Source organism: Populus alba, chromosome 11 (genome assembly GCF_005239225.2).
Source record: "Populus alba chromosome 11, ASM523922v2, whole genome shotgun sequence".
In the NCBI taxonomy this organism is placed as follows: Eukaryota; Viridiplantae; Streptophyta; class Magnoliopsida; order Malpighiales; family Salicaceae; genus Populus; species Populus alba.
The window spans coordinates 16,698,725-16,770,568 of NC_133294.1; the positions used below are offsets into that span (position 1 = coordinate 16,698,725).

General features: G+C 34.7%; 5 protein-coding genes and 1 long non-coding RNA gene across 8 annotated transcripts; all 6 read left to right on the top strand.

Annotated features, from left to right (window-relative positions):
• Positions 1 to 11,527: 11,527 nt before the first annotated feature.
• Positions 11,528 to 13,131, top strand: LOC118031652 (anthocyanidin reductase ((2S)-flavan-3-ol-forming)). The gene is given in 5 exon segments (XM_073412280.1): positions 11,528 to 11,605; positions 12,169 to 12,354; positions 12,453 to 12,809; positions 12,811 to 12,884; positions 12,990 to 13,131. Coding segments are annotated over 5 exon segments (837 nt in total).
• A 21,010-nt stretch (positions 13,132 to 34,141) lies between these two features.
• On the top strand, positions 34,142 to 37,259 carry LOC118031653 (alpha-farnesene synthase). The gene is made up of 7 exons (XM_035036140.2): positions 34,142 to 34,395; positions 34,587 to 34,854; positions 34,986 to 35,355; positions 35,791 to 36,009; positions 36,099 to 36,240; positions 36,381 to 36,632; positions 36,836 to 37,259. The coding sequence occupies exons 1-7, from the start codon at positions 34,240 to 34,242 to the stop codon at positions 37,151 to 37,153; spliced, it is 1,725 nt and encodes a 574-aa protein (XP_034892031.1). The 5' UTR covers positions 34,142 to 34,239; the 3' UTR covers positions 37,154 to 37,259.
• A 2,986-nt stretch (positions 37,260 to 40,245) lies between these two features.
• On the top strand, positions 40,246 to 43,764 carry LOC118031656 (uncharacterized). Of its 3 annotated transcripts, none has more exons than XM_035036142.2 (6): positions 40,246 to 40,691; positions 40,940 to 41,921; positions 42,001 to 42,194; positions 42,550 to 42,586; positions 42,875 to 42,942; positions 43,087 to 43,764. In XM_035036142.2, exons 1-6 carry the CDS (start codon positions 40,591 to 40,593, stop codon positions 43,565 to 43,567), a joined length of 1,863 nt encoding a protein of 620 aa, XP_034892033.1. In that variant the 5' UTR covers positions 40,246 to 40,590; the 3' UTR covers positions 43,568 to 43,764. The 3 variants fall into 3 exon arrangements, with proteins under 3 accessions (XP_034892033.1, XP_034892032.1, XP_034892034.1); XM_035036141.2 differs by having other exon boundaries at positions 40,247 to 40,691; positions 40,931 to 41,921; XM_035036143.2 differs by having other exon boundaries at positions 40,248 to 40,687; positions 40,931 to 41,921.
• A 2,286-nt stretch (positions 43,765 to 46,050) lies between these two features.
• LOC118031659 (BTB/POZ domain-containing protein At3g22104) lies at positions 46,051 to 48,174 on the top strand. The gene is made up of 2 exons (XM_035036147.2): positions 46,051 to 47,292; positions 47,414 to 48,174. The coding sequence occupies exons 1-2, from the start codon at positions 46,312 to 46,314 to the stop codon at positions 47,861 to 47,863; spliced, it is 1,431 nt and encodes a 476-aa protein (XP_034892038.1). The 5' UTR covers positions 46,051 to 46,311; the 3' UTR covers positions 47,864 to 48,174.
• Positions 48,175 to 58,357: 10,183 nt separating this feature from the next.
• LOC118031657 (uncharacterized) lies at positions 58,358 to 63,742 on the top strand. Its single transcript, XM_035036145.2, has 3 exons — positions 58,358 to 58,705; positions 59,156 to 59,324; positions 59,894 to 63,742. The coding sequence occupies exons 1-3, from the start codon at positions 58,592 to 58,594 to the stop codon at positions 63,616 to 63,618; spliced, it is 4,008 nt and encodes a 1,335-aa protein (XP_034892036.1). The 5' UTR covers positions 58,358 to 58,591; the 3' UTR covers positions 63,619 to 63,742.
• Positions 63,743 to 68,603: 4,861 nt separating this feature from the next.
• Positions 68,604 to 70,502, top strand: LOC140956129 (uncharacterized). The gene is made up of 3 exons (XR_012171194.1): positions 68,604 to 68,854; positions 69,596 to 69,667; positions 70,290 to 70,502. It is a non-coding gene; the product is annotated as an uncharacterized lncRNA (long non-coding RNA).
• Positions 70,503 to 71,844: the final 1,342 nt, after the last annotated feature.

Below are 71,844 nucleotides of genomic sequence, written 5' to 3' on the forward strand. Positions count from 1 at the left end.
ATGCTCAGATCAGCTATGAGGCAATGAAAGATGATTAAATGATGAATCAGTGAACTGAAGACAATGATGTTCAAAGACAGATAATCAAGGAACGAGCACATTCAGATGATACTGGGGGCAATGTCGTTCCAAAATAGCCCATGCTCTAGGGAACCCTGTCAGCAATGGAGAAACAAGGATGTACTTGAAGGACACTTTCATACCATCATCTTTTGAAGCATGGCTAGCAATCGTTGAGGATACATGAATGAATGCAATTGAATGGTGAAAAGATACACATCACCAAGACTGACTGTGGAACAATGCTGAACTTAAAGGACAATCTCATATTGTCATTCTTTGAAACATGGTTATAGACAGATGTTATCACACAACTGCACTGAATAAATGTCGGAAAGGCACCCATCTCGAAGACTGATTGTGGGACAACTTGTTCTGAAGCCAGATGAGTGCTTCACTACATGAGTATGAGTGATAAAAGCAGCATCATTGATGAGGATGAGACATTTCTTTTCACAATCTGATTAGAAGAGTTGAAAAGAATCTATTGAGAAGAACACTAAGCATACAACCATGAGCCTTTGTACTGCAAGCTATGAGATGCATGTCTGGACGACTGGATGATTTCCAAGAAGGCTGATGATAACATGTACTTGAAGAGTACTGTTTCAACTGGAGGCAAGATCATGACTGATTAACAATCTTGATGGGTATTGGCATGATGCACACAATCAATCAGAGGATAATTCTCAGAAGAAGCCAGGAGAGAAAATCCTTCATGATGAATCAAGCAGTACCACACTTGGAGGACAGGGTCAAGCTTGATGAACGATGCAAGCAGTAATTGTCGAAGACAGCCCGGGATGGGCACTGCATTTACAGCTGAGTGGATAGCTAGCACATGAATGAGCCAATGCATCGGAAGAACAAAGAAAGCTTTGGAATGCAAACAAAGGCACCCTATAAAGATGGAGCATCAAAGAGGGGGGGACCTATATTTCGAATCAGGTAAGGATGCATGCATATCATCTAACCTCAAACATTTGCACGTATTTTTGAATTGTTGCAGGAAAATCCTTAATGAGGTCCAGCAAGATGGTGGAAAGAGAAAGAAGCATTGTGCTGATGATAACAAAGAATCGGTTTTGATCATGGAATAAAAGGACGATGGGCTAAACCTTACCATTAGGAAAATCCCAAAGAAATGGAAAGATCAACCTAGCAATCGGGAAGCCTCAAGTTTTCAACCCTCGCAGTCAGGAAACACCGAGTTTTCAAATCCTATGATCGGGACTTATCAGGAAGCACCAAGTTTTCCAGCCCTTCTTCTATCATCCCCTCAGGACTTCGCCAGGTAAGTCCTATTTTTCACACTTGTCATATCACATTTTTTCCATCTGGGTAGGTCGCCCATCATAATAAGACCGTTCATCATATTTTTTCCATCCGGGTAGGTCACCCATGACAATGAGACCGCAGTTTTCCACATTTTTTCCATCTGGGTAGGTCACCCATTACAATGAGACCGCATTTCATATTCTTTCTATTTGGGTAGGTCGCCCATCACAACTAGACCACTTCATCATATTTTTTCCATCTGGGTAGGTCACCCATTATAATGAGACCACACTTCATATTTTTCCATTTTTTTGGGTAGGTCGCCCATTACAATGAGACCACACTTCACATTCTTTCTATCTGGGTAGGTCACCCATTACAATGAGACCGCACTTCACAGCATTTTTCTAGGGTTCGTCACCCGTACAATGAGACCAGCATTTTTTTTAGGGTTCGTCACCCGTACAATGAGACCAGCATCTTTCTAGGGTTCGTCACCCGTACAATGAGACCACCATTTTTCTAGGGTTCGTCACCCGTACAATGAGACCAGCACTTGTCTAGGGTTCGTCACCCGTACAATGAGACCAGCAGCACTAGGGTTCGTCACCCGTACAATGAGACCAACTTTTTTCTAGGGTTCGTCACCCGTACAATGAGACCAGCTTTTTTTCTAGGGTTAGTCACCCGTACAATGAGACCATTTTTTACACATTCTTTTGTTTTGGTTAAATGAGGTCGCCAGATGGGATCTCATGTAGCTTTGGCTAAAGGGAATCGCCAGATGGGATTTCAGGTTAACCGAGTTACACAGTTTAGTTCCAGCAGAATGAGGTCGCCAGATGGGATCTCATGTAGCTTTGGTTAAAGGGAATCGCCAGATGGGATTTCAGGTTAACCGAGTTACACAGTTTAGTTCCAGTTGAATGAGGTCGCCAGATGGGATCTCATGTAGCTTTGGTTAAAGGGAATCGCCAGATGGGATTTCAGGTTAACCGAGTTACGCAATATTTTAGTTCCAGTTGAATGAGGTCGCCAGATGGGATCTCATGTAGCTTTGGTTAAAGGGAATCGCCAGATGGGATTTCAGGTTAACCGAGTTACGCAATATTTTCGTTCCAGTTGAATGAGGTCGCCAGATGGGATCTCAGGTAAACCCAATGTGTGGGCAGGTCGCCCGTGAAAATAGACTATTGGGAGAGTGTGGGTCGGTCGCCCGTGAAAATAGACTAGGGTGAGTATGTGTGGGTCGGTCGCCCGTGAAAATAGACTAGGGTGAGTATGTGTGGGCAGGTCGTCCGTGAAAATAAATCAGTGTGAGTGTGTGGGCAGGTCGCCCAAGATAATGAAATCATTTTCCTTTTGTTTTCTTTACAAAGCTTACTATGCAAAATTTTGAGGATTTTCGCTTCGTAAGCATTGTAAAGAGGGGGCAACTGTTGCTACCCAATTTTTGACCCATGTTTTTTTATATATTTTTAAAAAATCCAAAAATAGAGAAAAAACAAAGAAAATCCAAAAAATATGTTTTTTAATATATTTTCGTCATTTTAGCATTTTTAACGTCGTCTAAAAAGAATTTAATTTTTCAAACGCGTTCGACTTTTCACGCGTCGTTTTTAAAATCATTGATTTTCCTCATCGAGTCGACGTTGATGTTGCTCATTTTCAAAAAATACAAAAAAACAAGAAAAATCAAATTTTACAAAAAAAAAAAAAGTTAAGGGACCAATTTTGAAAACTTGGCAATATTTTTTGCCTATAAATACTGGTTTCCAACACTTACAAGGGGAGGGGCAATTGTGTAAAGAGGAGAGAAACACAAAAAAACCCTAAAAACATAAACTTAACTCTCTACCCACACAAACCAGCCGCCGGCTCCTGACCAAAAAATAGCCTCCGTTCCCCGGGGTCCTTGGTTGGTGTTTTCAGAAGAGAGCCAAGGACCCCCTGATTGATTGCTCCCAACCCGGTTGGGACTTTGCTCTCCCGAAACAGTCGCTGCTGCTTCTCAACCAAAACCCCCCCCTCTGGTTTGATTTTACTTTTTTTCCTACAGCCGCCGGCCACAAACACAAGCCAAAACAGCTGCTCCCTACCCGGTTTTGATTTTCTTTCTTCGGAACCAGCCCCTTTCCCCTTCTCTTCTTCTCATTTTTTCCCGCCGCTCCTTCATCCCCCTCTTCCTCCGATCTGCCTCACAACAGCCACGATCCAGCACCCCTCAACTCTCACTCACGGCGTTTCCTCCTTCACCGAACAGACCCGACGACCTCAGTTCCAACTGAGCATCTGCTGCACGCCCAGATCAGTCCGCTGCTCCTTCGCCTCACAGTAGCTCTCGCCGGCCAGCCTTCCACAGCAGCACTCGATCTCCTCAGCACCGCCACCGATCTCCCCACAACTGAAGAACCCAGCGACGCCAACAGCGCCGCCCGATCTACGGACGACAGCAGCAGCGACCACAGCCGCGACCACCTTTGCAACCACCAGATCGACAGCCAGCCGAGAAGAAGAAAGAAGACAGCGGTTCACAGATCTAAAAAAGAAAAAATCCAAGAATGGATCTGGACTAAAACAGACTTGCTGGTTGCGTTTTTTTATTGTTTTTTTCAGGTCAACACCGGCGAGGAAAGGGCGAAGGGAAGGAGTCGATCTAGGCTACCCCTTTGTTGCTTTTTTTTAGGCGGCGCGTGAACCCACGCGCCGCCAGTGGCGGTGGCGCGTGGGGAGACGCGCCGCCAGTGTTCCCGAGCCGAGGAAATCTGCTGAACACTGTTCCGCAACTCCAGAAATCCGTTTGCCACTGTTCTGAATAGTTTTGGATTATTTTGTAATTTTCAGATTGTTTAATGTAATATTTGTGTAATTTTTAGTTTTTTTTTAGTTTGTACTTTATGTAAATGTGGATGGAAATAAAAGAAAAGAAAAGAAAAGAAAAGAAAAGGAGAAAGTGATAATAAAAAAAAAAAAAAAAAGAAATGTTTGTGTGTGCTTGTATGTTTGTTTTTTTTTATTTTTTTATGTTATTGAATTAAAAATCAAAAAAGGACAAAAAGAATTATTTGTTAATTTAAATATGGTTAAATATCTCAAGGACAAATAAAATCAAGTTGTATTTTCCATGAAAATATGAGGACAAGTTTCTACATATATTCGGGGATTTAATAACTGATTTATTCAAGCCTAAGAATTTAATTAATATTTTAAATTTTCAAATCACATATCAGAACACGAAGCAGCTTACCTCAGGTAGGGTGTGTTAGGGGTGCTAATACCTTCCCTAACCACAACCAGTCCCTTACCCATGATCTCTGACAAGACCAGTACATCAGGTTTCCTAGTAGCCCTCAATAAATTACTAGGTGGCGACTCCCACGAACGAATTCAAAGCAAACGCAACAACGAGAAAAATCGCCAGCCGATGTCGCGCGCCTGATTTTGTAATTTTTTTGGGGTGCGACAGATGTTATCACATAGTTACATGTGAATGAATGCATGAAGGATGCACCTACCAAGATTGATGGTGAGACCATCTATTCTGAAGCTCAAATGCGCACTTCACCGCATGAATATGGGTGATGAACATCATTGATAATGCCAAGTCATTTCTTTGCATAAGCTAATTTGACAAGCTGAGAGGAATCCATAGAGAAGAACATTGAGCTTACAATGATGAGCTTTTTACTGCAAAGCATGAGATCCATGTCTGGATGACTTGGCAGTTCCATGAAGGCTGGTGACCATATATACTTGAATGGTGTTTCAACCGAAGGCAAGTTCATGATTGATTAACAATCTTGATGGGTGATGGCATGATGCACACAATCAATCAGAGGATAATTCTTAGAAGAATTCAGGAGAGAAAATCCTTCACGATGAATCAAGCAACACCACACTTGGGGGCATAGTCAAGCTTGATGAACAACGAGAGCAGTAATTGTCGTGGACAGCCTAGGATGGGCACTGAATTTACGGCTAAGTGATGGTTTGCACATGAATGAACCAATGCATGGAAAGAACAAAGATTGCTTCAGAATGCAAACAAAGGCACCCTATGACGATGGAGCATCAAAGAGGGGGAACCTATATTTCAAATCAGGTAAGGATGCATACATATCATCTAACCTCAAAAAAACATTTGCACAGATTTTTGATTTGTTACAGGAAAATCCTCAATGAAGTCCAGCAAGATTGTGGATAGAAAGAATCATTGGGTCGATAATAACAAAGAATCAGTTTCGATCTTTGAACGAGAAAAAAATGAGATGAATCCTGTTGGTAGGAAAATCTTAAAGAAATGAGGAAATCAACCCTGTCATCAAGAGGAGTCCTCAAGTCAACCCTGCAATCAGGAAGCGCCATTTGTCAGCCTTATCCTGTCAGGACTTCGCCTGCCAAGTCTTTTTGCCAGGTAAGTCATCAACTTCCATCTGGGTAGGTCACCCATCATAATGAGACCATCATTTTGCATCTGGGTAGGTCACCCATCATAATAAGACCATCATTTTGCATCTGGGTAGGTCACCCATAACAATGAGACCACTTTCATCTTTTTTCTGGGTAGGTCACCAATAACAATGAGACAATTTCTTTTGAAAAAAAATCTTTGCATTTTCTTGGGTAGGTATTATAGTGAGACCATTTCTCATCAAATTTCATCTGGGTAGGTCACCCATAACAATGAGACCAGCACTTCCATTTGGGCAGGTCGCCCATTATAATGAACCACATTACATCATTTCATTCGGGTAGGTCACCCATAACAATGAGACTAATTCACATTTTAATCAATTTTGCATCTGGGTAGGTCACCCATCATAATGAGACCATCATCATTCTCTGGGTAGGTCACCCATCACAATGAGACCATCAATTTCCACTTGGGTAGGTCACTCATCACAATGAGACCATCATTTTCCACTTGGGTAGGTCGCCCATTGTTGTAACCCATTTTTGGGTCCCCAGGAAAAATAAAATAAATAGCCAAAAGAGGTTAGAAAAATAACAGGAGGTAGAAGCGCTCGGAAAACAGTCAGAAAATTGGTCAAGGAATTTAAAAATACAAGGATTGAATTTTTGACAGTATATTCTTGAAGGATGAAAGCCCTATTGAGAAGGAAAATTTGAATTTTGAGGAGAAAAGCCCAAATTTGGATGTTTATGGACTTAATTGGATTTTAATTTGAATTTATAGAAGATTTGATTGCAAGAAAAATTGATTTTTAAGTCAATTTGGGCTTTAATTTGAAGAAATTTAAGTTGTGGGGCTAAAATATATTTTTTAGGAATTTATTGGGTCAAATCAGGGGCTTAATTGCATAAATATTGAAGTTTAATGGCCAATTAGGGACTTAATTAAGAAAATCCGAAACCAGGGACCAAATTGGAAGAGGCACGTAAATGGAGGGGCTGCAATTATTCGGTTCAGGGGCCTAATTGAAGAAATTGGAAGTTTATTGATCAATTAGGGGCTCAATTGCATAACTCAGAGAACAAGGACCAAAGTGAAAAAGGCGGCCAACAAGAGGGGCGGGGACCGAATTTGGAGGACTGATTTGAAGTTTAGCCATTTAAATGAAACGGCGCGTTTTACCCAAAACGACGCCGTTTCATATATATAAAAAAAAAAAAATGAAGAGAGACCAGAACGGTGTCGTTTTGAACGACACTGTTCATCTTCCTCCTTCCCCCCGTTTTAGCAGAACAGAAGACAAAAAATTTTGAAAAAAAACCTCCCGCGTCTCTATCTTCGCCCCCACCACCACCACCGAAAGAACCGACCAGCCATGCGTGATTGAAGGCGCACTAACCATGGTCTCCCACCCGTTCTGCCCCTATAAATATAGAAGAAAACCGAAGAGAAAAAAAGAGAGAAAAACCCGAAGGAACCGAAGAGAGAGAGAGAAGAGAAGTAAGGCCCGAAAGAGAGAGAAGAACAGAAACAAACCGAGAAGAAGGAAACCGAAACCAAAAAACCAAAACCAAACCGAGAACAAACAGCCACTGAAAAAAAAAAAACGAAGGAGAAGGGGAGGAGGAAGAAATTTTTCGCCACTGTTAGAAACAGCAGCAACGCCGCCCGGAGCCGCCGTCCCCGAGCCACGCCACCGCAGCCCCGCCAGCAAACCACCGTCTCCAGCCCCGCCAGGTACGCTCTATCCCATTCACTTTTTTTTCTTCTTCTGCTGTAGGTTTCGTCTCCTGCATGCAGAATTGTTCTGCATGCAGGGGACGGGGGGGAAATTAATTCCCCCCGTTCTGTTTTCTCTTCTGGGCCAGACGGGTTCTGGCCCAGAAGCATGTATATGGGCCAGAAGGATTCTGGCCCAACCCGGCGGTCTGGGCCGAGTCCGGCCCAGGCCAAGTTATTTTTTTCCTTGGGCCGAGGTCGGCCCATTCTCTTTCTTGGGCCGAGATCGGCCCCATTCGCTTTCTTGGGCCGAGATCGACCCATTCGCTTTTCCTTGGGCCGAGGTCGGCCCATTCTCTTTCTTGGGCCGATACCGGCCCAATGACTTGTGAGGCTGAGTCCGGCCCAGTTAGTTGGGCCGGCCCAACCCCTTAATAATTAATATATAATTATATTATATTATTATATTATATATATGTGTGTATATGTTATATATATAAAATATTTATAAAAAAATCTGAAAAATCTAAAAAAAATGTTGTTATTTTCCTTTCATATATATATTTTTATTTTTTTAGGGGGTTTGTATTTTTGTTTTTATACTATGGAGGTATAAAATCAGTATTTGAAATATCTGATTTTAGTCGAGACACCTGAAATTTTCAAAGATAAATTTTTTTTTTTTGCTTTCAAAAAATTCTAAAAATTCCTTAAAAATATTGTTGATTTTTTTCGTACATCTTTTTAAAAATGACTTAATATTAGTTTGTATTTTTATGCTGTGGAGATACAAATTCAGTATTAAAAATACCCGATTTCATCAAAAAAAAAATATTGTTTTAAAAAAAAAATATTTTCTTGCGTGTTGCATACGGCCAATACTCTAACATGTTTTGAACGTTCTTTTTATAAAAAAAAAATATATTGGAAGCTTCGAAGGTGTGTTTTCGCATAGATTTCTTAAACACAAATTATTTTCTTGCATTTCTGGATTTTACAACATGTTTGTAAAATTCCAAAGGGTATTGGCCAATATTCCAAAAACTATAAAAATCTTATTTTTGGAGAGGGAATTTATTTATTATTTACCGCTAATGTTTGGATAAAGAAATCCTTAAAAGGATGAATATCCAAAATATTATTGAGAGTAATAAATCCGCACGCATTCTTGAAAGAAGCCTTGATTATAATTGAGGACATTTCAAAAATTTTTTTTTTTATTATTATTCCACGATTTATGAGTCGCAAACTTTTGAAATACTAAGGGAAACATGAGCTTTCAAAGCACATGGAATCTCCTTAGATTTCTATCCAAAATCAATTGACGAGCCTAGAAAATACCAACACCATAGCAATTATAAAGCAAACCAAACACCAAGCAGCTTACCTTAGGTAGGGCGTACTAGGGGCGCTAATACCTTCCCTTTACGCAACCAGTCCCTTGCCTTAGAATCTCTGAAAGACCAGTTAGGGTTCCTAGTGACCAAAATACTAGGTGGCGACTCCAAAGAACCAAATCAACAAAACAGAACAAAACGAAAGTCGCTAGTCGAATGTCGCAAACAAAATTCTTTTTGTTATTTTTTTGGGGTGCGACACCCATCATAATGAGACCATCATCTTCCATCTGGGTAGGTCACCCATCATAATGAGACCATCATCAATTTTGCATCTGGGTAGGTCACCCGTCATAATGAGACCATCATCTTTTTTCTCTGGGTAGGTCACACATCATAATGAGACCATTATTTTCCACTTGGGTAGGTCACCCGTCATAATGAGACCATCATCTTCCATTTGGGTAGGTCACCCATCATAATGAGACCATCAATTTTGCATTTGGGTAGGTCACCCATAACAATGAGACCAATTCATATTTGATTCTCATCAAATTTCCAGGTAGGTCACCCGTCATAGTGAGACCATCAATTTTCAGCCGGGTAGGTCACCCGTCATAATGAGACCATCATCTTTCATCCGGGTAGGTCACCCGCATAGTGAGACCATCAATTTTCAGCCGGGTAGGTCACCCATCATAATGAGACCATCATTTTCCATTTGGGTAGGTCACCCATCATAATGAGACCATCACTTTTTCTGGGTAGGTCACCCATTACAATGAGACCACACACACATCTTTGTAGCGGTTCTGGTTAAAGGAGATCGCCAAATGGGATCTCAGGTTAACCTAACCACACACAGATTTTAGCTTTGGTTAAAGGGAATCGCCAGATGGGATTTCAGGTTGATCAAGATACACACCGATTTTGGTTTCGATTAAAGGAGATCGCTAGATGGGATCTCAAGTTAACCCATTTAAAAGGGCAGGTCGCCCATGAAAATAGACCAGCGCGAGTACGTGTGGGCAGGTCGCCCCCAAAAATAGACCAGTGTGAGTATGTGTGGGCAGGTCGCCCCTGAAAATAGACCAGTGTGAGTATTTGTGGGCAGGTCGCCCGTGAAAATAGACTACAATGAGTATGTTTGGGCAGGTCACCACTGAAAATAGACCAGCGTGAGTATGTGTGGGCAGGTCACCCATGAAAATAGACCAGTGTGAGTGTGTGGACAGGTCGCCCTTGAAAATAGACCAATTTTCTTCAAATGGGCAGGTCACCCAAGATAATGAGACCATTTTCTTTTATAAAGTGAAGTCATTGGCTGAGTGGATCACTCGATAAGCCAGGAAAACCTTTTGTTTTCTTTACAAGCTTACTATGCAAAACATTGAGGAATTTTTGCTTCGTAAGCATTGTAAAGAGGGGGCATCTGTTGCTACCCAATTTTTGACCCATATTTTTGATAAATTTTCAGAAAAATCAAAAATAGCAAAAAAAACAAAGAAAAACCCAAAAAAAGTATTTTTGATGTATTTGCATCGTTTTTAGCATTTTCAACGTCGTCTCAAAAGAATTTAAATTTTTAAAGGAATTTTAGAACGCGTTCAACTTTTAACGCGTAAATTTTATGATAATTGATTTTTTTTGTTGAGTTGACGGTGATATTGCTCGCTTTCGAAAACACAAAAAAAAAAGAGAAAATCAAAATTTACAAAAAAAGAAGAAAAGAAAAGTTGGGGACTATTTTGAAAACCTAACAACAATGGTCCTATAAATACTAAGCTACAGTGATAAGAAAAGGGGGAGAAAAATTATTCACAGAGGAGAAAAAAATTGACACGGGGAAGACCTAAACCTATCTTCTCCTCTGGCAGCCGCCTCCTTCCTTGGCCTTGGGAAAGCCAACCGGAGAGAAATCACCAACGCTGAGAGAGGCGACAGCCAGCTTCTATTCTCCCTCTCACTCTCAGCCAAATAGACCAGCTCCCCTGCACACTGCCCCTCTCCATTTTGATTTTCCTCTTCTAAGAGCCACCGAACACAAACTTTCAGCCGGCCACAGCGGATCCCCCTTCCCTGCTGTCATCTCCCATAGCCGACTATCAACACAGCCGTTCCCCACAAGCCTACTTCCCCATTTTTCTCCTTCTCACAGACCAGCCACCGGCCACACAACACAGGTCCCCCCCTTCATTCGGCCTCCAGCAGCAGCGGTCAAAACAATAGCCACAGCAGCGTAAATCACCAGTTGTCCCCTCTCCATCACCAGCACTCCTCTGCTTGCCACACGGCCGGTGAAAGAAGGAGGGGTCGACGATCCACCCGATCCAGCGGGAATCCAACCGAGTGAGTAGCCGGTGAGCAGCTCCACACTCAACAGCAGATCGACCATCGGGGAAGAAGAAAGAAGACCAGGAAGGAGGAGCTGTCCTTCCTCCAGCGGCGCCCACACAAGCAGCCTCATCTCCGACCGAGAATCAACGGCCGGACCAGCAACCAGAAAGAAGCATATCCGAAATGGAGAAAAATAGAAAGAGGCACAGATCTGAAAACAAAGGAAACAAAATAAAACCGACTGCTTGTGGTTTTTTTTCGTTGCAGGTCACGGTGAAAGCCACCACAGGCTGGGAAGAGAAGAAAGGGGAAACCGTTCTAGAGTCCCCTGCTTGCCGGACTGTCCAGCGGCGGCGCGTGAACCCACGCGCTGCCAGTTGCGATGGCGCGTGGGAGGACGCGTCGCCACGATTACAACAGATCCCAGAAGGCTTTCCAACAGTTTCTGGATTTTTTTTGGGTTTATTTTGTAATGTTTAAATTGTTTTTGATATTTTTGTTATTTTTTTGTACATGTAAAAAGGGGATGTATAAGAAAAATAATAAAAAAAGATGTGTGTGTGTGTTTATAATTTTTTTTTATGTATATTTTTGAATTATAAAAATACAAAAAAAAAAGACAAAAAGAATTAATTGTTAATTTAAATATGGTTAAATATCTCAAGGATAGATAAAATCAAGTTGTATTTTCCATGAAAATGTAAGAACAAGTTTCTACATATATTCTGGGATTTAATAACTGATTTATCAAAGTCTTAAGAATTTGATTAATATTTTAAATTTTCAAATCACATCAAACCGCAAAGCAGCTTATCTCAGGTAGGGTGCGCTAGGGGTGCTAATATCTTCCCTAGCCACAACCAGTCCCGTACCCTCGAATCTTTGACCACGACCAGTAAATCCGGGTTTCCTAGTAACCCTCAATAAATACTAGGTGGCGACTCTCAAAGAACCAATCAAGCAAAGACAACGAAAAATCGCCAAAGTCGAATCGCCGCGCGGATTTTTTGACGTGCGACAAAGCCGGCAATTCAAGGAGTGCATAATGTGTTGAAAGCCTGTGCAAAAGCTAAAACAGTTAAAAGGGTTATTTTGACATCCTCCGCTGCAGCTGTATCAATCAATAAGCTTAATGGCACAGGTTTGGTCATGGATGAGAAGAACTGGACTGATGTTGAGTTCTTAACTTCTGAGAAACCACCCACTTGGGTAATTAACGATTTACTTAGCAGTCTAAAGCAAGATTATCCTTGATTATCGAATACAGGAGGCCAACATAATTGAACTGAATTATATGAAATATGCAGGGGTACCCTGCGTCCAAGACACTAGCTGAGAAGGCAGCCTGGAAATTTGCTGAAGAAAATAACATCGATCTCATTACTGTCATCCCTAGTCTCATGATTACAGGTGCTAAACCAGCCAGAAATCCCGAGCCTCAAAAATGTGCATTTTGTATGTGTTTTCCTTTTTGTTCAAATTAAAACATAACTGGCTTTTTTATGGTGTTCCAACAAATTGCAGGGAATAAATTCCTGATTAATGGTTTGAAAGGTATGCAAATGCTGTCAGGTTCGATCTCTATTACACACGTAGAGGATGTTTGTCTCGCCCATATATTTTTAGCTGAGAAAGTATCTGCTTCTGGTAGATATATATGCTGTGGGTGGTAACACCAGTGTTGCTGAGCTTGCCAAGTTCTTGAACAAACGATACCCCCAGTATCAAGTCCCAACCGAGTAAGCTACTCGCTTCAGGATTTTACTCCCAAAATTTCTCATTTTGTAAAAACTGAACTGCATCTTAATCTCTTATTTTTTTTTTGTTAAACAAAAAAAATACAGTTGTGGGGATTTCCCTTCCAAGGCCAAGCTGGTCATCACTTCAGAGAAGCTTAGTAGTGAGGGGTTCAGTTTCAAGTATGGAATCGAAGAGATCTATGACCAAACTGTGGAATACTTCAAGGCCAATGGATTGCTGAATTGAAGAGGTCTAGATTTCTAGTTAAATGTCTCTTCCCATTAGAAGGATCGGCATTTGACTGCGGAGATATTCTAGGTTGGCTGTATTTGGCATCAAAGAATAATCTATGTTAAGTGTAGTACTGCTATCATGTTGAAGCAGTTTTGTGTTTTTATTCCAGGCAGCACTTTAACATACAGAACTAATTGAAAATACCTGCTTTGATTTTCGAAAGCAACACTCAAGAACTCGCAGAAGCAGCAACCTTAATAAGCTTCTAATTTAATTACCTCCTTGGTTCTCTCTTCCACGCAGAAGCAGCAAGAACAACAATTTTTATATGACAACAGCAACAATAACAGCCTCCAATCGCAGCGACAACATGAACTTCCACAACTACTACTACTGCTGCTGCTGTAATAAACTAATCCATGGCTTCTAAAAACTTTGTGCAACCAGCCATTCCTCGCTTTGATGATTATTACGATCACTAGAGCATGCTAATAGAGAATTTCTTAGGATCTAAGAAGTATTGGCAAGTTATCTCTGGTGGAATAGCAAAACCAATAATTGGAACAATAATAATAAAAAATGCATAAAAACTGATATCAAAGGGAAGTGATTGAAGGATTTGAAGGAAAAGATCAACCATTTTGAATCAATTGTCCGATCAATCATGAAAATCATTATTTGTAAGGACAGCTCCAAGGATATCTGGGGCTCCATTAAAAGGAAGTACCATGGAAGAACTAGGAAAAAGCAGTAACATTTTCAAGCATTTCATATGGAATTCAAATTTATTAAGATGAATTTGAAAGGGTCATTAAATTATTTTTTATGAATTATAGTAATCGTTAACAAGATGTAGATCCACGGTGATAAGATAAAATTCAATTTTGTTTTATGTTAAATAGAGGAATCTAAGGATATTAATTTATGGATTACAGAGTTCTTGTTGGTTCAAGAGTAGAAAATGAATCGACAAGACGAGGAGAAAGCTTTATGAGCTTCATCTAATAATCAGTTTTCCACATCACAAAAAGATGGTCGAGAAAGAGGAAGGAGCAGAAGCAACGATGTTGGGAGGTTCTCTTATTTGAAATCCATAGATAATTGGCCTTTTGATTATTAAAGAAGAAGAAGAATTGTAGTGATTGGATTATATACTTGTTCTTAGAGGAAATAAATTATTAGAATGATTTTTTATCACATCATTTTACATCTATTTATTTTGATATAAATAACGGTAAGAAAGCTCTATGAAAAATTATTGGTTCAATTTGATGTCATTCAATTTGAAGTTAGAATATAGGTGTAGGTTAAGAAAGCCAAAGATAATCTTGGTCCTCTTGAAAATATCATTGTAAGTCAATACCCAATTTTAGATGATAAAAAAATATCTATAATTATAGCCACAATGAGAATAGTAATACTGATAATTTAGTCCGCGTTAGGGGCATTCATAATTTAAATATGGATGACACTTTTTTTGTTTTAGGTAAGGATGATAAAAAAGATAGTTATTTCATATATTTGTTATTGAAAATCTAGTTTTTTGGATTAACAATAATCAAATTTTTTAGTGAATTAGAAAAAAAAAATTCTAGTAACTAGAATTCTAGTCATTTAAATAAGGGGTTTAGGAGTGACAATTCTCCTTATGATCATTCTTTATATGATATTAAATATAGTTGGAATAATTATATCAATAATTGTATTGATAATTATCTTTGTTCTCAAATTGAGATTTATAGTTTTATTTTAAGTTATAGTGAAAATTACAACAAAAATTACATCTCTACATGCATTTTGGGTGAAAGTAGAAATATTAGTGAAAACAAGAATTCCAGTCTAAGAATTAGCATGGACAACAACGATTTTACTGTAAAAGAAAATTATAATGATCTTGGCATAACTAAAAAATACAAGCATTTATGGGTTTAATGTGAAATGTATTATGGATTAAATTATAAAAAAAAATAAATAAAAAATAAATATTTGTAAACAATGCGAATATCATTTGAAAATGAGTAGATTATATAAAATTAGATTTTCGATTGATCTAGGCACTTGGAATCCATCTTATGGATGAGAACATGTTCTTTATAGATTCCATTGACTTTCATTCAAGGAACCTTATAAAGATCTTATAAAAAAAGACATGATTAACTGTGGCCACTTAAACCAATATAGGTCAACTAAACAACATTTTTGTAGCAATAGGAGTTATGATTTTTAGTTTATGGGGGTATAGGATCAATGGCAAACAAGAAAAATACTCGTTTAAATGAGTGTGTTACCATTTGAATAGGAGGAGCACACATGTAAGAAGAAAGTTTGAGTTTGATGCAAATGGCTAAGATCTCTTCCGCTTTATATAATTATCAATTTCAGGTGACAACTAGTTTTGGCATGTTTAAGGATCTCATTATTGCTGATTTCTAATGCTTACATTGCATTAATTTGAAAGTAGAAGAGTAATGGAACAAAAATTAAATAAAATAGTACCTAAAGGTTCACAAGCGGCTAAAGTTTTATTCCATAAACGCTTATTTAATCTAATCATAACACATAATCTGTTAAAGGATATTCTGAGTAAGTTATTTTAGCTCCACATTTTTTTCCCTTTGAATCCTAAATTAAGCAGAACCTTAAGTTAATAGTTAAACCGAAGTATTCCATAAGCAAAATTGGCCTATTTTTAATGAAAAAAATTGAAGTCTTTTGAATTAAATCAAAGCACTTTTCTTAGTAGGAGGTAAAAATTTTAAAAAAGATTTTTTTTTCTTTCTATTACATAACTTAACTGAATTTTCTTCACAATAACTATGAACCAAAGAAGACAAATATTATATATACCAAAAACAGAAAAAAAATGAAAACAAAACTTTTTTTGGTCCGCAAATGTTTTTTTATACATATGTAAATTTACAAAATTCAAGGACTCATAAATAAAAAAGGGGGAGAGTAGATTCGCAGGTTTAAAAATTTCTATTCTAATTATAATATTAGAATAGAGCATATGATTGATAGAAATATTAAATCATATAGAAATGACAAATCAAGCAGATTCATTAAAAAATCACAGACAAAAAATGAAAAAAATTAAGCATTCATTAACTCCCCCTTCTATATCTTACGTCCATAATGTTTTTGCTCTGGTGGATCTCCTTTAATTAATAAAGCTATGGGATGTTGGATTATTAATTGGTGGAATACTAGTAAATTCATAAAAAATTTAAAATGATATTAAAAAAAAAATCTAGAAAAACTAATAGAGTTCAAGAAATTCTTGTTGGACGAAATAATAAAGAAATACTTCTAAACACATTTATAAGAGTTTTGTATCAAAATCCATAAAAAAACGATCCAATTCATCAAGATGCTCAACATGAATTGTATTTATACGATTTTTTTGTTCTCAATAAATATAATTTGTTTCGTTGGTTATTCTTTTTTAGTTACTGAAAAACTTGTTATCCATACTTCTTGGGGGTCAAGAATTCATTTATGAGGTTATAATAACAATCATTTATCTTTTTTTCAAGCCAAATTAGTACGTAGACAAATGAATTGAGAAACCAACATTGCTGAAAGAGAGACCTGAATTGAATCCTAAGTGCCTCCAGGGTGCAACACGTTGGAGCAGTGAAAGTCAATATATATATATATATATATATATATGTGGAGAAAACAACATTTACGAAAGACACCAGAAATGGAGTCTTTAAGGACCACGGAAGTTCTTATAGCCATAAGAAACCTTCAGTAGTCAAAGCCACCACCGTCGATTCCATGACCAAAGCTTAGATGATGTTAACTTGGTGACCATGGCAACAGACAGAGAAGATTCGCTCGAGTAAAGGTATGGACATCATTGAACTTAAGATGGCTAGAGGAGAAAATTTGGTTGGAATAATTAATCTTGCTCGGGTGTTGCATTAATATTATAATCCATTCATTTTAGTGATAAGATGAATCAAGGCAAGGACACGTTAAACAGTGCATTGAGTTAACTTTCATGCACACCTTGTTTGCGCTGGGTGACGTGTGTTTGATATTGATATATGGTGTTTTTTAAAAAAATATTTTTATTTAAAAATATATAAAAATAATTTTTTTTTTAATTTTTTTGTTGACACTAGTATACCAAAATTATAGAAAAACCTAATAAAAAAGCCCGTCAAACTGGCCAACAAAAGAGTCTAGAAAGTTGGAATATAGACCATACAACGAGTATTGCTTGAGATTAGACACCTCATGGTAATGATATATAGCTTGTTTAAATTACAACCAAGTATGCTTTAATGTTTAGGTTAGTTATTGAATTTGTTTTTATTTCATGTGTTAATCAGTAATTTATAAAAAATATGATTATAGGCTATTTTTGATAAGATGCTGGGATTAATATGTTCATGATAAAAATAATGATAAAGATGGTTGAAAACAGATATTAGAATCAATAAAACAATGTTGTTAAGGAAATGCATTTATGAAGTTTTGTGGATAATTTGGTTTAACCACTGGATTGTTTTTTTTTCCTTTGTTTTTTTAAGGTCTTGATGGTTTTAGCAAGTCATAATGAGCATATTTGAACTAAAATTGCATGGTTTAGGTCATTGTTATGGGGTTTTAGTAATTTTCTAGGTTTGAGGATGATTCTTAGTTTTTTGGGCTTCTTGGTAGGTGTTTATAGAAGAAGAAAAAGAAGGATGGCTAAGCAGAAAAGGTTAGTGTCTTTTGGATGGTGATGGTTATAGTGATTTTTGGTTTTCTGGATCGGAATGACACCGGAAATGGAGGCTCAAGAAGGCTGTGGGTGAAAGTGTTGGCTTTGGTTTTGGGAGAGTGAAGGGAAAATCTTGCCTCTGTTGGTAGATGAAGACAATGGCTATGAAGGCATGGGTGAAGATTGTTTTTCATTATAGCTTATTTGATAGTGTTGTTGTGGTTGTTTTTCAAATAACGTTTTATATCAAAATGCATGTCAATGATATTTTTTTTATTTTTGAAAAATTATTTTTGACATCAATATATCAAAATGATTTGAAAATATTAAAAACATATTAATTTAAAGTTTATAAAAAAAATTTAATTTTTTCAAAAATATTTTTAAAATATAAAAATAAATAGGCCTGAAAGGGATGGTTATTGTTTTGTGTGGTCTTAGGTAAAAGGTTTGGTGTGGTTCAAGGTGGAAGTGTTGGGTTTCGGCCTTCTTGGTGTGGGTGGTTGCCTCGGGTTATTGGTGATTGGAGAGCAGGACTGCCATGAAGGAAGGTGAGAATAATTTCGGGACTTGATCCAAGGGATTGAAGATTTGGGTAGGTTTTTTGGGATTTGAGAGCTAGAATTGTTGGATTTTGGGAGCTCAAAATATGAGATTGAAATCTTCAATTGTGAGATTTGAAATCTGGAATTAATTGCCAGATATTGCTTGATTTAAATGGATTGTGGGCTAAAATGAATTAATTGGAAATAACTGGACTAAATTGAATCAAATTGGGACCGAATTGCATCAAATTAATTGAATTGGACTAAACCGGAATAAATTGGATTGGATTAAAACAAATAGGACCGAAATGAAGTTATGTAAATGGATTAATTGGTCCTTGAAAAGTTTCTTCCTTGTCTTTTTTAAACTACATTGAATCCCAATTTCATATTACCTTTTCAATTAGGCCCTTTATTAAGTTAGAGAACTTGGCTATTTATTTCAAAATCATCCTTAAACTTCAAACTTCTTTTATTTATACCCAAATCAAATCAAATTAAGCTCCTTTCTAAATCTCATCTTCAATTATGGCTAAAAAATTCTCAAACCTTATTTTTGCTTATGATGCTCAATTATCGGTCCAAATTTAAACCCCAACTATTTTTTTATTTTGTATTTTTAATGATTTTCAAGATGTTTTGACACATAAAAATTAAAAAAATGAAGAAAATGATAAAATGTTTAAAATAGCTAAAATTATTGAAAAGACATTTTTTTTCGAAATATAAAAAAAAATAGGCATAAAAAATCTGGTTACAGCAAATACTGCAACAGATAGAGAAGAATTGGTCGAGAAAGGGTATGGGCATTATTGAACAGAAGATGGCCGGTGAGTCATGGCCGTGAGTCAAAGCAAATACATGCACGTTAAACGGTGCGCTGAGTGAACTTTTATGCCCACTGCTTTTGCTCTGGGGTGACTTAGCTCTGTTTGGTTGTGGTTGGAGATGGTCACTAGTTGTTTAGTTATGAAAAACATTTGTTGATTCTATCTCAAACTAAGGTAAAAACTTAGGCTCGAGAAAAATATAAATTCATAACTTTTCTTAAAACAACTTATTTTACCTTTTAAATTATATTTATAAAAACTACTACAATACCAAATATTCCAAGCAGCAGAATCAAAAAGTTCATCTCAAATACAACTCACCGTGATGAAGGCTTGATTTTGATTACCTCTTTTATGTAAACAAGTTTCTTAAGAATGGAATCCATTATTTTTTAAATAGTTAATAAGTGCTTAATTTTTATCATTATTAAATCTATGCTTGCGAGCCTATGCAGAAATCTCCAATCTAGATCTTGGCCTATGACAACCAAAAATTTGGGACCTTGGCTCGTGTTGCACTAGCACGATTAATAAGCTTGACAAATGGACATTTGTTTCCATTTCCATGTTATGAATTTAATATTTTTAAAAAATAATATAAATTATATCTTGAAATTGCATTCAACATATTAAACTAGTAGATTAAGATGATTTTTTAATATGATATTAAAATTTTAATAACCAAGCGGTCACGAGTTTGAATCTCGCCATATCTATTTATGTGATAAAAATTAAGCATAAGGTAGTGTGGAGTTATGTAAGTTTCAAGCTTAAAGAATTTTCACATGAGGGAGTATTTTAGAAAATAAGATAAATCATATCCTTAAGTTATTGGGTTGAGATGGTTCTTTGACAAATACCATATCAAATTTAGATGCTATTTATTTTTGTATTTTAAATAAAATTATATTTTTTTAATTTTAAATTAATTTTTTTAAAAAAATTCTAGATCATTTTAATATACTAATATTAAAAAATATATTATTTTAATATATTAAAAAATATTTAAAAAAACAATTAATACTTAACTTTAAAAACACTAATTTAGAAATCTTCATCAATGTCACCCTTCCCGCCACCAAAATTGACCTTGTGTAAGGGTTAGGGTGCTAATTTTTTGTTTAATTCAATTTTTATATATAAAAAATCAAACCGGTTTTTTTTAAAAACAATTGAAACCAGTTTTAACCGACCGGTTTCGGTTTAGCTTGGCTCGGTTATTTTAGTTTGTCTTTGTTTTTCTGGTTTGACTTGATTTTTTTTAGGTTTAGCTCGGTTTTTTCTGGTTTTGCTCGGTTTTTTGATTTGATTAGGTTTTTCCGGTTTGGTTTCGGTTTGGTTTTCTCAGTTTCAAGTTTATAAAACCGAAACTGAACTAAACCAAACCTGTAAATTTTTAAAAAATTCTAATCAGTTTTTTTTATAATTAGATTTTTTTAGTTATTATTTTTTTAATTTTTTAAGTTTAATTAGTTTTTCAATTTTTTTATTCTTTGCATTGATTTGACGCTGTGCTTACATTAATTTCACTTTTTTTTTTTAGGTTTTCATGGACCGAATGCCGTACGTTTGGAAAGTTAAATGGCATTTTTTCTAATGTTTTCATTACTCACGTGTTACACGCAAAGATGCACCTTGTACTAGTTTTTAAATTCAACTTGATAACCAACCCGGTATAATAATCAATCACAGGTCAGATGAGTTAAATGCAAAAACTGATGTTATATTAGTCAACAATATTAACAGCCAGAAGCGATTATGTATTATACTTCTTTTTAATGCATTTAACATTGTGTTTGAAAAATATTTTAAAAAAAAATTAATTTTTTTATTTTTAAATTAAGATATTTTAATGTTTTTAGATTATTTTAATATAATAATCTTAAAAATAATTTTTAAAAAATAAAAAATTTATTAATATACTTTTATATATAAAAAATATTTTAAAAAACAACTATAACTATACTTATATATACTGACCTTTCCTACATCAAATCAAACTTTCTTCACCGCGGGTCCTTTTCTGCCAATAATACTCGCCAGAAGATTGAAATTATTACATGTACTTGGTAACAAAGCTAATCATTATTGTCATGCAAAAGAAAATAAATGATAGCAAATAATAGAAGGATTGGGCACCGGGTCCTCACCCTTTGGTAGATTTGGGAAAGTCTTGGTTCCTTTGGCTCTCTCTTGTTCATCACCCTATCTTCTGCCCTTCACTTATCTAAGCATTTACTCAAATAATCTCTCTAAAATGAACAAAATATATATATATATATATATATATATATATATATATATATATATATATTACAGAAGTTCCTGGGCCATTAAGCAAATGGCCACATGGAAAAAAGAAAAAAGTTTCATATAATACAAATAAAATCCAAAGAGAAACAACAAAAAAAAAAAAACAAACGAAAATAGATTAAGACATCAGTTACTCCAAACAAGACAGCCTTCTGGACCTCTAAAGAGATCGAAACCTGTATAAGAGAATCAACTACTGAAGCTCCTCAACAAGATGCCAAACGATGAAGAATGATCTCATAAACATCATTCCAATATGGTTCCTCCATAGTGAAACTCCATAGTGAAAATCAACCTGTTTCTAGCAATCCATATACTCCAAAAGATACCATAACATAGAAGAAGAAATGCATTCATTTGAAATTGACCATTGCAAGATGTTTTCATTTCAATAAACATGTTCAGTTGTCCCAAAAATATATAAAGTCATTCTTAATCAGTCAATGAATCGTCTCCACGAGTATTGACAGTGTAAGAAAAGGTGCCAAATAGATTCAACAATATCTACACATACAGGGCAAAGTGTTTAACACTATAGTTACCATCCTTCACTAGTTAAGGCCCAAGTCACAAGTTAGATTGATCCAAGTTAGCATAAAAATAAAAATTATTATTATTATAGTTTTAAAATTTAATTTAAAGGTCGATTCAAGGCAAGACCTGATTCAAGAATAGGGTTAACCATTGACCCGACTTAATGTAAGAAGAAAAATAGTTATTATCATAGTTTTAAAATTCAACTCGGGAATCAATCCTGGGTAAGACTCGAGTCACGTGTTAGGAGGATCAAACAGGGTTGACCAGGTTCAACATAAAATAAAAATGGTTATTATCATAGTTTAAAAACTTGATTTGGAGGTCAACCCCAAGCAAGGCCCGTGTAACTGATTAAGATGGTCAATCCGGGTTAATGTAAGGATAAAAATTATTATTATCATATTTTAAAAATCCAATTCAGGGATCGACTAGGACAAGGCCTCGTCACGGGTCGGGAGAGTCAACATGGGTTAATCTAAGTCAACTTATGGATAAAAATGATTATTATCATAGTTTTAAAATTCAAATCAAGAGTCGACCCAATGCAAGGTTCAAGTCATTGGTCGCGAGAGTTAACATCGCCGACCTATTTTCTTTTTTAATAATCAAAGCAACCTTATTTTAACAAAAAAAAGGTAATAGGTTCTTGATCCATGTTTTATCTTAAGTTGACTTGAATTTTTAACCGGGTCAGGTCGATTCAATTTCTTTTTATATTTTTTCTTAAACTTAGAGTAGTTCAGGCCCCAGGTTAACCTATCAAGTCAATGTTGGTTTCATAAATAGGATAATTATAATATTATTAATTCCAACACTTAACATAAACTAAAGCAAAAAAAAAATTATCAAATTATTTTTAAAATATGCAAGTTTGATAAACAATAAATATTACGAGTAAAATATCATTTTTTATATTTTATTTTGTCTTGTCTATCATAACCAAACAGAATACATAGATAATCATTTTTATATATCATTATCAAACACAAATTCTATCTTTTTTTTTTTTTTTTTATCTTGTTGCTAGTGTTTTTGTTTCTTCTATCACAGAATAATAATTAAACACTACCTATATTTATTACCTATATTTATTGAAGTTAAAAGAAATTGGATTTATAAAAGAACTAAGAAGATACGTGCGGTTGTAAGCTCTTTAGAAGAAAAAGATCTCCTGTACGTAACTGGGGCTTGCCTTCCGTGACCTGGCAACGTCGGGGTCACGTGTGGAAGTCTAAGCAAGGAAACATACTGGTCCAGGTGACAAGGAGAGTGGGTCACCCTTAGGAATGTGTTCCACGAGAAGAGATTAATTTTTCTTCCGAAAGAATTTAAGATTATTTTTTATTTTATATATTTGATTTTTGGGCAGTACCACAAAATATAAAGAGCATAACATGCACTTGTTGTACATATTTCTTCGCCACTTTCCTTCTCTTATAGTGCTGTGAACATGTTGGTCACCGAAGAGGAGAGGAAAAGGAAAGAAATCTTACATAGTTTGGTAAAAAATGGAACACATGAAAAAGAAATGGAAATTGGGAAAGAAGGTTGCTGAGCTAAATAAATGTCTTGTTATAATGTTATTACACCTATCTAAGCATAATTTATTATTAGAATATAATAAATAATTTACATGCGATATACTATGAATTAAATTAATTTTTTTAATATAAAAATATACTTAAATATTGTTAATATTTTTTTGTTATTAATATTTTTTTAAAAAATCACGTAAAAATTATTTCATTATATGAATCTTAGAGTTCACTCCCTAGACTCTAGAGATTTTTTAAGAGAAAGGAGTGATGAAGGTAAGGTAAGAGGATGAGATGTGGTCTATTTCGAATTATATGAGACGTCATGCTGATCTCAATATGATTTTTATTATGAATTTGAGTGTTTTACTTTGTATCTCCTTTGTTTGCTGCTAAAATTGATTGATATCTGACATGTTGGCGTGCTTTTATTATGATTTGAACCTTTCGAATTAATACATCAAACTTGGATTTGAATGATTTTTTTGTCAATTTCTACGTAAGTTCAAGCATGGTGGGTGGCTCTATTCCCAGAAAAAAAAAAAAGGCCTTAGGTCACGTCATTAGTTATTGCAGGGTCAGGGGTAGAATTTTAGAAATGGAAATGCTAAAATGATTTGTGGTTCATATGCTCAGAGAATGCCTGATTTTTATCATTATTAATAAGCTTGGCCTACCACAGTCGTCTCCTTTTCCATATTGTGGCTGCAATACCTTATCAAAATTCGAAATCTTCATCTATGTCTTCCTCCCTACCATATAAAACCGACCCTGTAATTTAAAATGTATAATTTAACTAATTAGATTTTAAATTTAATTTAAAAATATTATTAATTTGAGTTTCATAAATATTAAAATCACTAAAAATTTATATAATTATTAATTTCAAGACCTATAAAATTAATCAAAATATATATAAATTCATTCAAATATCAATATTGATAATAATAATAAAAACGACCTATCCAAGGACAATAAACCCTACTGACGTTTTTATATTGATTTGATGCTGTCTATGATATTCTTTAATGCTTTCATGATGGTGCCAATGCCATGTCATTGGAAAGGTAAATGGGTCATGGGAGGGACCATGCTTACGTGTTAGGGCATCTTCAAGAAAATGATAAAAAAAACAAAAAACAAAAAAGTTTAGCTTTCATCCTTTGTTAAATGGGTCCCTGAAGGACCACTGTCACATGTTAGGGCATCTCTAAAAAAAAATCAAAAGAAAAGCTAAAAATACATTAAAAAATAGCTTGTTTAAAAATTTAACTACAAAAATAAAATAGCTCCAAGAAAATAGCTATATTAAAGAGTTAAAATAGCATTTCTATATTGAAGAGCTATTCATATATTTTGGTTAAAAGAGTTAGAAGTTTGTTTAATATATTTTTAAGCAAAAGAGAGTCTGTTATTACAATTGTAGTAATTAGCTATAATTAATAAATAGTTGTATTAATACCAAATATATTAAAATATAATTAGTTTTTTGAAATGATTTTTTTTTACATTGGAATACATCTATGAATAAAATGTTATGATTACACTATTCAAAAAGCCACATTACCAATTTGGTTTTTCTAAATAACTTCTCCTTTTTAAGATGCTTTTATGCAAAGATGATCATGGAATCCGTTTAACCATCTAAAAAAACATTATCATTATGATTTTGGATGGTTTAGTATGTGTTAGTATTGTAGTATAATATGTTTTTTAAAAAAAGTATTTTTACTTGAAAATATATCAAAATAATTTTTTAAAAATTTATTTTTTGACATTAACATATTAGAATCATCGAAAATCATTTTAAAAAAATATTAATTTAATTTTTTTTCAATATAAATACATTTTAAAAAAACACTCAAATATAGTTGAAAGCACAATATGAACATGCACATATTAGCTACTTAAAAACATAGAAAGAATCCAGTTTTTTAGAAAATTAAAGTTAGAAAAAGAAAAAAATGAACTTTCCCTTAAAACACAATAATTTTTTCATTAAAAAAACTAGAAAATTAGTTTTTTAGTTTTTCAAATTTACAGTGATTTAAAAAAAAAAAAAACACATTTTAAAGGTTCTCCATATATAGTTTAAAACACTGTTTTTCAAATGAAAAAGAAAAACGTGAACAATGCTTTTTTTTTTTTCCTTTTATATACAAGTAATTTTTAACAATATAAAATATTAAATTTATTTATTTTATATTTTCCTATTTAATCAGTGTCATAAAATTAATTTTTATTACAAATCTAATATAAAGATTTGTTTTTGTTAACAATATAATGTTTTCATATAGTTTCTAGTTTGAATGATATAAAACTAATATTTTACAGTTAGATTATCACAAATACAAAATATTAAAATAACTATTATAAATTATGATTTTTTTTATGAAAAATAGTTGTGATTTTGATGTAATTTTTTTTAATGAAAGATTGGAATAATTTTAGAGCTTTTCCTTGACTTTATCCGTGTCAACAAACAATTTGAAATGCCTTGATTTTTTTAAAGCAAATCCGAGTCAAATAGCAATGATTCAAAGCACTTTTCAATAAATGAACATATTTTCTAATTTTGTATTAAAAAAAAAAAAAAAAAAAAAACTAAAAATGAAAATGAAAAGGTGTTTCCTATAACTAAACACACTTTTAAGTTAGAAAACTTAACAATAGAAGGATGGTTTTTTGTTTCTCTCCAAATTTAATTCCAATCAAATTCTAAAGTTAATTACTTTAAAAAATAAGAAAACTTTTATGTTAATCAATTTACTTTTTAAAAATATCCTTTTTGTCACTTATTTATTCATTATCTTTTATTAAAATTTGTTTTTTTAATATAAAAGATGAGTTTATTAGTGTTTAGAAGAATGATAGCTTTTATTTTTTAGTATGTTTTAAAAGCATATTTTATTTAAAAAAAACACCCAATTAACCTTTTTAGTATTTTTTAATAATAAAAAAATAAGAAAATAATATTTTAATATATCTAAAACAAAAGACTGTCGCTCTTCCCGTTAATTATCAGAAGAATTCCACGACGCATGCTCATGAGCAACAAGAGAATGAGGTCATCATATTTGTCGCACGTGTGCGGCGGCGCGACAATCGTCCACCCTTAAGGAAACAAAAATGGAATATGGATTTATTCCTGGCAAATATGTAGAGACAAGGAATTCTTGTGTTCTATCAGTGAAAAATTTGAATGGGAGTCGCCACCTAGTATTCTGGTTACTAGGAACCCTAACTGGTCTTTAGAGATCAGATACGGAGACTAGTTGCGTAAAGGGAAGGTATTAACACCCCAACTACGCCCTAGCTAAGGTAGGCTGAATTGTTTTAATGTCTGATAAAATCTAAGGTCGTGTTGTGGTTTCTTATCGTTCGAAATACGCATTACATGTAATGCCATACCCCAGGTTCTATTGTCCAAAAAAAAAGAATTAAATATTCAGAATATGCATTACGTGTAATATCATACCCCGGATACTAAGAGACAAACAAAATAAAATTTTTGTTGTTTTTGAAATTTTAGTCAATATTCTCTTGACTTTAATAAACTGGTTATTAAAGCCAAAATACATACTAAAACATTTTTTTTTTTGGTGTATGAAAAATACAATATGATTTTTAGCTTTGAGACACTTGGTCGTATGCACAAAAACATTTTTTTTCTCTTTTTTCAATTTTTTTTTTATTTTTGGAAGTTTTTGACAAAAACCAGGTATTTTAACATCAGATTTTGTATTTTTAACAACATAAAAAATATTGTTTGATATTAATCAAAATGACATAAAAAAATACACAGGAAACTTGTAAAATTAAAAAATAAAAAAAATAATAAAAAAAACTGGGTCGGATCTAACCTAACCATCCTGGGCTAGGCTTGACCCAGCCCATATACTGTGGGCTGATGTTCAAGCCCATAATAAAAAAAGGGGCTGGTTACTATGGGGTGCACAGTAACCAACAAAATATAATTAGCTAGTTATTATGCGTACAGTAACTGTGCACATAGTAAAGTTACTATACGCATCGTAACCGAAATATAATTAGTTAGTTACTGTACACACAGTAACTAGCTAATTAATCTTCATGTGCACAGTATAATCTTCATTTGCTGCAGAACGTAAACGTTCTGCATGCAAATGAAGCTAAAGTGAAAAACGACAGGGAAATGGAGAAAGTTACTTGGAGCGGTAGTGATGCTGGCAACAACTGATGCGGCAGGGGTGGTGGTGGTGCCGTTGGTGGTTCGCGGTGGCTGTCAGTGCTGTTTTCCTCTCTCTCTCTCTCTCTCTCTCTTCTCTGTTTTACTCTCTTGTCTGCTTCTTCTTCTTCTATTTCGCTCTCTCTCTTCTCTTCTTTTTCTCTTCCCTCTCTCTTATGCTTTCCTTTTTTTGTCTCTCCCTTCTCTTTTCTTCCCTCTCTCTCGGTCCTCCTCCTTTTCTCTTCTCTTCCCCTGTTTTTATATGAGAAAAACAGGGGAGGGACGTGGTTGGGGCGGCTACTGTGCTGCCGCCCGTCCAACACGTGGAAAGCTTTGGGCAAGTAGGTGTCCATGGTGGGCGTCTTTTTGAGCAAAAGCAGGAAGGGAGGTTGGTGAAAAGTGGGGAAGAAAATCTTCTTCTTCCCCTGCCTCGCGCGTCCAGGGGAAGAAGAAGATGGTGTCGTTCAAAACGGCACCGTTTTGAGCTTTCTCTTCTTTTTTTTTTTGTATTTTTTTTTTTTATGGGGACCCAAAAATGGGTTACAACAGTTGCCCCCTTCTTTATAATGCTTACGGAGAAAAGATTTTGTATAGTAAGTGTTGTAAAGATAAACAAAATTGGTCTTCCAAAATTAGTCTTCTCAAAATTTGGTTGACCTAAAACGTCAACCGGACCCAAAGTCCTGTGTGTGGTTGGGCTAAACTGAGATTCCTTTCGCCAATCCCTTTAACCAGAAACTCAAATATTATGTGTGTGTGGTTAGGATAGACTGAGATTCCTTTCGTCAATCCCCTCTAACTAGAACCAAAATCCTGTGTGTGTGGTTAGGATAGACCGAGATTCCTTTCGCCAATCCCCTCTAACCAAAACCAAAATCTTATGTGGTTAGGATAGACTGAGATTCCTTTCACCAATCCCCTCTAACCAGAACCAAAATCCTATGTGGTTAGGATAGATTGAGATTCCTTTCGCCAATCCCTTCTAACCAGAACCAAAATCCGATATGGTTAGGATAGACTGAGATTCCTTTCGTCAATCCCCTCTAACCAGAACCAAAATCCTTTGCAATTAGGTTAAACTAAGATCCCTTCGTCAATCCCCTTTAACCATAACCAAAGTCTCTTCATGGCTAGGCTAAACTAAGATCCCTTCGCCGATCCCCTTTAACCATAACCAAAATCTGTGTGGTTAAGCTGAACTAAGATCCCTTCGCTGATCCCCTTTAACTAGAACCAAAATCCTTTGTAGTTAGGTTAAACTGAGATCCTTTCGCCGATCCCCTTTAACCATAACCAAAGTCTCTTCGTGGCTAGGTTAAACTGAGATCCCTTCGCCGATCCCTTTTAACCAGAGCCAAAATCTGTGTGGTTAAGCTGAACTGAGATCCCTTCTCCGATCCCTTTCAACCAGAACGAAAATCCTTTGCAGTTAGGTTAAACTGAGATCCCTTCGCCGATCCCCTTTAACCATAACCAAAGTCTCTTCATGGCTAGGCTAGGCTAAACTAAGATCCCTTCGCCGATCCCCTTTAACTAGAACCAAAATCTGTGTGGTTAAGCTGAACTGAGATCCCTTCACCGATCCCCTTCAACCAGAACCAAAATCCTTTACAGTTAGGTTAAACTAAGATCCCTTCGCCGATCCCCTTTAACCATAACCAAAGTCTCTTCATGGTTAGGTTAAACTGAGATCCCTTTGCCGATCCCCTTTAACCAGAACCAAAATCTGTGTGTTCAACCCTTTGTTTTTGTTGAAAAAAAGATGGTCTATTATCACGGGTGACCTGCCCACACACTCACACTTACCTTGGTCTATTTTCATGAGCGACCTGCCCACACATACTTAAAGTGACCTATTTTCAGGGGCCAGCCCACACACTCACACTGACACTGGTCGTGTTGTAATGGGTGACCTACCCAGGTGAAGGAATGGTCTCATTGTAATAAGTGACCTACCCAAATGGAAAAAGAAAGAGTGGTCATGTTGTAATGGGTGACCTACCCAGGTGGAGGAATGGTCTCATTGTAATGGGTGACCTACCCAGATAAAACATGGAGAATTGGGTCGAATTGTAATGGGTGACCTACCCAACTGGAATGGCGAGGGCTCAAGGGCGCACTTGAAAAGAGGTAGGGTTAGAAAAATACACTACCCAAGAGGTGAGGGATCAAAGGCACACTCGAAAAGAGGTAGGGTTAAAAAAAGTACTACCCAAGAGGTGAGGGCTCAAAGGCGCACTCAAAAGGAGCTAGGGTTAAAAAACGCACTACCAAAAGGATGGGGGCTAAAAGGCGCACTAAAAAAAGAGGTAGGGTTAGAAAACCCACTACCTAAGGGATGAGGGCTTAAAGGTGCGCTTAAAATGAAGACGATGGCTCAAAAGCGCACTCAAAATGAGGTAGGGTTAGAAAACGCACAACCCAAAGGGATGAGGGCTCAAAGGTGCACTTAAAAGGAGTTGAGGGCTTAAAAGCGCACTCAAAAGGAGGTAGGGTTAGAAAACGCACTACGAAAGGGATGAGGGCTCAAAGGCACACTCAAAATGGAGGTGAAGGCTTAAAGGCGCATTCAAAATGAGGTGAGGGCTCAAAGGCGCACTCAACATGAGGTAGGGTTAGAAAACGCACAACCCAAAGGGATGAGGGCTCAAAGGCGCACTCAAAAGGAGTTGAGGGCTTAAAGGCGCACTCAAAAGGAGGTAGGGTTAGAAAACACACTACCAAAGAGATAAGGGCTCAAAGGCACACTAAAAAATGGGTGTGAGTGCTAAAAAGCGCACTCAAAAGGAGGTGAGGGCACAAAGGCGTACCCAAAAGGAGGTGAAGGCTCGGAGGCGTATTCAAAATGAGGTAAGGTTAGAAAATGCACTACTAAAAGGATGAGGGCGCAAAGGCGCACTCAAAATGGAGGTGAGGGCTCAAAAGTGCACTCAAAAGAAGGTAGGGTTAGAAAACACACTACTGAAGGGATGATGATAAAACACTTATATGTCAATGTTGAAAGAAAATGCATTATGATTGATATGCATGTATACTTACCTGAGAAATATAGGCCCCCATTTCTTCATGGTGTCTTTCTTTTCTCTCAAAAGTTGTAGTGTTGGTAGTAAACTTCGATGGCTTTTCCACTTTTGCTTACTCGAGTTACATATTGTGATCTTAACCTCTAGGAAGGGTTTGATGTCATCATACATCTTTGTCCTTCACCTTTTATCTCAAGAGTTGCCAATTTTGCCCAACATTTTCCTTCGAAAAGGAATCATGAAGCCAGCCCTACTATGTGTTTTTTATTGCCCCCCAGCTTGATCATGCCCCTCAAGTGTTCAAATTGGGTTTACTTTGGGGTGATGATATGTGAAAGTAAGTTTAGGTTTTTTGTACAATGAAATGTTTTCATGCAAAATTTTTGGAACTTCCAAGTTATTCCATCCACAAAACTCATTTTGACATTGGTTAAAAATAAACTTGTTCTAAAAAATTCAAGCGATTCCTATGGATAGGTTTCTTGAAGTGATGAAAGCTTTTGTTTTGCTTTTAGGTTTAAGATGAAGTGACATCTGGTTGGTCATAAAAGGTTTGAATTTCAATTTGAGAGTTATTGAGAACCGAATTGATTCAAAGCATTTATTTTATTTGCATGAATAATGATTTGACTCGCACATGAAAGCACTGTCTACCAATCTAGATTGCTTGCCTTTGATCAGAAAGGGCTTTATCAGGTATGTAATGTAGGCTTTGGTTATTGGTTACGAAGAAAAGAATATTTTACAGGCTCAGAAGGTGTTTAAGGGATTTCAAGACTAGGGATCACTTGTGCTTGTTTCCTGATCTTTTGTCTTTTGGATTTGCTTTTTTTCTTTTCAAAATAGTCTTCATACCCCCTAGTGTCGGGTTTAGGCTTTTCTCTTTGTTTTCTTCATTTTTGTTTGGTTGAGCACAATCATATCAGTTGTTTTTATAAGAAGTTCAAATTTTTTAGATCCTTTAGATCTTCTTCTTTCTTTTCTTAACCAATCGCTGCTTTATTTAGATGATAATGAAAGATTAAAAATTACATGATCAATTCCAGTACCCATCTTCACTGCTTTGTCTGGATGGTAAAAACCAAAAAACTCTCTTATTTTGACCCCAGTGTGGGGTATGATCCTAGTCAAGGTTATTTCCAAAAAACATTACTAGGCTCAAAATGGGACTGCAAAGAATATATTTCAGCCTTGTGAAAGGATTATCAAAGATGGCATTTCCTCATCTCAAACTCATGCATTGAGGATCGATAGGTCTTACTTTCATGCGTGTATGCAAAGTGATTTATTCAGTCCAATAAAACTCAGCTTTTGAGTCACCTCACAGTGTTGTTTGTCTTTGTTGTCTTTTTTCTTTCAAGTTTTCTAGGTATATATGTACCTATTTAAGGAATCACTTGAATTTCCAAAATGCATTTGTTTTAGAAAAATATCAACATGATTTTTGTTTTTTTGTGAGCAAAGTTGCACTCAAAATGTTATTTACATGTAATAACAACAAAGAAGAGTGTGATGTGAACACAAGAAAACACATGATCTTATTGCACAAGAAAAACTCGTTAACAGATAAAGTCTTGTTCAAAGGCATTAACAAAAGGCCATAACAAGGCAGATTTCTTTCCTCTATTTTGGCGAATTTGCTCTTAAGCTAGCTTCCTCTCAAAAGTTCTGTGCAGGGGACTTAAACACAATGTGGAACAACACCACGATCAAATTTTGAGTCCTACAAAAGTTCATGCTATCATGTTGTACCATTGATGCTTTCCAATTCCCCAAACATTCCATCCTAGTATGCTTCAAGCATGATTAGGCAACGGGTTCGTATTTACATTGAGGGTGTCTTCCAATTCTATCCACCTGGTCTTGATTAATTGCAAAAGCTTTTTCTTGAAAGCATTGCAGGTATGGATGCTATGCCCAATAATACCAGCATGGTATTCACAATTAAGTTCTGGCTTGTACTAATTAGGATAAGGTGATTGCAGAGGTGTTAGAGGTTTTGGAGGTATCTGCCCGATGCTCAATAGCTTTAGATACATCTCACTTAGGGGTAGTGGTAGTGGAGGTAGTTGTTCTTGAATCCTTTGGGAATTTCCAATTTGGCTTTTGGCTTGAAAGTTTTGGGGTTCAGTTTTTTTGATGTTGGCAATATGGGATGGAGTATGGTACTTTTGGGATGAATTTTTCCTACCCCTATAGCTATCTTCAACATGGTGGACCTCTTTTCTTTCGAAGCCTCTTTTCTCGGTGGGCGCTGAAATTCTACCACTCTTGACACCTTGTTGTATGCGTTCACATACTATCACAGCATCAGTGAATTGTTAGGCTGAACTACCCATCATATGTTTGTAATATGGTGCTTTGAGTGTGTTGGCAAATAAAGAGACCATCTCTTTGTCCATAAGTGGGGGATGTACTTGAGCAGCTGATTCTCGCCATCTTTGAGCATATTCCCTTATGCTTTCTTTATCCTTTTTCTCTATATTGGACAAACTGGTTCTGTCGGGCGCAATGTCCATGTTGTACTTGTATTGCTTGACGAAAGCATCCACAAGATCTTTCCAGTTGTGAATTTTTGTGTTATCCAATCTCATGTACCAACTCAAAGTTGCCCCACTTAAACTGTCTTGGAAAAAGTGCATTAGTAATCTATAACAGTTAATTATGAATTAGATTATATGATTTTTTCTATAAAACTAATTAATCAAAGAGTTATTTTTTAAAAAAAAAAAACACAAGAAGAATTGGTTTTTTTAACATTATAAAAGAAAAATGAATATTTTTATTGAAAATTAATATAATGATTAAAGCATATATAATATTTTGTTTGACATAGAATTGGTTTAATTTTTTTATTTTACTATTAAATTTATTTGAAGAAATAATTGAATGATTGAATAAATCATAATTTAATTATATTATCTTTTTAGAAGTGAATATTTTTTTACAATAATTACAAATCCTTTTTAACATGATTTTAATCAGTTGATAAGTCATAATTTTAAATCAGTTTTAAAAAATCAATCTTCATTATAAACTAAAGTGAAAATAAAGATTAATTATAATTTTGATTAATTTATTGTTTTAAAAATTACTAAATAATCTTTTTACAATTTGTTCTCTCGTCTCTAATCAACTAAATATAATACAAAAAAATTTATTGTCAAATACAAGTCCAACTTCGTCTTCATGTGTTGAATATTAGCAGCCTCAAACGGTTCCTTCGCGGAATAAAAAATGAAAAGATCTACGCAAAATTCAGTTTTGTCACTGCGGGTCCTTTTCTGCCTATATATACTCGTCCGAAGATTGAAGGATCGCAAGCCAACCACTCTCTCTCCCAAAATCCAGCCATTTTTTATATAAACTTTTTCTCGTATCCCTTGATTCCTCCCACACTCCTTCCAACAATCATGGAATACAAGCAACAAGTGCAAGTTGAGCAAAATTCTTTGCAATACCAGAACAACTCCGAAGACACTGATACGAGACAAGAAAGGCGGTCTGCCAATTATAAACCAAATATTTGGAAATATGATTTCCTACAATCTCTTTCTAGCAAATATGACGTGAGATCTTAATCCCTTTTCTCCTTTAAAATATTTGAAAAACGTTACCTCAAAAAAAAAACAAAAGAATTCTTGGTGCCTCTATTTATACTTAATGTGTTGAGCTTAATGTCTTAAATGATTAAAGACTACGACTGTAATTAAATCAAATAATGGTTAAGACTAAGCTTCAGAATGTGATGTTTTTGCAGGAAGAGCAATACCGAAGGGTGACTGAGAAGCTGAGGGAGGAAGTTAAGATCATTTTTGTGGAAGCAGTGGACTTATTGGCTAAGTTGAAGCTTGTTGATAGCGTCATAAAGCTTGGCCTGGGGAGTTACTTTGAGGAAGAAATCAAACAATCTCTAGACATCATAGCAGCTTCGTTCAAGAATCAAAATCCCAACGTGGAAGAGAATCTTTATGTCACTGCCTTACGCTTCAAGCTCCTCAGGCTTCACGGATATGAAGTTTCACAAGGTGAAAATACTGGGAGAGGTTCCTTTCGCTCTCAAAACTGACCATATAATAATATAGACTTATTATTATATTAATTAACATGGAGAAATTATTCAATTATGCTAACTTGAATTTGATTATCTGGAATTCAGGTGTCTTCAATGGCTTTTTCGATGGCACTTTTGACAGAAGCAAATGCACAGATGTTAGGGGCTTGATCGAGCTCTTCGAGGCCTCACATTTAGCCAACGAGGGTGAAGCTACGCTGGAAGACGCTAAAGCCTTTTCAGCTAGAATTTTAAGTAATATAAATTGTAGTGCCATTGAAAGCGACCTTGCAAAACATGTGGTGCATGTCTTAGAACTTCCTTCCCACTGGAGAGTGTTGTGGTTTGATGTCAAATGGCACATCAAAGCGTACGAAAATGACAAGCAAACAAATAGACATTTACTTGCCTTGGCTAAAGTGAACTTCAACATGGTCCAAGCCACGCTCCAAAAAGATCTGAGGGATGTTTCCAGGTAAACTTCTACAAAAGCACCTCACTTTTTTCACTTCTTTTTATATATCAAGGAGCAGAATTATTAATGTCCATACATATATACATGGGACTGGGACCCTCCAAGTAAAAGCTAAAAATGGAATCCATATCATATCCATAACTTTTTTTTTCTATCCATAACTTTTTTTTTCTACCCAAAACCAAGTGTACGATGAACTCCTAAAAAGGGTTTTATATTATCTCTAATATGATGAAGTGATATTTAGCAAAATTAGAAAATGGTTACCTCATAACTAAGACTCAATGGATAACCCTAGAGAAGGTAAAAAGGAGTCCAAGTGCAAGCAAATCTCGCAAGGGCAGACATGCAAGAACAACTGATATACAAAATTAACACAAGGGACTTTGTGATTACAACAACGCAACAAAGTTAAGGTTTTCGTTGTTCTTGTAGGTGGTGGAGGAATTTGGGTGTAATAGAGAATCTAAGCTTCACAAGGGACCGACTGGTTGAGAGCTTCTTGTGCACTGTGGGACTTGTATTTGAGCCTAAGTACAGCAGCTTTAGGAAGAGGCTCACTAAAGTCATAATCATGATTCTAATTATAGATGATGTGTATGATGTTTATGGTTCTCTGCACGAGCTGCAGCAATTCACCAAAGGTGTCAGCAGGTTAGTATTGACATCATAAAAAAATAAGAACTTCTAGGTGATGTTTGTGGTTCTCTGCTAAATCTAATCGTTCGTTCTAAATTGATTAGGTGGGATACCGGTGAAGTTCAAGAACTGCCAGAATGTATGAAGATTTGTTTTCAAGCCCTCTATGATATAACTAATGAAATGGCTCTCGAAATGAGAAGGGAGAAATATGGGAGTAAAGCTCTACCTCACCTAAAGAAAGTGGTAATCATCTACACTAACATAATGTTTTGCATAAAATATTTTCTATAAGTGGAACATTTTACACAGAAACAAACGGAATCTAAGCTTTCATATCATTTCCATGTCCATCGGCACCGTTTGATTCCTTTATGGTTTTTTAGTGGGCAGAGTTTTGCAAAGCAATGTTCATGGAGGCAAGATGGTTCAATGAAGGATACACACCTTCCTTGCAAGAGTATTTGAGCAATGCATGGGTTTCATCATCAGGCACTGTGATTTCAGTTCACTCATTTTTCTCTCTAATGACTGAGCTAGAGACAGAAGAGATATCGAATTTTCTCGAGAAAAATCAAGATTTGGTGTACAACATTTCTCTCATAATTCGGCTTTGCAATGATCTTGGGACTTCTGTGGTAATCATTATTTCCTAATTAATTCCAAAGCCTATACTAGAATTCATTTTTTTTTCCTTTCAAATTTTGGGCGAGTTGCAAATGCAGCCCCTGGTTTAATTATATAGCTATTCAATAATTCCCACCATGGGAAATTTTGAAAAACAAAAATTACACAAGCAGGAGAGGGACTAATCATTAAAATGTACAATGTCTTGCTACAGGCAGAGCAAGAGAGAGGAGATGCTGCTTCATCGGTAGTGTGCTATATGCGAGAAGTGAATGTTTCGGAGGAAGTTGCGAGGAATCATATAAATAACATAATAAAGAAAACATGGAAGAAAATAAATGGACACTGCTTCACAAAATCTACTACACTGCAATTGCTTGTTAATATCAACACCAATATGGCACGGGTGGTCCATAACCTCTACCAACATGGAGATGGGTTTGGTGTTCAAGATCGCCATGAGAATAAAAAGCAGATCCTCACCCTCCTTGTTGAACCTTTCAAGCTAGATTTACCAGAATTTTCTTTTTAAAGTAAACTCATCAACAATATCATTATTGATGAGCCATAGTATCCTTTAAATGAAGTGATTGTAATTTCTTTTCCCTTTTTTTTTTTAAGAGTGCAATTATTGGGTATTAGGGTGCTTAACCCAAGCTAGTTACCAAGAAATTATTACTTGTGCTTGGTAACAAAGCTAATCACTATGGTCAACTGGAAAAAAAAATGATGGCAAATAAAACCCAAGAAATATATAGAAGGATTGGGCACTGGTCTTCACTCTTTGGTAGATTTGAGCAGTCGCTATCTCCGGCACTTCACTTAACTAAGCATTTACTCAAATAATCTCTCTACATTTATATGGTATATGGTTACTGTTTTGAAACAAAGAAAAATATAGGTTATAGGAATAAAAAGAACATGTTTTTTTTTTTTAAATATAAAAATTCATTTCAAAACTGTTTTGAAAAATATTCATTTTATATTTTTATTTCTATTTTTTAACTAAATAAATTTTTATCTTTATTTTTTCATATTTTCTATTCCAAAACGTAATTAATAAATGTTACATTAAGGACCATTGCCTCATCATTTGCTCAAATATATCTCTCAAGTTTTAACATTTAACTCCTCAATTATACTCTATCTTGGTGCGTTGATTTTGACAACAATTTATCGTCTGAGTTTTACATGTAGTTTTTCACAATGTAGTTACTATCCATTCACCATAGTTAATAGATTTTGAAGGAAAAATCCATCTAATAATCTTTTTAATTTTACTGACTACATATGTACGACATGTTGCATAAATTTTATGTTCATATATGATATTAAAAACTAAATCAAACTTGAATTAAAATCCTCGAGCAATTCAATCGTTCAAGTGCCTTATATATATATATATATATTCAATTCAAAATTATAAGATATAGTTGGATGGAGACATATATTATGATAGCGTTTGATTACTATAACTAGAATAAAAAGATAGAGATAAAAAAGATAAAAATATATTTAATTAAAAAGATAGAAACAAGAACATAAAAATAAGTTTTTTAAAAAATAATTTTAGACTGATTTTATGTATCTTTATAAACATTATTTTTTATTTGTTTTTCTTAAAATATTCTTGTAAAAAACTCTCAATTGTAAGATTATCCAATTAAAAAATGTTAGGATAAAAATAATAATTATTATAGTTTTAAATTCTAACTCGAGGGTTAATTTGAGATGAAATTTAGATCGCAAGTCGAGTTAACTGTATCAATATAAAAATAAAAATTATCATTTATAATTTTAAAATTAGATTGGTACTCATAATTGAAGTGTTTTACTTTGCATGTGCTTCGTTAGCTTGTAAAATTGATTGATAAATGACATGTTGGCATGCTTTTGTTTGATTTGAAAACCTATCGAATTAATACATCGAACTTGGAATTGAATGATTTTTTTGTCAATTTCTACGGACGTTGATGGTGGGTGGCTCTATTCCCAGAAAAAAAATGCCTTAGGTCACGTCTTTAGTTATTGCAAGGTCAGGGATAGAAGTTTAGAAATGATTTTGTGGTTTATATGCTTAGAGAATGCCTGATTTTTATCATTATTAAATCTATGATTGCAATATTGCTAATATTTTTTAGTGAAAAAAATATTTAAATTGTGTGAAAGTTTAAAGTTATTGACATAAACTCTAGAGATTTTTTAAGAGAAACAAGTGGGTGATCAATGCCTTGTTGTGATGAAGGTAAGAGGATGAGATGCTGGTGTGACGTAAAGAGGAATTTGGGAAATAATGCTACTTAGCTAAATAAATGTCTTGTTACACTTGTACATGCATAATTTACTATTAGAATAGACTAAATTTTTTAACCGCGGTAAGCTATGGACCATATCAAAATCCATCTAATAATCTTTTTAATTTTACTGACTACATATATACGACATGTTGCATAAATTTTATGTTTAATTTTTTTTTTGGATTCGAGAAAAACCCACCACCCGAAAAGCGCATTTTATGAGCTCAGGTGAGTGAGTAAAACTCCGGCTGTCCCAGGCTCTTACAAGAGATACACGTCCTGACTCAAATTCAAGACTTGTTGTGTAAATTTCAAACCCTTTACCACCACGTTATGCCTTCTAGGGACAAATTTTATGTTCATATATAATATCAAAAACCAAATCAAACTTGAATTAAAAACCTCGAGCAAGCAATTCAATTGTTCAAGTGCTTTATCACACACATATATATATTATTTTATATATTTTTTTCAATGTAGATGGATTTTAAATGGATGTCGTGTTGATTTATTAGGTTATCTAAGTAATGTTGTGTTAGTTTGCTTTTGAGACTCAACTTGGGCTAATGAATATCTACTACACTTTTAATAACAATGATTTTGATAATTTTATTTTATTTATTTATTAATATAGAATATGGTAGTGCATGTTTGGGAGGTGGAAGAGTGACAATTAAATCTTCGGCTATGGACTCATGGATATTCTTAGGGATTCGCATTCTTATAGTTTCAGTGAGCCCGGCCCTAGTATATAGAGGTTGCATTTGCGTGGGCTAGTCCTACTTTCTTTTTTGTTATTTCTTATTGGGCTTCCATTTTTAAATATGTAAATGGGCTTCAATTTTACAAATTACAAATTCCTGATGTTTGTGAGAACAAATTCATGAAGGATTAAAACAATAGAAAACAAATTTCCAGGAGGATGGCAGGAGAAAAAAAAAATTTTAATTTAATTTTATATTTTTTAAAATAGTATATTTTTATTTCTAAATAAATAGGAATAATTGGCAAAATCATTTAGTTTGATATAATTTTTTTTATAATTTATATTTTATATCCTGAATCAAATAAAAAAGTCAAATAAAATTTATTATTGAAGATTTAAACTATTATTTAATATATAATCTATTTAATAAAATATATAATTTATAAAAATAAAAAAAATAAAACTCAGATCAAGAAGGTTTTGTAATTATCTGAAAAAATTAAAATAATTAATCTATTCAACCGTAATCTAAACTTTATTTTGATAATAAATTGAGCAGAATTTAATAATATATCAAGGATATGTTTTTTTATTTCTTGTATTGAAATGTCAAAATTCTTGAATGTAAATGTGTGTGTGTGTAAACGTGGAATCAGATCCCACAAAACTGTACGGGCAGAGGGTAGAAGCAAAACCAAATCTAGAGAGAAGTAGCAGAAAGAAGCTTAAAAGCAAGCGACCACGAGGTTCGTCGATAGAGGACAGGCAAAGGCAACCATCGAAATCCTGCTGCTTTTCTCACAATTTCTTACCTAAAGAATCGTGGGTTTCTCGTCTTATTCTTTGCTGCACTCGTCTTTGTTTCCCATAAATTGTTAAAGATATCATTCAAATTTTGGTAGAAAGGCCTTGGAATCTTTACATAAACAAAAACATATAATTGGGAGAGAAAGGAACAGAGAAATAATGTCAAAGAAGAAAGCTTTTAGTGGCCATACAATGAGTCTTAAGGACTTTCATGGTGGCTCTATCCCTACCAATCTCCCTTTGCCTTCTGCTCCTGGTGTGTAAGTCCCAATTCTTGCTTCTTTCTTATTTCTAATTTCATTATTGCTGAGTTTTTAATTTTGATTGTCACCATTGTAATTATGTTATTGAAGTCTTGAGGTGAACCCAGATGGGATCTTTAGTTATTTGATGTTGAATTCACATAAATGTCGAGTCTTTATTGTTAGTTGTCACTAATTGTAAGTGCTGGATGTGAAAGTTGCAATCTTTATATTGATTTTGGTTTGTCTTTGATAAGAATTGTTAGGTCTAATGATTGGCCTGGTCATGACCGGCTGAATTCATGGGGAGGTCGAATGAATCGTCCTGATCACTGGGTTAGGCCCCATTCATCCCCAGCCACCAGGCATTGGGATGATAAAACTCCGTTTCTTAGTCGTAATGTATGCATTGGTCGTCACTTTGATGAGGAAGAAAGGAAACCCTTGGATGGTTTTTCAGGTCCACGCCAGACTTTCAGTGATGAGAGTTTTCGAGTTGCACCAAGTAAGGTAGAGTTGATGCCAGAGGCTGCTTTGAGTGGGGAGGTAACTGCTTCATATATGGCAGCTTCAACTGCAGAGTCACATGCAAGGAGGGTTCATGAGAGAGCTCATGTGGAGGTGCATTCACAGAATGTAGGAGATACTGTTGGTTTGAGAGTTGGTGGGTCATATGCAAATGCATGGACAGTTAGGAAGGAGTTGGTCATGGGCATTAATGAGCCACTGCAGTCGACCTGGTCAGAAACAAGTGCCATGTCGAAGTTGGCTCATGCAAGTGCATTGGAAAAGGTTTCTTCAGGAAGATGGCAGACAAATCCTTCAATGCATAATCAGACAAATGCTGAGGTTGTTGAACATCTGGAAACGGATAAAGATATAGGTAACATGGGTTCTGATGGTTATTCATATAATAGGATGAACGTGGCAGGTGAGACAGGAATTTCTGATGCAATGTTGTCAAGGCATGTGGAAAGGGGTCTGACTGTTGAGGATAGGATCCCGGGTCATGGGAAGGAGTTTGCTGCTCGTGACAGGGACAGGGCTCCTTTGCCTTCAGAATTGAAAGAGAGAAACCCATTAACTCATGTTGACAGGGTTCAACTGCCATGTTCGGATGTCAAATTTGGCAGGTCTATAGTGCAGCCCCCTGTGCGCCTTGAAGCATCAGAGCGACCTAAGGTGAAGTTGCTTCCAAGAATAAAGCCATTGGAGGTTTCAGAACTTCCTGTCCCCCATCATATGCAGGTAGATTCATAACATCCTAGCCATGGTGGGTTTACTTTTAAGTTCACTCTGGTAACTTCTGTGAAGCTGTTGAATATAGGAGAACCAACTGCCAAGCAACCCGGCTCATGGTTATGCTATTACTAGTGAAGAGTTGCACCCAAATGTTAATGCTGCAAAACTTCCTTCAGTTGGTGTTGAGACTGAGAATCAAATGGTGGAGCGGCAAAAATTGAATTTGAAGCCACGGTCACAGCCTCTTGAACAGTTAGATGGGAACGTTGAAAGGGAAAGGTAGGGATTTCATTTTGTATTGTTGTATTATTGCTGCTCTGTCTGTTATTGAAAAGACTAAATGTTCAAACTGTTTTGAAATGATAATTTTATTCTTAGTAGAAGTAGAGCTTATGATTTCCTTGAGCTCAACTCAAACGTGAGCAGAGCTTGAATCCCATCATAGTGTGTCCAATCTGAATGTGATGATCCCAATATTTGGTTTGGTTGAACTCATTCGCTGTCCCATATGCATCTCCATTTCACAGAAGTTTGATGCAATTCTTTTTTTTCCATGGCTTTTTAGTATCTTTCATAATGTGGTTGGTGCTTTCTGTTTATAAGCAATAACAGATGGTATCTTTGATTGATGCAGGAAACTGTTATTTGGTGGTGCTCGGCCACGTGAAGTAGTGAGTTGATTTGTTTTCTCCATGCTGGGAGTACAGGAACGAAATTCATGATCGATTTTAACATTGTTATTTACAGAGATAGTTGATCTGTTTATTATTGACTCAAATGTTGCCCTCAAAAGTTTTTTGGCTTGCACTTACTACCTTTATTACACAGGAAAGATAAAGGCAAAAAGCCTAAAGAAACCCTTTCTTTCTTCAGCCAATTTATTTGTTAAAGCCTTTAATTTTGTTTTGCCTCTCTAGTTCTCATGTTGAGCTTGATGACATTGCCAATACACTTTTCAGGTTTTGAAAGAGCGAGGAATAGATGATGCTGCCATGATCAACCATGATTTGGTTCGGCATTTAGACAGGTAGCAGCATTACCTTTCTCAGTGTTATAATGTGATTATGTTGGGTAGCAGCTTTACTTTTCTCATGTGGTCAGGTTTTATTATTTTGTCTAACAATAGTGTAAGTTTCATTTGTTTCCTCAATTATTCATGTTATGCATGAAGGACCAAGCATGATGTTGTTAAGACTCTGAGAGTTACTGAGCATGCAACTCCTACACGTAATGGTCAAAGAACAGACACTCTTCCTCTGGATCAAAGGATTGTAAAGAAATTTGAGCGGAAGGATCAGCAGGTAGACACTGAGAGAGTGGATGTCCAGAGAAGAAACTGGCATAATGAGAACTGGAGGAACAATAGGGAGACTGGGAGGAGGCAGCAGAATCAGCAGCAGAAGGAAAGACAGCCTTCACCAGAGACCTGGCGCAACCATGTCGAGCAACCAAAACCTGCCTCCCCTGATACAGGTTTGCGCTATGGGAAAATAGCTTCAGCTCTGGAGCTTGCCCAAGCATTCTCAAGATCATTTTCTGATCGAAAATTAGCTGATCGATGTTCTGGCCAAAGGAACCTCCCTGGCAATGTGAGGATGCCTTTTTCCCGTCTGATGGCCCCAACCCCTAGGCCTCAGATAAATGGCTACTAATTTGCGACTGATATTATCGGTTTGCAGTAAGAAGATAGTGTCGATGGATTAGTCGTTGCTGTTGATATTTCAACATTCCCGAGGAATGAATATTGATGACTATTCAAAATTGATTGCAATTTTATAGATTGTGTTGGGTCCATATCCTTAACTTCGTCACCCTTTTGTTTATTTTTTCGACATCTGTATTCTTCATTTTTTTCCTGAGAGGAAAAGGTCTTCTGTGATATGTTTCATTTGCATATCCAATATACGAGTGGAGGCTGTTGTGCAAATCATCGGATAAAAAAAAAAAAATGCATGGTTGACAAAATAATAGTTTGCTGTTTATTGCTGACTATCTATGATCATTACTTTCATATTCAGCACAAGTGGTTATTAGCATAGAGTTTCATTTATAATAGAAACATAAGCTATAAAAATCATACTAGATACTCTTCATAGAAGATGGGTTTGGTAAGCAGATGGAACTGCGGACATGACTAGATTGGATGAGACAGGATGGCACTAGACAGGACAACACTGTCTCATTTACTAAAAATCCCTAATGAAAATTTGGGAAAACCTGGCCCTATAAGGAAGGTTTATCAAAATGTGGATAAACTGATATTTGTAGTGAAGGTTTGTCCAGGAGGAGCTCACAGCTTCTACTTCGCCCAGTTTAATTCTCTTCTCAAGCAATGGGTATGGAACTAGAGAAAAAGTTTGTGCTGCACATACAGTTGAATTTGTCGATGTCGATACTGGTCAGCTTCTTCTTCTGTTCTTGTTGGTAGGATCCAAAAACGTGTATGCTGCACTTACAGTTGAATTTGTGGATCCTGGTCAGCTTCTTCTTCCATTCTTTTTGGTGGATCCAATATCCTTCAAGAAATGGAGTTCTTGGAGTCAAGCCACTACAATAACACACGCCATAAGTGACGGAAAAGGCTAAGGCGATTAGGTCAGGTGAGGTTTTCACATGGGAAAACAAAATAAAGACAACAACATGGATCTTGAGGAAAGCCAATAAAGAATCGGGATAAATAATTTCGGATTTCGAGCTTCTTCATGTTCTTGGACCCCCCCCCCCGGGAAACCAACCACAATTCCACAAGCAAGGATTTATTACTCTCAAGTTTCATTCACTGGTCCTATACATTGCTGTATGATGCAATGCAAGAAGGGGTTTTTTTTTTTTAATTATTATTATTATGAATTTAATGCGAAAGTATATGTAGCTCTAGTCCAATTAAATTCATATGAAAAAAATTATTTGTACAGTACTTTATGAGCCTAAGCCATAACTCATTCTTGGGTATGCCCCATTTCAAATAATTCTTCAATACAGAAAATATAAAAATATAGAAAGATTTTTAGTGTGTGTGTGTGTGTGTGTGTATATAATTTAAAGCAGGTATAAATACCTATAATAAGTCTTTTTTTTTAATAAAAAAAAAAAAAAAAACAGCTATCCCTAGTTATTTATATCATGTCTTAAATGAAGTTGACATAGTCACATAAAAAGAACATGAGAATAGTCACTACAGTGATGAATGCTTGTTGCCATGGCGTATGCAAAGTTGTGAGAGCTTTTATAGCAAACTAGACAATTCCCATTTTCTTGAAATTGTCTGCAGTCACCCCTCTAACTCTTAGTTGATTTTCATCTTTTTTAAAGTACCTCGTTGCTTCTTATTCCCTTCGCTGTCTAATTACTTTATAAATAATTTGTCTGCGTGCCCATTGACCACCCATTTTACTTTTTCCTCTTTCCCTTCTCAGAGAATGAACTCTTCATAATCATATCTCAACCATCCCTTTTGAGTTATGCAGAAAAGTTCTTTTCTGGCGAAAGGCCTTTTCAGTTGCATGTTAGTCTGATTGGAGGAGGTTCTTATTATTGTTTTATAGCCAACAATGGAAGTTGGCAACAGTCTTGAAGTGGATGTCAATGGAGAAGAAATTTTCATAGTGGACAAGGTAAGAACACTCTACTGCCCTTTGCCTACCTTTCATGTTTATGAAGGTCTCTCTCTCCATATTCATGGCGGTTTCTGCACTGAATAGTGGCAATTTTCAATGCTTGATCCTATGCATTGAGTTACTTCCAATTCTTGGGGTAATTTTATTAAAAACAATATATGGGGTCGCTTGCACCTACTCCTGTACTTATTCTCAATAAATATTTCTGCTGCCTGTCATCTACGTTGAAACTATTGTACAGTGGCGTGGGGCTTTTCATGATATTTCAAGTCTCCATTTATGATTATTTCACCCATGCTTTCGTCTCCTTCCACAAATTGTAATAGGGCCTTCATCATTAATTGTTGACAGAAACTTCTTACCATAATTTCTGATAAATACAGGAATCCACAGTGTCGTCGTATAGGATTTCATAGTTCTGTTTGATGCATTTAATGCTTTTGTCTCTTGATGTTAGCTACATGGGATTAGAAGGATCCAATGAACGAAGTGTTTTGCTGTCAATTTTTCTTGTTTTTTGCCTGCTCTGGTCAAAGAAAGTTTCAATATCTTCTGGTTGATTTGCTTGCAACGTTCCTTTTCTCATTGAAATTTGTTGCTGAATTTGACAAATATTATGTTTTAACCATGTGGTTAATACTGTGTGTATTTTTTTGCAGAAAATTCTTTCATCTTTCTCTGCTAGACTCGGCAAATTATTTGGTAATTTGGCTAGTAGTTCAAGAAAACTGAAAGTAATATTTGACAACTTTCCAGGAGGTTCACATGTTTTTGAGCTCATGGCAAGGTTTTGTTACAGCAATGGCACCATTGAAATTACTCCTTCTAACGTTGTCCTGCTAAACTGTGCTGCTCATTACATGGAGATTGGCAGTAATAACTCAGAAAAGCTTAACTTAGTAGATCAGACTGGGAAGTTTCTTGAAGGGATCAATTACTGGACTTGGTCTGAGCTCCTACAAGCTCTGAAACAGTGCCAAGATTTACTTCCTGCAACGAATTCATCATTTTTGCTTGAGAAAGTTTTGGATTGCCTTGTAGGAAGGCTTGCTTTGCCTACTCTGGCAAGCCCATTTACATGTTCGTCAAACAATTCAAGTTCTCAGTTATCCTGTGATACAAGCAGCACGTGTAGTACGAGGAACAACTGGTCTCAAACAACTTGGTGGTTTGAAGATCTTTTGGTTTTGAATGCCAATTCATTTGACAAGGTGATCAGGATGATGATGTCCCAGAAACTAGAGCATGCTACCATCTTTAGGTTCATTGTTTTTCGCCTAAAATCGATATATCTCAGTGTCAGGCCAGCTGACGAGTGCAAAATCACAGAGGTTTCAATCAATCTGCTTTCATTGTTCGAAAGGAGTTCTCTTTGTTGCAAAGGCTTATTTGATATTCTACTGGCAGCAAGGTTGAAAAATTTAAGCAAGTTCTATAAACTCAAGTTAGAGCATCTGATAGGTTCAATGCTGGATCAATCAACTTTGGATCATCTACTTGTTCCATCTCCACAAAAGAACCACCATGTGTATGATGTGAATTTAGTTTTGAGGCTTGCAAAAGCCTTTCTCCTTGAAGGCTCAAAGATGTCTCGAAATCAATGGAGTAAGGTTGCTAGCTTGATGGACTCATACCTTTTAGAAGTGGCTCCAGATTTCCTTCTGAAACCTGCCAAGTTTGCAGCATTAGTAATGGTTCTACCAGATTCTGCTAGAGAATCCAATGACAGACTCTATCAAGCCATTGACATGTATCTCCAGGTATGCTAGTTAGATTATGGCTTTAAAAAAGCTTAAAGCTGTCTAAATTTTGTCTGAGCTAATCTATATGTGTTTTTTTTTTCAAATTTGGAATGCTTGAATTGACTTTGGCTTAACACAGGTCCATGTTCAATTATCTGAAGAGGAAAAGATGAGACTGTGCTCCGTAGTCAACCGCGACAAGCTCTCGGCCGAAGCTTTGGAACACCTTGCTCAAAACTCGAACTTTCCATCAAGAAAAACACTCCAAAGTTTCATTACTCAACAATCCAAGATCAATATCTCAATCCATGATCACTTCTCTTATCTCAAAAACTCGTGTCAGTCTAGCTTCCATAGTGATGCGAAGGGAGAGCAAGAGGACCTTGAACAAATCCTTATCCATGCAAGAAGGCATGGACATTCAAAGAAGATTGACATTAATCTTGAAACAGAATTGCAAGGAATGCAGAAAAGGGTGGCTGAATGGGAGAAAGTTTGTACAATGATGTGTTCAGAGAAGAGAATGGTGACAAAAGCAAGTTTGCATGGCCTTGGAAAGGCTAGATCGTTGCCAAAACTCTGCTCATGATACGACTAAGGCCTCAAAGTTCTTATGCTTATCTCTTATTGCCTCGGCCAATTATGTGCATAGTTTGAAACATGGGTTGATGTAAATACGACATTTCTTTCTTTCTTTCTTTCGTTCTCAATTGCATGGGACATTATCGCTTTGAACATTAAGAAAATCAATGGATGTTTCTGAAGAATATTGAGAGTAGACTGCATCAGCGACCTCTGCGGCTTACAGCATGCGAGTTGAGGGGCTCACTGCACTTAACAATAATTTGAGAGCCCCGAAGAAACATAAAGATATATTAATGGAGTTCCCAAAAACTAAAGCATGTTTTACCATACATTTGCTTTCTTGTACGAGACAAATGTATAAATAAAAAATGTCCCATGCTTTTATTTTATATATCTGTACCAACATGAAGATGAATAACTAATATAAAATTTGATCAACATTAAGAGCCTATGAGGTATTAATTGTTGGGTTTCCGAATATCATTCATGTCGCAAAAAAAATATAATAAAATTATTCGGGAGTTCCTAGAATCCTATTAGACAGATCTAGATATCTATGGATTTATTACCTAAAGATCTGATTTTATTTGGCTTTGAATAATCATATAATGTTGGGTTGTTACATTTCTTAGTCAATACTATTTGAGAATAGATAAAATATTTTTTTTTCTAATTCACCTAAGGTGATGAATCTTTTCTTGATAACTCAAGTATTTTTATATAGTTCATTTTATACCTAATGTCTGTTTTTTCATTACCTCGATTAAGATAGTATATGATAGAATCAAAGTATAACACTCTCTACATACGATAACTTTGTAATCTCAAGTCTAAAGATCACTCACACAACTGTCACGTGAACATTTTCATAGACATAAGTGATCTCTTTATATGAAATTTTCACACAAGTCAGTTCAATGTATATGCCTTCAGACAAACACTTACATATTAATTTCAGATATCTCTTATACCTCAGTTTATGAGAATAATTGATTCATTTCGTAAAGAAAAAAATATGATATGTATCAATCTCTATGACTCTAATAAATATATAGTATTTAAGATAGCATTGATCATGAACATTTTAGGAAGAATGATTTGATGTAATAAGAATTTCATAATTATAACAACTTTAGAATTTTCTTTGCAAATCATTTTTATCTCATAGACTTTATCTTTATTCTAAATCCATAAATCAAATATTAGATTTATTAATCTAATATTATATGAATATTAAAGATAAATTAAGCCTTTATTAATAATATATATGTATTTACATAAATATAATAATAGTATGTTTAACCAACTAATTGACTATAAGGCATATAACTAAAATTAATGTACTGTGAATTACTAGAAAAGTAGGAAACAACATGTTTCTCTTTATGGTCATCTTTTTATATTATTTTATTGGATGATATACTTTTTATAAAAGTAATTTAATTGTTTATTAATCTATTTTAATAGTTGAATTCAAATATGCTCAACTTACAAGAACAACAATCCAATATATATCATATATATACTAACTTAATGTTGATATTTTTACCTAATAATATTTTAACCATAACGACGATGATGATTAATGTGTGTTCATATAATGGTATATGATTTTTAAAAAAAAAATATTTAAAAATACATTAAAATAATTATTATTTTTTTTTAATTTGAACTTCAACAAGTTAAAACCATAAAAAAATCTCTCAAGCAAAATACACTTTTAAAATTCATTAAAACCAGGAATTTCCGCACTCATAGATACTCACTAACTAGTGGTTTAAAAGAAGAAGAAGAAGAAGAAGAAAGAATAAACATATAGCAAGTGCAGAAGTTAGTAGCAGAAGTCAACTTTGAAAAAATAATGAGGTACTCAAGAAAGTTGCATGTCTTTATTGTTTGGAAAATGTGAGAGCTAGATGCGCATTAAATGCTAAGCAATAGTATCTTTCTTTTTTAGCGATGAGGGTGACTTCTCTTCTGCCATTAGAGCTCCTTGGACCAACATTCTTGATATCACCATTGCTCCTGTGCTGCATAAAACATGGGTTTATCTGAGCAAACATCCATGAAGATGGTAATTTTTCACTTTCCATATTTCCAATTTGTTGGAACCCGGGACATTTATTATGATGGGACTCTGTGTTTAATGATTTATACCACTTAAAAAATGAAAAAAGATATTCAAATTCAACTATTCAATTTAATTTAAAATCTCAATTTATACCGTTTGAAACGAGCTGAAACGAATTGAGATGTCCAAGGTGTTTCACCGGTCTCTCCGTTCCACTTAAAAAATGGCTTTTTTTTTTTTTTATTAAAAATCTTCACTCATGACATTACTAATATTTTATCCAAGTATATAGTATAGTTTTTATTTCTTGATATTTATAAAAAAAATAATCTATTCATTGAATAATAACTGAAGAAGCTTCAAATTTTAATATGTTTGGGAATTTGTTTTTTGGTTTTTTTTTTTATGGTTAGATTATGGGCTGAAAGTTCATATTCTCTACAACAAAAAAATTATTTGATGATGAGTGTCTTCTAGAAAATTTGAGGATTCTCTAATGGTAAAATTCATAATTTTTAAAAAGAGAAGAAGTAATAAATACAATAAAAAAACGTTAAATTTCAAGAACAAAAATATTTGTTTTTATTTTGATGTAATAAATATTATAATACTCAGAAGTATTTATCTTTTTAGAATAGAAATTCTGAACCTCTTACTTGAATAGTTTAAGGAGTATTTATATTCTTTAGATCCACTAATCCCCTTCTCTTCCCTGGAAGAGTAGAAGTGTATAGGGGTGTTCATGGTCCGGTTCGGTCCGGTTTTAACTCAAAAATTCAACCGAATCGGAAAAGGAGTATTTCTTATTAATATAACTCGAACCGAACCGAGAACCGGTTCAAACCGAACCGGTTTTGTTCGGTTCGGGTTGGTTTTTTAGCATAAAAACTAGAAAAACCGGACTCATCTTCATCACTGAGCTAAATCAAAGGAAAAATTTGACATCAAATATCAATCTAAGTTATTAATCACAGCAACCAGAAAAAGCAACCAGCAATCAAAGTTTTCCACATAAGGGCTGAGAAGGGGAAGGGAAAGGGAGATCCCAAGAGCTGATTGACCATAAATTTTTTTGGGTCTTTGGCTCTTTCACCAGCTATGAATGTCGTATTGGTTTTAGCAAAGCCTTTTCTTTTGGGGTATATAAAGAATCTCAAAGCTTGCCTCCGTCCAGCACAATGATGGAACTAGTATAAGTTATATTGTATGGATTTCATGAATAATGGTTCCCTCTCATCTAGATTGTGAAACTAGAAGGGGAAGGCTGGGAAGGGGAAAATGGAAGGGAAGGCTTGAGGGGGCTGGCAGATGGAAAGGAGAAAAGTGATTTAGGGTTCTAGAAAGGGGAAGGGGAAGGGGAAGGCTGGAAGGGGAGGGGGGGTTGGCGGCTAGAAAGGGAGAAAGTGATTTAGGGTTATGGGAAGGGGAAAGGCAAGGGAAAAGGGGGAAGGCTGAAGGGGGAGGGGGAGGGGGGGTTGACGGCTGTTAAGAGGGAAAATGATTTAGGGTTAGGAATTGTTCTTTTTATACTTTTTTTTTAAACTAGTTCGGTTTGGTCCGGTTCAATCGGTTTAAGCTTTTTTAAATCGGAATCGAATCGAACCGGGTGGTTTTTTTTTATTTTTTAATCGGTTTATTCGGTTTTTTCTATCAGTTCGGTTTTTTCGATTAATTTTTTTTTGGTTTTTTCGGTTTAATCTGTTGGTCGGTTTTTTTGAACACTCCTAGAAGTGTATGTTTTCACTATAATATTAATTTTAAATGTCCTTGACATATATAAATATTAATGAGTTTTAAATACCTTTAACATTATTGTTAATAAGATATAAATATTTTTGACATCATTATTAATGAAGAATAAATATCTCTGACTTTATCTTCCATGAAGGTTTGTCAAGAGAAAAGATATTAGAATTTTTTTCTTGTCCTTTAAGAATCTCTGAAGATAAAAATGAACCATTCCTAGCTGGCTTCTGTCGGGGGCCTCTTTTAGCACCTGAGCTCAGCGCTAAGCCAAGCTCAAGCAAAGATGGGTTCACCCTTAGATAGGTTCTCTTGGCATTTGAGCTCACTGCTTGGCCGAGTCTATGGCAGGTTGAATTCGCTCCCACCATCTTATTTTCAGGAGGAGTTTAATCTTAGCCTTCTTTGCTATTTAAGTTATGTTGAATATATATATATATATATATATATATATATATATATATATATATATAGTGAAATAATAATAATAATAATAATATAATTTTATTGAAAAAAAAGTTATCACCACTTTTAGCGATGCTTATAAAAGTAGTTAATATATAATAAATATAAATAATATACCATTTAAAGAAATAAAAAATTTAACTATTGCATTTCTTGTTATAAGAAACAACACAAAAAGTCTAGTAGTTTTATGTTTGGTATTATGATGTAGAGTGTTTTTTTCAAAAAATATTTACATTTGAAAATACATCAAAATGAATTTTTTTTTTTTTAAATCAACACATCAAAATTATCAAAAAATACTAAAAAAACATTAATTTGATAATTTTAAATAAAATACACTTTTAAAACATGCTCAAACATAAAAACTATCACACTCCCAATACTCAAAGCATATGTGAATTGCTTCCTAAAGTCATGATAATATTTCTTATGTTACGCCATTTGACTTAATTTTGTTTATTTTAATCCCTATAATTGATTGAATTTAGTTCGAGCCAACAGAAGTTTAGCAATTCAATCCAATAACCATAATAATCGGTCGGAGGGCATTTTTATTTATTTTTTGTATAAATAGGATGACCTTACTTTGAGTATATCAGAAATATTAACATAATATTTGTATATAAAAATTAGCCAAATTAAGAAGAATATCACATTACGGGTAAAAACAAAGAAAAGAAAAGAAAAGAGAAGAGATGGATAAAACCATAGAGTAGCATTGATTACCATGTTCGAGATTTAGAAAAGGGTTGCCCATTGCAAAATTCAATGCTCATATATCATCATAGTTATGTCAAATGAGGACAATATTCTATTTTGAATTTATTGAACAAACCAAGATAATGTAGGCATCTCTGCATCCCTTGCCTAAACCAAGAACCATAAATGCGCATTAAGAAAATCAATGGATGTTTCTAAAGAATTTTCACAGTGGACTTCATCAGCGACCTATCCGGCTTATAGAACCCTAATTGAGAGGCTTGTTTCACTTACCCCGAGGTACCAAGTTATAGAAATGGAAATCAATGGAGAAGCTTCTTCACTCCTCATAAATGCTCATCAGCATTTATTGTGGCAATTAATTAATTGCCATGGGGTTCGCAAAAACATTACGAGATGTTTTGCTAGTTGAGATTATGAGCTCTTGAGGCCAACATTCTTGAAACCATCACTGTATCTTTGTAACGTGAAAACATCTTTGAAGATGATAAATTTTCACTTTTTAGCTTACCAATTTGTTGGAAGCAGTGAGCATTTATGAGGGGTGAAGAAGCTTTTCCTCGGGGGATTCTGCTCTTGGGACTTTTGTAATTGATTTTAGCTCCCATTTTCTAACCATTTTAGAGCTGTAGACATCTAACATTTTTGGACAATGATTGATAGATAAATTGCTAGGTTTCTTTAGTTACCTAATAATTCTCTAATCAAGTGAAACAATTAATGGGCCATAAGATGTTTTTTCAATAGCATCATTTCCCTCTTTCCTCCGATGTTTTAAAACCACTAATCTAAACTAACAGGTGAATTTAGAGAATTATCATTTTAGAGCCCGGTCTAGATTGGGTTTTGTATTAAACCAGATGGAAGAGAACTCAATTAAATCCAATTGACTCGATGGATTAAAACTCAAAATCTCGTTTAATCTTTTTTATTTTATTTTTTTTCTTAAAATGATGTTTTTTTAACTTATTTATAAAAAAATATATATTAAAATGATGTTATTTTAAATTGACTTGGGTTAACTCAGATTGACCTATCCATTATATGACTTAGACCTTGAGCCAATCTTTTTTTACTAGATAGGTAGCTTGCTTTATGCCATGAGTCAACCCAAATTTCTTCTAATTTTAAAAAAGCATACCCAAGCAATTACAACATCTTTAAAGGAGCAAGAAAAACTTGAGACCCGGGTCATTAATTGGAAAGAGTTCAATAAGCTTGGATAATTTAATAATATACTTATATTAAAAAAAATGACAATGACTAATAAAACAATAAACACTTACAAGATATTTTTTAAATATTCTTTAAAGTTCTCGAGAATCTTATTTAATAATAATAAAAAAAAAATACAAACAAAATAACTTCACAAATAGAAAATCAAGAAAAAATTAAACGTGAACAAAATAACCTCACAAATAGAAAATTGAGAAAAATTTGAAGCTCAATAACTAGCAAATCAAACGTTGAATTATGAACGGGAAAAAAATCAAATTAAAAAAAAGATAAAAAAAAAACCTAACTCGAAGTTAACATGCTAAATTTGTGACTGTGTCATGAGACTAGGATAATCTTGTACGAAAGAAATTAAATAAAATAATAGAGCTCAACTCTCAAGCAAACTAAATGATAAAAGTGAAATTAAAAATAAATCAACAAAAAAAAAAGTAAAAAGAATTTGAATAAACTTGGATTAACTTGACTAACCCACAACTTAAATATAAGATCAAGATTATCTCAGAGAAAAGAAAGTAAAAACAATTATGAAGTTTAAGCTCCAATAATATAATGCGTCGTATGAAAGACAAAGGCTCTTCATATGCAAGTACATGTGTCACACTCACCAACCATTATTTTTTATTATATTTTACATTTATTAAAATCTCAAATTGCCTCCAATCAACTTCATTATTAAAAAAATTAGGATGAAAATACAATATTAAAAAAAAGAAGGCCATGAACTCCATTAAAAAAAATTGCTTTTAAAATTAATTTAATAATTTCATCATGCTTTAAAAATAGTAAATGATCAATTTATTCCCAATCATTTTGATATTGACTATAAACCTTGGAAAAAATACTTTACTAACCCCAATAGGCAATTTAGTGATTTTGTTTTAATAAAGTGAAAAAATATTATTATATTATAGCAATTTATAACGATTTAAGTATGTGTATACAATGAAACACTACGTCCTCTTAGTATTTTTTTTATAGTTCTTGTGCAAAGGGAAAAAGATTCATTATATTATAAAAATTTACAATGTTGAGTATATGTATAGTAAAACATTGAAGCCTCTTAGTGTTTTTTTTTTTTTTTTTTAAGAACCATACATTTCTCCACTCATAATAACAAAGGTATAGTTGTCATAATGAATTTCAATTTCATATTAGTGGAAGAATAATATTCCAAAATATTAAAGTACGTAATACTATCTACTTATCAATAATAAACAAACAATTTCACTTTGCTTTTAAATTTCATAAAAATTAATTACGAAATACAGATTTAAAACTTTAAAACTCTAACACTTTTTTCTTTAATTTAAATCACATAGATGACAACTTCAGATTGCTTGATACATCAATTCAATATGGTGAGCATCCTCTTTTATTTCTACTACGGTTAAGTTTCATTGAAGACCAATGATTATTAGGGTAAAACTATTAAAAAAAACCTAATTCTTTTAATGAAGTTGCTCTTCACCGAGACCCAAATATTATTTATTAGAGTAGAAACAGTGTAATGATAAAATTGTCACCTTAGCTATTAAGCCTTTTAACAAAATATTAAGATAAGATGGTCTTTTCACTGTAACATAATTATCTTTTACAAGCTATATAAAATTAGATTGATCATTTTATTCTTTCATACTAAAATTACTAATTTAACCCTAAAATAAAAAGCATAATGACTACTATTAAAGGGTATTTTGGTCTTTTTATGTTTTTCAAAACAATGTAGTTATTTTGATGTTATTATAGATAAAACCAACATAACTCTCTCACAAGAGCTTTTATATCATTTTACATTGGTTTTTATATAAAATTAATCAAGAGCATTATTGTAATTGACATATATTAAACATTAAAAAAAAGCTATTGGAGTGTGTATAGCATGTACTAGTGTGTAGATGACCCTTGCACTGTTTAGGTAGCGCATATGAGGTCATGCGACCACCAAACACCACCTTCGAGGGCAATATTTGGAAGATCTTAGTGTCGCCAACACGATGAGATATCACATGCCCCTAACACGCATCAAGATTGGTAACGCAGATCGTTTCTTTTTCCCTCTTTTCTCCTTAAACAATTCATACCAACCCCTCCAATTTGTTTCTGCTTCAAATTAATTTGGTTTCTATCATTTTGATTACTATATTTTTAATTTTGAATAATCTATAAAATTACAAATATTTTTCAATTTCGCCCCCCACCATTTGTTAATCTATAAATAATCTATCAAGTTATAATTTTTTTTCAATTTCACTCCTCTATGATTTTTTGATCTTTTAAATTTGGTCTTTCATTCTTTTGATTTCTATTTGTTTTGTTTGAAATAATTTTTAAAATTAATTTTTTTTACAATTTCATCCTCCATGAGTTTTTTTCTATCAAATTTCATCCCTATTTTTTTGTTGCTATGTTTTTTGCTTTCACAAGTTTTTTTTATTAGTATTTTTTCATGATTTTATCATTTAAAATTAAATTAGTTGAGAATTAAGCTTGTTGATTGAACTTGGATTCAAAATTTTATGTGTTACGAGTTTTAGAGATTAAACCATGTTTAAGAGATTCGTTCAGGTTTGATTGTTTTTATTTTTTTTTTTTTTTTTAGTTTTTCTTAGTTATTTTTTACAACTTCCCTATTATGGGGTTAGCCCCAAGTTCATGTCCAGAATTGCCGATTTCAAAGGTTAACACGAGTTGATTTTTTTTTTTATTTTTTAAAACTAATTTATTTCAATTTCATCATTCAAACTTTTTTTTCATGCTTTTTTTTATTAGTTTATCCAAATCTTATGTTCATAGTTACGAAGTTTGTAGATTCACCCAATTTAACAAGTTTTTTTTAACAGTTTTACTCTTTAACATTGAATTGCTTAATAATCTAGATAAGCTCAAGTTATGTTCTTTTTATCTTTTTTTTGTTATCATTTTTTTTCAGTTTATTTATTGTTCTTGTTTTTTTATTTTACTATTTAAGTTACCAATTGAACAAGTGACTTGGGTCTTGGATTTTTGTACCCTAACTTCGTTTTTTCATGTCAAATCTTTTTTGTTTTTGTGCCATGCGTGTGGTGGAGCACTGCCAACAAAGTTCTACGGCTAACCATTAGGAGCCCAATTTGGAAATTCAAACCCATTTCATCTTAAATTATTAGAGCCTATTGGGCCTTAAGATTACAATATTATGGATTTGATAATATGATGTATAATATTTATTTTAATTAAAAACATTTTAAAATAATATTTTTGTTATTTTTTACACTAGTATATCAAAACCATAAAAAATACCTGAAAAAACATGTCAATTTAATATTTTTTCAAATAAAAAACAAATTTGAAAACAAAAACCACCACAATCTTAACCTGCAACAATCATCAACAGGTTAAAACTATATCTTTTTTTTGCCATTGTAAATTAAAAAATGTTTAATGTTCCAAAATTTCTAAAATTATACTCATAATTTTCACAAACAAGATATTTATATAATGATGAATCCAGTCTAGAGTATTGTTTTTAATATTTTTATACAAATACCATAAATTCATAATACCACATTATCATTGCAAAAATATCTAGAGCAATGTAGATTATCAAATCAATTGTTATGTCAATATATGTCTTAACATGATAATTAATGTATTGAATTGTTGATTATTGCATCGTAAAATTCTCAATATAAAGTGTTAATATTGTTTTTTTTATTCTATACTAAAAGATATCGAAAAATTCTCAAACATTACTACAACAATACAAAACCTAGTCATTGATTAAACCACCCCAACTATTTAGAATTTTGAAAGGAAAAGGAGGAGGATAAACAAGTAAGAGAAGGAAAGGAAGTACAATAAAACTATTAATTCAAGGATGATACTGAAATTTCTTTTTATTAAAAAAATATTTGAAATTTTTTAAAAATAAAAATCGTTATTATAAGACCTAGCTCATTTTATTAACATAATGTCTTACTACTTTGATAATTGATTAATTTAATTTGTTTTTATTAAAATAATATTGTTTGATATTTTTTTTATAAAAAAATTAAGGTTTGGATTGATCAACTCAATGTATTTATGATTCATGTGAGCTCAAAATATGTTATTATCTTCGTAGGATAATTGTTCTTTTTACCTATTTACAAAATATGATAAAAAGTTTACTCAATAATTAATCACCAATAAAATAAATGAAAAACCTACATGATGTCATTAATCCGTATGCACGACAAGTCGTTCATATTGGTAGTTGCTTTAACAGAACAAAGTCTTTTTCTCGTCATCTTCCTCAACTCATCAATGTCCAAAACGTAGAAAAGAAAAGTCACACACACGTAAAACTTCCATTATCTCCTTTACTTCTCCATTAAAACCACAGATAAACAAGACCCAGATAGACCTTTTGGCCTCTTTTGCCTTTGATGTTTTCTTAACCATTAACGAGAACGGAGAAATAGAGAGAGGGAGAGATTGATCTGTATTTTGTATTTGTACTTGTAGAGAGAGATGTTGGAGAAGATTGGATTACCAGCAAAGCCATCATTAAGAGGGAACAATTGGGTTGTCGATTCTTCACATTGTCAAGGATGTGCTTCTCAGTTCACCTTCATCAATCGCAAGGTGGGTTTCTTTTTTTTTTTTTTTAATCTGCTAGTTTTTTTTATTCAAGTGAAAATTGAATCTTTTCTCTGTTTTTAGATTTTTCTTCGATATCCATGTCTCAAAATCCTTTATTTTTTGTTCTATATTTTTATATTCACTCGATGATGATCGTTTAGTTCTTTATTTTTGAAGTATTAATGATCACTTATGGTTAGTTAGTGATAACTCGGATCATAATTTGAATTTACTCAGTAGTTCTTGGACTTGTTCTAGTCGTAGATTGTCAACTGTAATCAGTTTTAGCACTTGATTTAATTGTACGTTAAAGATCTATTGTAAGTTTATTATTGGTTCTTAGTGCGTATGTAAGTTTGTTTGGAGGATTTTGTAATGGGATGCTTGTTGATTTCAATATGGGATTATCTTGCTTAGACTTTACAAGTTATTGATGTGTAATTGGATTTTCAGCATCATTGCCGAAGATGTGGGGGATTGTTTTGCGGAAATTGCACTCAGCAAAGAATGGTTTTGCGTGGTCAAGGTGATTCACCTGTGCGTATTTGTGATCCATGTAAGAAGTTAGAAGAAGCTGCACGTTTTGAGATGCGGTATGGACACAAGAATAGAGCTGCGAAAGGTATTTTTTTCGTTTTTTATTTTGATTATTAATGTTTTTTACATTACATGGGGCGATCATTTACTGTTTTCCTCGTTGCCTCACAGCAAAACTCTCATTGTTGTTCTAGTTCATCCATTCATTCAATATATATATATATATATAAAGATTGCTGGTAGGCTACTCAAGTTTGTAGAAATGTTAATTTTCTTCTCCTCATTCCTTCCTTGAATCTCTTTGGAAAATCTGTTATTTTGTTTTGAGCTTTTTTCCCCTTGTTCCTTCTTTTCCTTGTCTTTATAATCTGTGGAAAATCTGCTATTTTGTTTTGAAGTTTGTTTCTCTAGCTCATGAAATTGTCGGATCTCAGAGCAATGAGTAGTTTGTTGGAATGCTTAAGAATATTGTGTTGTCGCATGGACTTTTGTAGTTTCAATGTCTGTCCATTCTGTGCTTGCAATGGTGTTTGGACATGTAGACACACATGCATTTACACATTATCTGATGTTCATGAATATGCACACACTGAGATATAAGGTATCTTCATGTGAAATGATACTCTGTCTAAACCTAGATATATTTTTGTGTAGGAAGTTCAAGAATGACATCAAAGAATGAGGATGGCATTTTAAACCAGATTCTAGACAATGATGGAAAGGAATCTTCTTCATCAGGACAACAGTTCAACACTGACCTGGTTTCTAGCATTCAAAGGGCAAGTAGCAGTGCTTCATACTCAAACACTAAACAAGTTACTGCTCTGGATGGTGGAGGAGATATAAGTACAAGTCATTCTGTTGATGAGCACAATCATGTAAATAGTGAGGTGGGATCAGCCACTCCTGAGGAACTACGTCAACAAGCTTTGGATGAAAAGAAGAGGTATAAAAGTTTGAAAGGAGAGGGGAAGTCAAAAGAGGCTCTGAAAGCCTTTAAGAGAGGAAAGGAACTTGAGAGGCAGGCTGATGCTTTGGAATTGTCCATTAGAAAAAATCGTAGGAAGGGTTTGTCTTCTGGCAACACAGTTGAGATTCAGAATGAAGATGGCATCAAAGAATCTGTCAGAAAAAGTAAATGCCTTGCTCATGTAAATGAAAAGGATGACCTTACTGCTGAACTCAGAGGACTGGGGTGGTCTGACATGGATCTCCATGAGAAAGACAAAAATCCAGTAAAAATGAGTTTAGAGGGTGAACTATCTTCTCTTCTCGGAGAAATCTCAGGTAGAACTACTAAGAACATGGGAAACAGTGGCATTGACAAGACCCAGGTTGTTGAACTTAAAAGAAAGGCGCTAGCTTTGAAACGTGAAGGAAAGCTTGGTGAAGCCAAGGAAGAATTGAAGAAAGCGAAAGTTTTAGAAAAGCAGCTTGAAGAACAGGAGTTGTTGGGTGTGGATGAAGAATCTGATGATGAGATATCTGCTTTAATCCGTAGTATGGACAATGATCCAGAAGACAAACTATTAGCTGAGGGAGTGCCAGATCATGGTTTTAATTTTGATCACCTTGTGGGCACATCTGATGATCTTGGTGTGGATAGTAACTTTGAAGTGACTGACGAGGATCTGGTGGATCCAGAATTATCTGCCACACTTAAATCGTTAGGCTGGACTGATGATTCTGGTAGTTCAGAAACCACTGCTGCCCAGTCTGTCCCTATTGACAGGGAAACACTACAAAGTGAAATTCTTTCGCTCAAAAGAGAAGCACTTAATCACAAACGAGCAGGTAATGTCACAGAGGCTATGGCACATCTAAAGAAGGCAAAGTTACTTGAGAGAGACTTGGAAAGCTTGGGGGGTGAAGTAAGCAGCTTAATTGCACATGATCCTACAATAATGAAGAAAGGTTCACCTTCTCAAAATACCAAGGAAAAGAACAATGTGAGTTCTAAACCCGCACCAAAGAGTAGATTAATGATTCAGAAAGAGCTCTTGGCTTTGAAAAAGAAGGCTCTTGCTTTAAGAAGAGAAGGTAGATTGGATGAGGCAGATGAAGAGCTGAAGAAAGGCAAGGTTCTTGAACAACAACTTGAAGAGATGGAAAATGCTTCAATTGTCAAGGAGAAACAGGCCTTTGGTGGGGTTAAGAACCCAGATTTGGAATATGAACATCCTGTTATTTCTGGAGGTCCACTGATTAGAGAGGAGGAGGAGGAGGATGTAACAGATCAAGATATGCATGACCCAGCATACCTTTCCCTTCTAAGTAACTTGGGTTGGAAAGATGATGATGATGAGCATCCAAACTCTTCATTTAACCCTCCCAAAGAAAATGATAACACCAATCTCTTGGTCGCTCATTCTACATACAATATCTCGATGAAGATACCAAGAAGAAGTAAGGCTGAAATACAGAGGGAACTCATAGGCCTGAAAAGAAAGGCTCTTACTTTAAGACGTGAAGGAAAGACTAATGAGGCAGAGGAAGTTCTTACAGCAGCAAAATCATTAGAAGCTGAGATGGAAGAGATGGAAACACCCAAAAAAGAAATTCAGACCGAGTCTAGCAGACTCAAGGAAAAAATTATCAGACCTGTTATCAGTGCAGCGGATGAAGGAGATATGGATGATATTACAGAAAAAGATATGCATGACCCATCACTTATCTCTATGCTAACGAATTTAGGGTGGAAGGATGATGAAGATGAAGCTGCAACTGCACAAGCGAAGCCATCTAAACAAGTTTCAGATAGTTCTGCGAATTCTACTAACCCATCCTCAATTCCATTCTCGTCCAGCATTTCAGCTGCCAGACAAAGAAGCAAAGGTGAAATCCAGAAAGAGCTCTTGGGTTTGAAAAGAAAGGCCCTTGCACTTAGGCGTAAAGGAGAAACTGAAGAAGCCGAGGAATTGTTGAAGATGGCCAATGTACTGGAGTCCCAAATGGAAGAACTGGAAGGTCCAAAGGAGCTTCTCATTGATGATTCTGAGGACAAAAAACCTCAGGGTTCTGGATCATTAATTAACCATGAAAAGCAGAATAATGTGAAAATTGCGTTGGGAACTAGTGAAAAGTTTGCATCAGCTGCAGGGTATCCCAATGAAAAAGTTGTGGAGTCATTTGTTTGTTCAGGAAGAAAGGAAAGTGATACAATTGCTCCTCTTTTAAGGAGTCCTGATATTGTCAATTCAGTGTCATTCGAGCTCAACGAAGGCAAGCATCCATCTGTAGGACAATTGGATCTCATGGGTGAAATCAGATCCCTAAGCAACTCAGGAATAAATCATGGAAATGATTTCATTCCTCCTGCCCATCAGTCTGTGAATGTAATGGATTTGCTGACAGGAGATGATTGGAACAGTCCTCAAATACCAGCTGGAAAACTAGAAGATAAAGTCAATTTTGGTTCTGATGCATCCTGTCTGCCTGAGCATCGTGTTCATGTTGGCTCCTTGGGAAGTCACACAGTCATAGGCAAGGATGAAGAAATCAGTTCTGTTTCAGATATTTCCCTTTCTTCTGAGCCCCATGGTCATGTGCATGCACCCAAACATTTTGGAAGCAAAGAAAATGCTAGAACCAAACTGAGCGAAGAAACAGTTAATTTAGGCAAGAAACCACATGTAGATGAAACAGATTCTGTTCAAGGATTGGTTTCTCAGAACAACAAAATTTCCCTTCAACAAGAAGTCTTGGCTCGTAAGAGGAAGGCAGTTGCTTTAAAGAGAGAAGGAAAACTGGGAGAAGCTCGAGAGGAACTTCGGCAGGCAAAGCTGTTGGAGAAGAGTCTTGAGGTAGAGACACCTGAACCTGTAGGTGGTAGCCATGATGGGTCAACATCTGCGTCAAATGCTCCATCTGCTCAACAAAAGGATCCTAGTGCCCCAAATTTGGCTCCAAAACCATTGTCTGGGCGTGATCGATTTAAATTGCAACAGGAGTCACTGAGTCACAAACGTCAGGCCCTGAAGCTGCGAAGAGAAGGCCGGATGGAAGAAGCAGAAGCTGAGTTTGAATTGGCCAAGGCTCTCGAAGCCCAGTTGGATGAGATGTCTTCTGCCAACGTAGCAGAACCAGTAGATGATGTAGTTGTTGAAGATCTTCTCGATCCTCAACTTCTATCTGCCTTGAAAGCAATCGGAATTGAAGATACCAGTACAATATCACAAGGTTCAGAGAGACCAGGGCCTGTGAAAGTCAGTCCTACCAAGAGTGAAAGCAATAGCCAGGAAAGAATTCAGTTGGAAGAACGGATCAAGGCAGAGAAGGTAAAGGCAGTAAATTTGAAACGCGCAGGGAAGCAAGCTGAAGCTTTGGATGCTCTCCGACGATCCAAATTGTTTGAAAAGAAACTAAATTCCTTGGCATGAATTTGATAAATAAAGGTTTGAGAGAATCTCCCTACTATATTTCAAGTAATATTGTTTGTGTGAGGTCAATGGAACACATTTTGATTAGAGATAAATAAAATTCCTTTCCCCCATTACTTACATAGTAAGTTGTATTATAGAAACTACAGTGACATTGTACTACACGAATTTGCTTACTTTATGGTACGAGACTTAGTGAAAGAGAGTTCTCAAATGGTTCGAAAGCAGGTTCTCCTCTCTTTACTGAATTGTCTGTGATTTATTTATTTTGAAAGGAAAACAAAGTTTGAGCCTTCATCTCTAGTTGCTTGCATGATGGCTATTTGCTCAAAACCTCAAACAATATTGCAGATTTGATCATTCTATCACCAGCAACCAATGATTTTCATGTTGACAAACCGTTGCCAGACAATGAATTGTGTGGAAAATGAGAGACTTTTTGAAGTCCTGGAGGTTCTTTGAGCACCTGTAGAAATGACAATCGAGTTTATATTATCAACTTCAGTTTCAATACATGAACTTTATGCTGGTTGCTTTTCTGCGTTTTCCAGTGGCTCAATCTTTTCCAATATTTGTTCCCAGGCTTAATACTTTTCATCTCCATTTACAGACTTCATCTTCATGTCTTTCTATAGAAGAATTCAAGCTTCAACCAGAAGAACAAGAGTTCTAGTTCACGAAAATTGATAACATCTTTGAGCTTATAATCCCAATAAACCGCAGAAGAATAAGAGTTCTAGTTGACTAGATTAATTTGAGTTCATTTTTTTTAAAAAATAATTAATCTAAGTTAATCCAGTCTCCATACCAGGATGTAACGTTAGATTTCTCAAAATGTTAAAATTACTTAATTTTATGGTAAAGTTGATGATGGTTTTGCCTCATCGCAGAACTTTCAAGAATCTTTTTATTGTTGTTCATCTACAAATCTTGTTGCTTGCTGTTGTTAAAAATTAATATATGGTTATTGATTGAATTTCATTAAATAATTTAAACTTTTTAGATTAAAATAATTGTTTATCATGCTTTCAAAAATTTAATAACTAAACAATATGAATATTATTGTTTTAATTCTTTCTAATTTAAATATTTTTAATTTTGTTGCTACTTCATTTTTAACCTCATTTTTTAAAAATTCTTGAAAAAATAAAAAATAGCAAAAAATAATTAAAAAAACCAAAAATATGTTATTAATATATTTGCATCATTTTTAGCATTTTTTTTCAAAGAATTTCAAATATAAAAAAAGAAGAAAAAAATACATTTATTATTTTAGTGACATATTTTTCCAATAGGTTTATTACGGTCTTATAACATAGATCACGAGTTTTACATATTATTTTTTAATACAAGCTTCTTTTTTAGAATTGTTTTGTTTGTGTTTGATTTTTTCAAGATATTATTTCTAAAAAATAAAAAAAATATTCATTTTAAATAATATTGTTAATGTGATGGGCCTTGCGTGGAAATTTTTCAAGGGCGTGAGTTTACTCCATCAGTCTCATGTGTAATTATATTTTAGGTCATGAGTTTTTTAATGTGTAGATTTATCTTTTATTGATTTAAATAAATAAGTTCAATAAATATAATGAGGTAAATAACTCATTTTGTTTCAACAAATATTTTAATTTGCATTTATTTTTTTTATTTTTTTTTTATTGTTAATTATTTTTTTCCATTTATTTACATAAATAGTTATTAATTTATTTAATTTACATTTTAAATTTTTTATGTAAGAAAACACATTAAAATAATCTCAATACCTAGGATTTTTTGAAAAAATAAAAATAAAAACACGCGTGTGAAATATTTAGCATACCATTAAATGTGGTCAAATTTTTAGGTATATATTGACGATGCCAGACATCAAATTACGTACTCATCGGTCCTTTTACAGAAACGTTTGGTCAAGAAAAAGATTGACTATTTTTTGAAAAAGTCATTGGCTTACAATATCTTTTGAAAAAAAAGATTTGAATTCTTTCCCGTATAATTCTTCCTCTCATGTAATGTAAAACGTTTACCATAACAGATTCATATGAACACCAGTTTTTTTTGACAAAAAAAATGATTTTATATGATTAAACACGTGCTTTGTATTATAAATTACATTTATTATCTTATATTATATAGTCAGCGTTCTTACACTACCAGAAATTCGCTATATACCAACGGACATACCGACGGAATTTTTTTTGTCAGTAATTTTCAGCCGAAATCACCGACGGAAAATATTCGTCGGTAATTAGGTCGGTAATTACCGACGGAAATAGGCCGTCGGTAATTACCGACCGAATTACCAACCGAAAATTCAGAATTAATGAAAAAAGGGCGGGCAGTGGCGCGGGGGTTTTGGCGGGTGATTTTTCCGACGGAATCACTGACGGAATTAAAAACTGGGGCCCGTACGCGTGATGGGACCTGTTCACCGTCAAAAAATACCGACGGAATCACCGACGGATTTGAAATGCCAGATCCGTGCCGGTGACGTGACCGGCGCACCGTTAAAAATACCGACGGAATCACCGAGGGATTTGAATAGCAGGTCCATGCGGTGACGTGTCGATTGCCCGTCAGAATTACCGACGGTTTTTGCCGACGGATTAACCGACGGAATACAAACCGTCGGTAATTCCGTCGGCAAAAGTGAATATATGGCCACTCTGCCGACACTCTCCTCCCCCATTTCTCCTTCTTCTTCCTAATCCTAACCCTCCCCATCTGCAAAATAACCAGCCCCCCCCCCGCCCAAAAACAAAAATCTTTCTCATCTCAGCACAACAAGTTGTATTTGTTTTGTGGTCACAGCATCCGTGTTCTGATTTACTGACGGATTTTATCATTTTTTGTAAGTAATTCTATCTTTTAAAATTTTAACATTTAAATGTTAATTTTATTGTTTTTTAGTATAAATATATATATTTTTTTAGTAGATGTACATGTTTTATTGTTATTTCTCAAACAAACTTGTAGTATATGAATGTATAATTTTATACTTGTTATGGTTTGTTTTAGATTTTGTAAGATTGTATTTGTTTGAAAAATTGTTAAAACTTAATTTGTAGAATTACCGAATTACATGTTGTGTTTTGAAATAATTAAGAACTTGCTTAATTAATGGGTCCTTTTTATAGAGGTTCGATAGAAGTCATGGATGATCGTTCATGGATGTATCTAGATTCACCCAAGGATTGCGGAGGATGGATTATTGTAACGGGGTTCAGGGTTTTATTAATTTCGCAACATCTATTCCCAGAAATTTTACTGGAGGCGGTATTAGGTGTTCATGCAGAAAGTGTCAAAATAAAAAGTATCTGCATCCAGATGTTGTAATGATGCATCTTCTACACAAAGGGTTTGTGGAGGATTACGAGTGTTGGTATGCACATGGAGAGGTATTTGTTAGTAATAGGAGAATGGGAGAAACGGTGGTTGGGTCAACTTCTAGTGCTAGCAACGTGCATGAAGCGGCAAATGACAACACTAATCCTTACAGAAACATGGTTATGGATGCAATGGGAATGAATCAAGATAATGTCAATCAATGTCCAATCGTAGAAGAAGAACCTAATGCAGAGGCAGCTAGGTTTTTTGATTTGTTGAAAGATTCTGACGAACCATTATGGGATGGCTGCACAAACCACAGTAAATTATCGGCTGTGGCACAGGTGTTCACCATCAAGTCAGATCACGGGTTAAGTGAGGCCGGGTATGACAAAATTATTGATTGGGCAAGAAGCATTTTACCAGAAGAGAACAGGCTTAAAGAGAACTTCTATGCTGCGAAGTCCATGATGAAACCCCTCGGTTTAGGATACCAGAAAATTGACATGTGCCCTAACTTCTGCATGTTATACTACCTTGAAAATGCTGTGATGACCGAGTGCATGACATGCGGGCATTCCCGTTACAAACCCAGAACTGGCAGGGGGAAGACTCTAGTGGCATATAAAAAACTTAGATATTTCCCGATCACACCAAGACTGCAGAGGTTATTTATGTCACCAAGGACTGCTGAGCACATGACATGGCACCAAACACACGATGCCGTTGATGGTGTGATGGTGCATCCTTCTGACGGCGAAGCGTGGAAACGCTTTAACAGTGTTCATCCGGACTTTTCTGCTGAATCAAGGAATGTTCGACTTGGGTTGTGTACAGACGGGTTCAACCCATTTGGGTCATTTGTTGCTCCCTATTCTTGTTGGCCGGTCATTCTCACAGTTTATAACTTGCCACCGGGAATGTGTATGAGGCCAGAGTTCATGTTTTTATCTACTGTCATACCCGGTCCAAGCAGCCCGGGGCGGAATATAGATGTTTGTCTTCGACCATTGATAGATGAGCTGGCGCAGTTGTGGTCCTCCGGATCTCTGACTTATGATATATCAAGGAAACAAAATTTCCTTATGAGGGCGGCTTTGATGTGGACTATCAGTGATTTTCCAGCTTATGGAATGCTTTCTGGTTGGAGCACGCATGGGAAACTCGCATGTCCATACTGCATGGAAAACAACAAGGCATTCACGCTAGCAAACAGAGGTAAAGCTTCTTTTTTTGACTGTCACCGTCGCTTCTTGCCACTTAATCACAGGTTCAGAAAGAACAGAAAAGATTTCTTTGTTGGTAGAGTTGAAAAAGATGTTGCATCCCCGCGTCTTTCTGGTGAAGAATTGCATCATGTTGTATCAGAGTACGGTGACATTGTGTTTGGCCTTCAATCAGGTAAGCAAAAGTTTCCTGGTTTTGGTTTGACCCATAATTGGGTAAAGCGAAGTATCTTTTTGGAGCTTCCGTATTGGAAGACTAATCTTCTCCGCCATAACCTTGACGTCATGCACATCGAAAAGAACGTGTTTGAGAATATTTTCAACACCGTCATGGATGTGAAGGGGAAGACAAAGGACAACATGAAGGCTAGATTGGATATAGCTTTATACTGTAACCGTAAAAATATGGAGTTGGTTTATGACGAGTCATGTAATGTTTTGAAAATTGAAAAGATTGGAAAATACAATAAAGCCCTTGGAGGCTTAAAGAGAGGGTATAAATGATTGAGGGGTAGTGTGGTAATTGACCAATGGTTGATAAATATAAATAAGAAAAAAAAAAAAAAGAGGGATCTGAATATTGGAAGAACAAACCGTAAGAGAGAAGGGAGGAAGAAGAAGGAGAAGAGAAAATAAGGGAAAATAAGGGGAAAAGGAGAAGAGAAGTAGAGGAAATAAGTAAAAAGGTAAGATTTATGGTTTTAAGTGTATAATATGTTAAATTTCGGTTTTGATTAATTGTAGATTTTTGAAGTTTGTATTTTGAGTTAATTGATTAATTAATTTGAAGGTTAGGAGTTGATTATTATGGGTATTTGATTAATTAGTTGATTTTGAGAGATTGAATTGAAGGATAATGATTTTGAGTTATGATTTTGTTTAAATGGTGAAAATTGTGTTAGAAATCAGGGGATAACAGTAGGTAATCTGTTGAAATTCTGGGTTTGAGGTTGAAGATGACGAAAATTCAGTTTAGTCCCTCAATTTACGGAAATTGCAGTTTAGTCCCCAAACTTTGAAAATTTTACAGATTGGTCCCTGGGACATAAATTGAGGTTCTGAACAGAACTGAGGATGATTTAAGGGTAATATTCCAGTATAATTAGGAAGATATGATATTTTCAGTTTGGTCCTCCAATTTGACAAAAAGTATAATTTGACCCCTAATATTTTGATAAAATCACATTTTGGACCTTGGGGCATAATTCAAGATTCTGGACAAAGATAAGGACGAATTATGGATAAATTTCAGTATGGTTATATATTTACAGTTCGGTCCTCAAAATTGGGTAAAATTACGTTTTGGTCCCTGTTTTGGAAAATTGTCATTTTAGTCCCTAAACTTGGGAGATTAAGCCCAGTTTATTTTATGCATTGGTATCTTTTGTTTGATTTGTTTTTGAGTATATTGCATATATTTATTGTAGGTTCTCCTAACGATCCTTAATCGGATTTTCGGGTCTTTCGTCCGACATTCCTTTTAGTTCTATATTTTCCGGGTGAGTGGAATAATCTTTAATATGCATATAATATAAATAAATATGTATGTTGATTATACAATGAGTACAACTAGTAAATTTCTTGAATATTTATATATGTTGCTTTATTTTCCGAGTACTAATTTATTATTGAATTTACACTCGCAATCTGTTAAAGTAAATTCTATTTGATATGATATACGTTTCTTTGATGATTATGTGAATATTTGTTATGCCTTGATATGGGACTTGTCAGTACTCCATGCTAACGGAGAATAGTTAGCCTGTGTGCACATAGTATTCTGTTACCTAGCTGGTGAGAGAGGCATCAGCCTGTGGCGATTGATCATCCCACAGTGGTCACCGACGGGTGTCATCTGGTCACCGACGGGTGTCATCTGGTCACCTTCGGGTGTCATCTGATCTCTGACATGTAATCCACTACGTTATAATAATATGTTACGTTATGATAACTATATGTTACGTTATGATAATATGTTTAGTAAGTATATGTATATGTATATGTATATTAAGATAAATCATCTTACAACTTATTAATATCTGAAATATCTAAAATGTATATTAAATGTTATTCCCTCACTGAGTTGGTTGAACTCACCTCTCATTTTTAATATTATTTCAGGTTCTTAGTTTCTGGGACTTTGTTGAGTGTTTCCGCTTCTTCAGTTCTGGTCGGTATGCCTTGCTTGTCCGCGAGGTTTTCCTTTCAGTTTTGATTTGATGTCTTAGACGCTCCACTATTACCTTGGTTTAATTAAATTTGGATTTTGACAATGTAATGAGTATTATGAATTATTATTTTTGTTTTAATAATTATCTTTCGGTTTCTTCAGTATTTGAATAATATAATATTTCTGAATATTATGGGCCGCTGCGTATTTTTTGAACAAATTGTTCTTTTGATATGTCTGTTCTGAGGCTTAGCGTAGGTGAGGTGTCCTTTCGACACCGCTCCTGCGTTGCCGGTCACGGACCCGGGATTCGGGTCGTGACAAGTCACGGGTTGCAAAACCAAGGGCAAGCTTCGTGTTAGAGAAAAATGCACAACTGCTAGTCTATAAATGGCTTAAGAGTCTGCGTTTCCCGGATGGACATGCATCGAACATATCAAGGCTTGTTAACATAGAGGACTGCAGATTGTATGGAATGAAGAGCCATGACTGCCACGTGTTTATGCAAACACTCATCCCATTAGCTTTTCGTGATTTGTTGCCAAAGGGAATATGGGATGCACTAACGGAGATCAGTCATTTCTTCAGAGATATATGCTCCAGCAAGATGAATGTTGAGCACATTGAGATGCTTCAAACGAATATCATCGAGACACTATGCAAACTTGAGATGATATTCCCTCCTTCATTTTTTGACTCAATGGAGCATCTCCCTATACATCTACCGTTCGAGGCAAAAGCTGGAGGACCGGTCCAGTATAGATGGATGTACCCATTCGAACGGTGAGATATTACAGTTGCAGGTACTTGTTTAATCTAAAAAAAAAGGTTAAGAACAAGGCGCATGTTGAGGCTTCGATATCTGAGGCCTATATTGTTGAAGAGATATCAACATTTATCTCGTACTATTTCGAACCTCATCTGAGAACAAGAATCAATCGCGTTCCACGGCATGACGATGGCGGTGAAGTGCCTTCCAGTGGGAACTTGTCAATATTCTCCAATACTGGACGACCCACACCTAAAAATGCCGTAAGAGGAAGATATTTGTCGGAAATAGAATTCAAACAAGCACACAACTATGTTCTATTTAACTGTGATGAGCTGAGACCATTTATTCAGTAAGTCTATATATGTGTAATAGTAATTAAACTTTGTCAGTAATATACTGTTAATTATATATTGTAATATCATACACTCATTATCACTTGCAGGCAACATCGACAATATTTGCTCTCCAATAACTCGCAGCTGACCGAATCCCAGATCTTTCAATTACAAGATGAACAATTTGCCACATGGTTCAGAACACATGTAAGCACTATCACAAACTCATTCTAACGTATACATGTCATTACGAGATTCTCGTTCATTTACCGTGTATTGATGTACATTTAATTACATATATTTACAAGGTTTATCAAATGGGAAGGAGTGCGCCCAAGTCATTGTCTTCACTAAGCCTCGGCCCTGAAAGAAAAGTTAGGTGCTACAACGGGTATTTTG

What these genes read in the sequence shown, in the direction of transcription:
- LOC118031659 (XM_035036147.2), top strand. Translation starts at nt 46,312, where the DNA reads ATGGCAAGGTTTTGTTACAGCAATGGCACCATTGAAATTACTCCTTCT. An exon ending in CCATTGACATGTATCTCCAG is followed by an intron (nt 47,293 to 47,413) that starts GTATGCTAGTTA and finishes GGCTTAACACAG; the next exon opens with GTCCATGTTCAATTATCTGA.
- LOC118031657 (XM_035036145.2), top strand. Translation starts at nt 58,592, where the DNA reads ATGTTGGAGAAGATTGGATTACCAGCAAAGCCATCATTAAGAGGGAAC. An exon ending in TCACCTTCATCAATCGCAAG is followed by an intron (nt 58,706 to 59,155) that starts GTGGGTTTCTTT and finishes TTGGATTTTCAG; the next exon opens with CATCATTGCCGAAGATGTGG. An exon ending in CAAGAATAGAGCTGCGAAAG is followed by an intron (nt 59,325 to 59,893) that starts GTATTTTTTTCG and finishes ATTTTTGTGTAG; the next exon opens with GAAGTTCAAGAATGACATCA.
- LOC118031656 (XM_035036141.2), top strand. Translation starts at nt 40,591, where the DNA reads ATGTCAAAGAAGAAAGCTTTTAGTGGCCATACAATGAGTCTTAAGGAC. An exon ending in GTGCTCGGCCACGTGAAGTA is followed by an intron (nt 42,587 to 42,874) that starts GTGAGTTGATTT and finishes TACACTTTTCAG; the next exon opens with GTTTTGAAAGAGCGAGGAAT. An exon ending in TTGGTTCGGCATTTAGACAG is followed by an intron (nt 42,943 to 43,086) that starts GTAGCAGCATTA and finishes TTATGCATGAAG; the next exon opens with GACCAAGCATGATGTTGTTA.
- LOC118031653 (XM_035036140.2), top strand. Translation starts at nt 34,240, where the DNA reads ATGGAATACAAGCAACAAGTGCAAGTTGAGCAAAATTCTTTGCAATAC. An exon ending in TTCACCAAAGGTGTCAGCAG is followed by an intron (nt 36,010 to 36,098) that starts GTTAGTATTGAC and finishes TAAATTGATTAG; the next exon opens with GTGGGATACCGGTGAAGTTC. An exon ending in ATGATCTTGGGACTTCTGTG is followed by an intron (nt 36,633 to 36,835) that starts GTAATCATTATT and finishes GTCTTGCTACAG; the next exon opens with GCAGAGCAAGAGAGAGGAGA.